General features: G+C 45.0%; 1 protein-coding gene across 9 annotated transcripts; it reads left to right on the top strand.

Moving 5' to 3' along the window:
- The first annotated feature begins 1,068 nt into the window (after positions 1-1,068).
- mtgo (miles to go) lies at positions 1,069-57,228 on the top strand. 9 transcript variants are annotated; one of them, XM_089543383.1, is made up of 29 exons: positions 1,361-2,110; positions 7,337-7,390; positions 9,060-9,262; positions 10,214-10,403; positions 12,122-12,294; positions 20,707-20,781; positions 22,549-22,714; positions 23,190-23,324; positions 24,960-25,049; positions 26,486-26,663; positions 30,514-30,573; positions 31,298-31,341; positions 33,540-33,634; positions 34,714-34,767; positions 35,106-35,227; positions 36,921-37,080; positions 38,979-39,065; positions 40,671-40,809; positions 42,253-42,318; positions 42,924-43,036; positions 43,544-43,649; positions 44,671-44,846; positions 45,404-45,679; positions 46,428-46,729; positions 47,591-47,797; positions 49,838-50,004; positions 50,908-51,035; positions 51,587-51,922; positions 54,245-57,228. In XM_089543383.1, exons 1-28 carry the CDS (start codon positions 2,080-2,082, stop codon positions 51,911-51,913), a joined length of 3,924 nt encoding a protein of 1,307 aa, XP_089399509.1. In that variant the 5' UTR covers positions 1,361-2,079; the 3' UTR covers positions 51,914-51,922; positions 54,245-57,228. The 9 variants fall into 9 exon arrangements, with proteins under 9 accessions (XP_089399503.1, XP_089399506.1, XP_089399509.1 ...); XM_089543377.1 differs by lacking the exons at positions 1,361-2,110; positions 20,707-20,781 and adding an exon at positions 1,069-1,309; XM_089543380.1 differs by lacking the exons at positions 1,361-2,110; positions 20,707-20,781 and adding an exon at positions 1,069-1,309 and having other exon boundaries at positions 9,025-9,262.
- Positions 57,229-58,552: the final 1,324 nt, after the last annotated feature.

Genomic DNA, 58,552 nt, shown 5'->3' with positions numbered 1-58,552 from the left:
CTTTCCCCCTTCCGGACGCTCAAGCACCTGTATACGTTTTGCGTTGTTAGTTCCGCTTGACGAAGCGCCCGACTCGGCCCCATCTAGCACACTCGCTCCATACGGCGTTGCTGAGAACGCAAGAAGTGATTTAATACTTCGCTAGTATGGAGATGTACTTCAGTTAGTCTTGACGAATCTTGGTCATATTATCTTTGCCCATTCACTCTTGCTATAATGGTTCGTCCTCGCTGACGAAGAGAGCGATTCAAATTCCGCGCCAAAATACGGAATGCGAAAGAAGGCGTAAGTACGCGTGGAACATAGTGTGGCGACTTTCTGACGCGCTTCACCGCGAACGGACTTGTTTAAAAACAGTCTGTTTTCCTTGGTCTAAATTTTCCTGCAATGAGTGTGGACCTGTAGATAACTTGTAGGTAGAAGCGATGTTTCTGTACTGGACGCAATAACCGATGACTCGTGCAGGCAGGAGCTCTGTGACCGTAATTAAATAGGCGTATATTACTAAGCCGATTTTGATCAGAAACTCAAATAGGCCCTCCATGCATCCGTATCGTTAAAACCTCCTCTATTACGTGCACAAAAAATAATTCAGCAGCAGCGTTCAACGCCGAGAATCCCTCGCGTAGCGCGGAACGATATATAGCAGTCATTTGTACGCGCCGCATCTCCTGCTCGAGCGGCGCAGATACAGGTGACTTGAAATCCGAGTGCCCCACAAAGCAGGTGCTTGCTATGTTTTGTCACATCTCAGCTGCCATCCTCGGACCGCCCTCATGCGCGCCACGTCGGTTCCGGTTTTCAGTTCTCTGACCCCGCAGTGATGTCAGGGATGCCTTTGGTCGTGGTTTGCCTTCACTAGGCTCTGTTTGGTTCTTTCTTCTTTTTTTTTTTCACACGTCCACACTGCGGTCAGCATTTTTTCGGCTTCTCACCTAATAAAAACGCTGAATTTGTGCGTGGATTAGAAAACGAAGCGCTGGCCGCGAAGAAAATGCCGAAGAAGAACGAAATTTACCAATAGCGGAATGCGAAAACGCAGAGAAAGAAAAACAGAAAGAACGTTGACGTCACGAGTTAGTTTCGTATCCTGGCAGCGTACACGTCAAAGTGGTACTGCGGTCGTGCCGTGATATTTCGGCCCACATTTCTCTTGGAGGCTTTGGAATTCGCTCCCGAGCCGATTGTTCCGGCGTATAATCGTTTCCGACTTTTGTCTGTCGTGTTTTCACCGCTGCCAGATGTCGACAAAGTTCCAGACGGAGTGTCAATATGCCTCTCGGCGATGAATGTTGCCTACAAGTATGAGGTAACGTTTTCTTTCTGTTTTATACGCTCTTTCCGATTAGATATCGGCAGCAAGTTGTCGCTGCCAAATTGGTATTCACAGCTCGACCCGATCATTGTGTGTGACAGCATGCTGTGTCGAACCTAATCGCTGCGGACGGCGTCAGCTGTTTTCAGGCCACGACGAGACCCCTTGACACTTGCGGCTCATGGGCAGCGACTGTGCGGCGTTTCGCTGACGTGTTTGACATTTCTGGCCGCGAACCGCTTGACATTCGAATTCGTTCGCTGTCCGCGTGCCCCGTGGCTCCTGGGGACCGTCCCCCACGGTCCCCACCGTTGGGGGTCCAGCCGAGGGCGTGCGATCGGCCGTCACTCCCACTTTTTCACTTTTCTGTGATCGCATCTTGCGGGCCACGGGGTGCCACCGTCAGCGCATAAGCGTGGCATGTCTGCGCGCAACCTCGTATCGCCCGTTCACGTTCGCTGTTCTTGGAACGCTGCCTGAACGTGACGCCGAACGCTGCGGAAAACAAGCGCCGCTGTGCAATAATCCTCGGCGCGCGACGGTATGGTCACTTGGACGCGACGATTCGCGGCCGCCCATTGCTCATTCCTTGGCCGTGCGTCTCGCTGTCGCGGTTTTCTTGCAGCGAAACGGGCTTCCTTTTGGTCTCGTGTTCCCGTGGCCGCCGATAAATTGTTCGGCTCCTGTTGCTCGCGCCGCGCGAGCGTCCCTCACAGGGCGCGATTTTTGGCATTTCTGCTCGACGCTCGTATCACTCGTCAGGAATGTGGCGCTGCAGGTCCCAGATTTTAAAAAGTGAGAACAGCCAACTTTCGTCGTCTCTCTTTTCTTTTTTTTTTTCCTTCACTGAGCGGATGTCCGTGTCATCTTGCTGTAGTACCTGTAGTGTTCCTGTAGAGCTTTTGAAGTAGCGACCGAAGTTCGAAGCGCTACCAGAAGCGCTACCAGAAGTGCGAAGTAAGACACTTGCTTACCTTTCGTGATAATGCGCTGCCGCCGTAGCTAGTCATAGCACCGCTTATTGCCAAGTTAGTTTTTCTAGGCATGCTTGTCATGGTTTAAGCGATCTAGAACTTCTTCACAGGTTTTTTTTTCTTAGTATGCAAGAAATTATAGCACCAAGCTACACATTCATTGATTGACAAGGCATGTAAATGATATTCCAGAAATGAAGAAACATCAAGCATCAGTTTAGCAGGCACATCTGACAGCTGTGCTCAGTTGAGCCAAATGTTATTGCAATGTGGTCAGCAGAGGGTTGCCCGACTCGCTGTAAATTGGTTAATATTGTGAAAATCTTGCCTCCTTGGAACATAGTAGCTACTGTGTTTTGTCTGCCAATCATCTAGTAAGGTAGCTGGTTGTTCCCCCAGCATCTAACCGAAGGAGATTTCAGTGCATCAGCTTTAAGATCGCAGAAAGTAAGTGTTAGTCATTCTTTTAACTGACCTGCATTGTCACGTGCATTTTTTTCTGTGGAATAACATTTGCAGACTTCAAAAACCCATGCATTTACCTGAGAATCGTAACAAAACGCACGGGTTTCTTGGTCTACAAAAATGCCTTCCCAGTGCAAGTAAATTATTTGCGCAGCATTTTTTGTGGGAAGGGCTCAGCAACTTGTTTCAAGTGAAATTTGAAGGAGAAATTCTTTTCCCAAGTTTTTTATGTAACATATGGATACTTTTTAGATATATGAAAACAACGAAAGGTGTTTTGAAACCATCAGTGGCATGCTCCTTATGCATGAAGGTTCAAGGTTCAAGATTTGTTTATTGCATGTTTATGGTACAAGAAGAATAAAAAACACTGGAATACAGAAGGAGGTCCCAAAGTCGGAGACTGTGGACGGGACCTCCTGTAGGAACTATTGTAAGAATAAATATTGGACAGCAGATGCAAAAATTATAAAGATGTTGGCATCAGTAAACAGCAAAAAGTGAGATACAGGAAATAATGCAAAAACTTATTTGAATGAAAAATGATTACACACCTAAAAGCGTACAGAACAACACAAAACAAAAATCATAGAGTGATATAAATTACAAAACTAGTACCATTTACCATGAGAAATACTATTAGAGGGATTGTAAAAACTGACGAAGAGCGGATTTAAAGGCACAGATATTTGATGATTGCTTAATGGTAACAGGTAATGAGTTCCATAAAGTGGTAGCGGAGAAACAAACTGTTTGTTTACCATAATTAGTGTTAGGTTTAGGGAGTAAGAAGTTATTGTGATCAGCAAAGCGTGTGTCGTTGCGACGCGGAATTTGTTCACCGGTAGTTAGTGAAAAAGGAAGTAGCTCTTTAACAGATTTGTACATAATGGTGCATAATTTGTATTCGATTATTTTGCGCACAGACAAAATATTGTGGGATAGGAGCAGACGAGGCGCATTTACAGAGTAGTGACTGTAAGTTAAAATGCGAATGGCTTGGTTTTGAATAGTTTGCAGAGATGATAAATGCGAATGATATGTGTTTCCCCAAGATAAAATGCAATACTGAATATTGCCCCAAGGCAGAAATTGAGGAAGTGTAGGGGATAGTGACTTTTCTGCTAGCACTGTTGAAGAGTTTTGGTTAGTTTGAGGCTGTTCTGTACGCAAACTGGACTATAAGCCCTATGTTAACATTGTATAGACTATGGCTGAAAGAATACTTGTTACCTTGTACTAGTCCTATCAGGATGAACCTGGTAGATTTGCAGTTTGGTTCATGGGTTGTTTTTTGTTTAAAACAGAGTACAGTTGAGAGAGTTGAGATAACTGGCATCAACGTTGGTTCGTAGGTCCCACACACGACACACCCTTGTCTTAGCTCTTGTGTTCCTTGAGCTTCCGTTCTTCATTATGAACATTGCCTTAAAATAGGACCAAATTTTATCTTTGCTTTTGTGTGCAAATATTTTTATTGCGGCAGTTTCAGTGATGCTTCCTTGTTTTAATGTCTGCATATGACAATTTCAAAAACATTGGATATGTTTTAGGTGCAATCCGAATGGAATTTCATTTTCTCTGGCAACAAAATACCCTAAATATGTTTATGCGTTGCTGTGCATCTGAGTGGTGATGCTATCTAAAATTTTTTTCATGCCTTTCATGCACAAAACACCTAGTTAAAGGGTTGTAGTTGACTTGTTTTCATTTGGCTGCGCCATATCTTCTCTTGTGATGTGTACATATATTTAATTTTGTGGCACGTAGTGTACTTCATATTCTTTTTGGGAACGTTTGATTAGAATGAAAAACTTACCTGCTATAGGGAATCGGCAGGAAGTTTATCATGCTGCTACTTTTCACATGGGAGGCATTTGAACAAAATTTCATCTTTTTGATTCGAAGGGTTGTCTAAGTAATCATTTGATCAATCTGTTAAGTCGGGGTTTGACAGTGTATTGCTCATGGTGCTTTCCATTTGATTGATTGCTCATTGGCGCACTTTATTTTAAATGCATCATGCTCTTTGTTAAAAAAGACACTTGCCATTTTCTAACATCGAAGCTGCTTTTGATGTTGCTTCCTCTTCAGGGCTATTTTGAAATTACACCGGCAAGTAAATAAAAATTTGACCCCTAAATGACTCTGCACATCTACGAATTTTGATGGAGGCAAAGTTCTAGATAACCATGTGCTGTGCAATGTCAGTACAGATTAAAGAACCCAGGTGGTCAAAATTTCCAGAGCCTTTCACTACGACGTTTCTCAAAGCCTGAGTCTCTTTGAGACGCTAAACCCCCATAAACCATAAACCGAATTATCATTTCCAGTTGCCACTTAAGCCATTTAACGTGTGTATGAGTGTTTTTCTAGTAATGTTTTGGTTGTCATCGCTGCGTCAAGCAAAGAATCGTCCCTGGCCATGGTTCCAGTTTGCTGTTTTTGCTGTTTTAAATGGTTCCAGTGCGTATTTTGAAAAACGGTTTTGTTGTGGTGGAGAGAGGGGACTCTAAGGAATGTGTTGAGACTATCAACTCAAAATGCTTGAAAAACTTCTGGAGTTGGCTACCGTAGTATCCTAGTGTAGTCACTTTGCATTGCATATTTGCCTTAAAACTACATGGCTCATTTGCCTTTAGGTGTGCCATATTTGTGTAGTGAAATAAATTCTTGCATATTTAGTTTTCTGAGTGGTTATTAGTGCCTCATCTAATGGGAAAACCCCAACTCTGCTCTTGACAGATTAGTTAACAACCCAGTAGTGATGGATATTCTGTGTTATGTTTGCATATCCTGCACCTGATTTGCTACACAAGGCTCGGAGGGGTTCTGCTGTGGCGAGCATGGTTTTGTACCAGATAGTCTAGGATTTGCCTCACTTGTACTGTGAAGCACATACTGCGTGCTTTCTAATTAATCTCTTAGTCCTTGTCATTCTAGGCAAGGTTGCGGCATGATAAGGACCAGTGTTCCTTAGGTGTAAGCAGTTGCTCCATTGTTCTAAAGCTCATGGAACTTGTGCTGGGGGGAGGGGGCTACTCGTTGTGTTGAGCAGCTTGCCACATTGTCTGGCAAAATAAAGCACGTGGTGTCCAGCACCCGTCGGTGCTTGTATTGCTTGGATTTTCTTGGGTGAATCGGTTACCAGGACAGAGACCACTGCAGTAAAATGTGGCGATCAGTTGCTCTTTTCGGGCCTAGTTCAGTGCAGTCAGTGTTATCACCGTTCCCAGTTTCATTTTATCTGAAAGACATTCCCTTCTTGAAAGAAATGTACTGCCTGGCTCCTAGGGCTGACATTGAGCCTGTTGCAAGATCTAAGCAGTTTGTCTTATCGCTTCCTGAAGAGAAAGCGGCAGCATCAGTTTGCAAGGCCACGTGAGCCCTCATGGCGCAGCCTGCTTGCAATATGTCTGTATGTGGGCGGCTGTGCCTGTCGTACTCGTTTTTTTCTTTTCCGTTGGCATGCAGGTTGGTAACTGGCAAGTTTCTGGCTTTCAGGGATGTGTAGCAAAATTAAGTGCTTTCAGTGCATGCTGTAGCTCCTGCTGTATGTGGACTGCTGTTACGCACGGCTGTTGGGTCTTGTTTCCTGTAGTCCGGTAAGGGGTATACGGCGGAAAATTGCTTGCGTGTGTTTGGTGCCTTTTATGTCACGTACAGCGTCTCCGGTTTCACTTGTACATCCGGTAACACTAGTTGTGCACAGTTGATGTTACACCCTGAGCATGCAAACTGCACTTTGTCAGCCTTGTTTGGGTGAGCAGCTTCCGTGCAGTACTTTGTAAAAGTGTGTTTTCTCTAAAAACCATTCTGTTATTACCTAAATCTGGTGGTATCCAGCTCAGCCTGTGTTACTGCGTCACTCAAGTGTTGTGTGATGGGCAACAAATGGGGGTGAAGTAGCAGCAAGCAAGCACTAAGGGTTGGGATATTTTGACTTCAGGGCTGACCTCGAGCTCTAACAGTATGGTAGCATGATAAAGCTAGCTTGTGACAGTTACTTGTTTTCTGGACTGCAGTCCTAATTGTCTTGCTTAAGGAGCACAAGTGCTTCTGATGGTAGTGAGTTTTTCCATCTACTTTGCTCCATGGATGGCTTCCCTGTAGTATTGTAACTGTTTTGGTCCTGTGGATGGTCTAAGATGTCCTCTGGATGTTTTGAAGCTTCAGTTCTGTTAGGTTTAGCAGGTTGTATGTGGTGTTTGAACCCTATGCACTAGGCAGTTCGCATATCTTTTATCCAAGCAAAGGCTACTTCTTTAGGTGTTTTAGTTTTGTGCTGGGGCAAAAAAAAAGGCCGCTTTAGGCAGCATGCATTTTAATATTTAGGGGTGCAGGCTTTCAGTGCATCGTTATTGCTAACTAACTTGAGATAAGTGTTCTCAGCAGGCAGTATGTAGCCTGTAAATTGGAATAGGTAGCCATGTACCTCTGAATAAGGCTTGTGGCTCAGAAAGAAAAGTTTGACTTGGATTTTTATACGCTTCTCAGTGATGCCTTCTGTGACAGGATAAAGAGGTCTCTGAACTTGCTTTTTATATGTCCACATGTATTGAACTGCATAAATCTTTTTCAGGTTGGCAGGCCTGTGACACAGAGAGTGACTCGATGCCTGCCATAGCAAGCACTGGTGAGTGAAGTCAGTCTGAAGTGAATGTGCCTTCTGGCCGTAACACCAGCTGCAACATTTTCTGGTTCTGGTTCTGTCGTGCTGCTTGATAAAAAGTTAGCTTTGTACTGGTCTCCTGGCTGTCTCTTCTGCAGTCTTCAGCAGTATTTATTTGTTGAGTTTTTCTTAATGGAATTTTTTTTTGGTGGTTGCGATTGTTCTGGAATCGATCAGTAATTTCTTGTGGTGAAAGTGGTAACTACATGGTGCACAAGAATTGGCCACATAGTGGCTAATATCTGAATCAACTAGATCAACTAGATCTGAGGGTTTTTTTTTTTTTTTTGTGCACTACCGAGGTGGTGTTCATCTTAGTGTGTGAAGTTGTTAAACCATCACAACCACGGCGGTTGAATTTCCATAGAGGCTTAATTCTAGAGGCTCGTGTACTGTGCGATGTCAGTGCACGTTAGAAAACCCCAGGTGGTCAAAATTTCCAGAGCCCTTCACTACGGCATCCCTCATAGCCTGAGTCGTTTTGGGACATTACACACCCATAAACCGTCACAGCTTTGCACTTTGAAATTGCAGTTGGGAAGTCTTGTTTGAATGTGAGTTGCAGGTTTTCTTTCAAAGTTCAAAGCGTGAGAGCGGTTCTTGGCTCTTGCGTCACACTCTTGTGCTCAGCAGTGCATTCAAACTTCTGTAGCTTCTGTAAGAAAATAGAACTCATAAGCGCTGGGAGATCATAGAAGTGCAGATAGTTCTCACAAGTTCTCACTTGGAGTTTTTTTTAACATAACAGAGTGTAGATATCTCTCATAAGTACAATCATCACTTTGGTACTAAACATCAGAACTAACATGCTGCTCTATTCTTAGCTGCTTGGCAGATTTCAGTTCCATATTTGCTCTGGTTGAGTGCTCTGAATTAACATTATTGTGTTAATTAGCAGTGCTTAATTTCAAGGGCATGTATGTTGAGATGAATCTGAAAGATGTCAGATTTCTTCATTGCATCTAGCGTTAGAGCTGGAACCAGTAGGTTGTCTAGGTTGTATTTTTTTTTTTTTTTTCATATACACTTGCTATTCATGTAAACAAATAGTCATGTGCAATATCTCATTTCAGGACATTTTATACATAACACTATTGAATGCAAAAAAAAAAAAAAGACGATGCTTGAAAGTTTCACCTATTTCCTGTATTAAATGACCATGGTCTAGCTGTGCAGTAAAAATCTGATTGAAATCTCGAATAGTCAGTCATTAGTTGAAATTTGTCGGCGGTTTGATTGCATCTCTGAACCTTTACCACAAAAAACCAGAGCCAGTGTTCAGTCTTCTTTTGGGAGAAGGATTAGAACTACAGAGCTTGTAGTTTGCAGTGCTGCTTGAGTTTTACCTAATGTAACATAATTTAGATTGGAATTTATAATGCCTCTGTGTTGATGCTGATGCCAGTTATCAAGTGATCCATTGTAGATTAAGTTTTCATTAAATTGGTGCCACATAACCTCGAGGCTTTTGGTAGCACGTGCTTGGTATTTCAATGCTTTTCAAGTGGCAGACGCTCCAAGATGGAGGCAGTCGGATGATGCACTCATTTCCTGTCACACTGCTTTGACTCTCTGCATTGTTGTGGTTGCTCTCCAAGCCAGAAGCAGTCCTTTTGTCTGTGCTTGGCTGCAGGGTCCCGTGGAGGAGGCACAGCTGAGCCCCTGATGGCTGCCCCACCAGGCAACCCAGAGGCACTCCTGAATGGACAGCAGCAACAGCAGCAGGCACCGTTTCGTCCCCCCAGGCAGCCAGCCACGCTGCAGCCACAGCCGCAGTCACTCACTCCCGAGGCCCTGGGCGACCGAGGCGAACCCCGCCCACAGGGCCATTGGGAGGTGCGCAGTTGGGTTATCTTCCGCTTGTTTGCAAACTTATTGCAATTGTTGCTTTCTCCGGCAGAATCTTGTTCAGTCAGCATGTAGCAGTGATGGCTGCCATTTAAAAATGAGGCTTAGGAACCAACATTGTGAGGCATTCAAAGCATATCTACTTGCCTTTCGTCGCCGCATTTAGAATCGGGGCCTTGATTACCCTGTTACCTTGTTCTACTTGCAATTGTGGTTTGCATGCATGCACATTTGGGGTGGTCTAAACGGTTAAAACCCTAGCCTTCTATGCATCTTACAGGTCATTCTGTCGTTGAGGTTTCAGCAGGGCTGTAACTGGAAACCAAACTTTACTAGTGAATAGCATGCTTGGACTTGCAACAAGCAGAGTAACTAGTAACTGCAACGATGCTGCCACTGTGGCAATTCCTCTTAATCACTGCATGGTGACTTGTTTATAACAAAACAGTGTGTTGTACACATAATTGTTGACTAAAGTGAAGCAGATTAAAGAAGTTTATCAGTCTAAATGGAAGAAATAAGTAGGGAAAGGAAGCAGGCTACCGCATGTGCAGATGTGGACAGAAGTGTGCAGAGTATGCTGCGGCTATCTAAACCCACTTGCGCTTTTCCTATTGGAAGTGGAGCTATGTTGCATGTCCATTGCTGGTACATAGCTGGTCATAAATACTGCTTTTACGAATGCGCATGGAAGGTTGCACCAAGGAAGGTGTGAATGCACTTTAAAACAAAGGAGTGCACTCTGTTCGTTTATGTACAGCATTATCCCAAAATTTTTGAGAATGGCCAGCCATGACCTTTGTGCACATCCTTCTTCACGTTTCATGTCATTGAGGTATTTGTGGTAAGAAAATTTGCATGTGTGGCCGTGTTATCAGTGTGACTGTAAAGGCAGCTGATATTGTGTATTTGACGTGTTCGGCTTTCTGTGTTTTGCAGGTGGTGAATGGTGAGAAGAGTGGCATGCGCTGCAAGGGCCAGGTGCAGAAAGGCTACGGGGCTGCTGCCATGGGTGCCGTTAGTGCTGCCGCCCCACCATATGTCGCACCCCCGCATGTGGTACTCTTGCACATCAACCCGGGAGAAACCATCTTTTTCCAGATGGGGGATCAGATGCAGTTTGTTCAAGGTGAGTGCTAGGGGTTGGACTTCTCGGTTTCTATTTCTTTTTTTCGAAATTCAGCTGACTTTTTCAACTATATATTTTTTTTTCATTGTGTGTTATCACATGGCATTCCTGAGTGATAAAAAAGCGACTTGGAATTTATCTTGTCCTTGTTCTCAGCACGAGCAGTCAATTTGCTGGTAATTACTGCATAAAATAGTCATACTTAGCTGAGCTTGTAGAAGCAAGTGCTGTTTCCATTATGAAAAAAAGAGCTGGGCCCTCAGAGGGGAAGTTTACTTCTAAACCTGGATTGTCATATTGCCACACTGCTGACACTCTGCCGGCGCCACCTGGTGGCCGAACCTTGTCTCCCAGCGCGTGGCCGAGCGTCGTCTTTTTCTTGAATGAGCTTGGCGGTTTGGCGAGCCTTGTCCTAGAAAACGGCTGTGCTTCCTGCTTCCTGCTGCGTTTGTCGGTGACATTTGGTGGAGGTGCAGGGTACCAAATGTCACCGACAAACGCAGCAGGAAGCGGGAAGCGCAGCCATTTTCTAGGACATGGCTCGCCGAACCGCCGAGCTCATGCAAGACAAAGAAGACGCTCGGCCATGCGTTGGGAGACAAGGTTCGGCCACCAGGTGGCGCCAGCAGAGTGTCAGCAGTGTGGCAATATCATCTTTGGGTTGTGGCACTGGAATATCTGAGCTTGTGCATGGGATAATGTGGTATGCGTACTAAAAGCAGTGACTGAACTGCAAATGAACTGTGGTGGTAGCCAGAATATGAAACTTTCTCGTGACTCTTATGCATGATTTCTTTTCAAGAACCCTTATATGTAGTAGAAAAGCCTGCTTAACGAAGCAGCGACCCTAAATAGCTGATGACCATTGACAAGCAGTGTCTTGCAAGCAGATGGCTAGGAGATGCAGCTTCCCAGTGTGGAGAGGCATGTAAGCTAGCGGAGCAGTGCCTCAAAATGTATAATTGCTCTATTAATCCAATGGTACCACTGTCTCACCATGCCCCTGGCTTCTGTGCTTAGTTTTCTCCTTTGAGTGCAACTCCTGCTCAATAACCGGCTAGATATGACAACCATGTGAACGATACTGACCTTTTTTTTTTTATTAACGAATTTCGAAAATTGAATTCGGCGGTCAGTTATCGGTTTTCTTTTCAATTTAAACCAAACAGTCCAACCCCTACGTAAATCAAAGCAGTGCCGATGGGTCCAGTGCTCAGGAGGGTGAAATTCATTTGGTAGTTGGCAGTTCATTTGGCATGCACATTCAGATAGTAAATAGCAGCGTGCTAGTATTCCTGAAACAAAAGATAACTGTTGTGTCCCACAAGCACTCTCCTTTGTGGTCAAGACATGAAGGCTAATGAAAGGACTTGAAACTGGATTGAAAACAGCACAGCACAGAGTAGCATAGACGGGGGAACAAACTGGAGCTAATGGTCTTCTAGTGAGAACAGTTTAGCAAAACATGTAATGTGGCCAATAGACAGCCTGTGATCTGTTGGGGGAAGAGTGCACTCCAAGGGAAAAAAAAATGTAGCTCTTGGCTATGTTTTCTTTCATAGCTTATGGGAACTGCAGATGCCCAGAACTATAGTCGTTACTGCGGTCGTGAGCATAGGACGGTACAGTAGAAAGCTGTTGCTCTCCTTGGGAGGTGCAAACATCTTGCACCTGCTCTTCCTGTGAGCCTGCTTCTAAGTGTCCTCCTCTGTGTGCAGGGCCTGCCACTGTGCAGCTGGTGTCCAACAGCAGCACGCCCCCCATGGCAGTGCCCGTCCAGGTGCCTCCAGGTCACGTGATGCAGCAGATAGTGGACGAGAATGGCACCCTCCGCCACATCATCCTCTCGCCACAGCCCCCACATGTGGCCATGCCTCAGCCAGCTGCCTACGTGAGTACCTCTATGCTGGGTCTGAACAATCCTCTGCTAGCACTGTACTGCTGCGGATCACAGCACGGTGCACATAGTTGGGTTTCAACCCGCCAAGTGCCTTTCTTTTCTGGTGGCGTGCCAACAAGAATGCTAACAAGAGGGAAGGAAGAGCAAGAAAATCAACATCTCAGCACTGTTCTTAATTGGCATAGCATAGCAGAACAGAGCAGATTGGCTGGGCCCTTACAGCATGTTTTATTTTGCCCATTAGTGAGCTGCACGGAGAGCTGTGCTGTGGTAATGCAGTCCAAAGGATATAATGTTAGCAGTGCGAGAAACGGCCTAGTTAATATTAGAGTGGTAATGTTGCCTTGACATAAGGCGTTATATTGAGAGCTGTGAAACGTTAACTGAGCTGAGTCTCCTGCTTGATGGCCACCATGGTGGCGCAGGGGTTATGGTGCTCGGCTGCTGACCCGAAAGACGTGGGTTGGATCCCGGCCGTGGTGGTCGAATTTCGATGTAGGTGAAATTCTAGAGGCCCATGTACTGTGCGATGTCAGTGCACGTTAAAAGAACCCCAGGTGGTCGAATTTCCGGAGCCCTTCATTATGATGTCCCTCTTTGCCTTAGTCGCTTTGGAACATTAAACCCCCGTAAACCATAAAACATCTCCTTCTTGATGAATTATACCATACCTTGAACTGTACTCTAAGCCTCTGGTTTTCATCTGCTATAAGTGGCTTGGTCACAGCAGTGCTGCTTGGCCTCGATTTCACCGTAAGTGGCACTGCATATGTGGGAATAGCAAGATGGACATTCTCAAGTCATTATGGGCGTTAAATGGATTTTGGCCATTAAGGAAGTTTTATTTGGTTCTAGATATAGTCTTGTACCTGCCTACAGTGGGGATTTTTTATTTGTAAATCTTGAAAATGTTGATCTCAGACGTCTAAAAGGGCTCTTGAAGTGCAGATGTAGAAAGCGTTTCTGAAAGGCATCCGAAAGGAACAGGGCCTGTGAGTTTGTAGCTTTTCTTAAAAATTGTCAAGAAACACCAACCAAGTCAAAAGGACCACAAATGCAGGTAATGGCACAGTGCACAGTGATTACGGCTGTACAGACGACGATAGTATTGAGCCCGCCATGGAAACCAGTTAACACTGTTTAAACAGCTTGCATATAAAGAGCAAAGGGGTGTTGCTGCTTTCACCTGAGGGCTACAAGTAGGGATCATGGGGCCCTCTTCATTCACAGCTGACTAGCCTAAGGTGGCTGCACGCCTGACAAGGGCGTCCGCAGAATTTTTTGCAGGGGGGGGCCCCGTTGGTGCCCCGGGGGGGGGGGGGGGTATGTTCGTAGCAAAAAGGCGCTATTTGCGGAGTAAATTTATTTATTTATATATAAATAAAAATTAAACAAAATGCACACATGAAAGAAAAATTACAAACAGCAAATTAAAGCGCGGCTAGGAGAGGTACATTGGAGTTTATCAACGAAGAAACAACTAAAATTAATAAAAAATGCAAAAAGATGCTATATCACTTCGTGGAGAAGAGTGCTCAGTCTTCCTGCATACGGGTTCTCGACTCACCCGGATTGATGACCAGCACACAGCACAATATGTTCGCAAACACGCAACTACAGTCACTCAGTCAGTCTTCCTTGAACAGCAACTGTAGGCGCCTCGGATTTTTCTGGGCGAATTGCGTAATTACACGTGTGATAAATTCACTTCTGTGCTTCATTACACGCTCTCGGTGCACACTCATCATACACATTGATTGGAAAAACTGTTGAACGCGTACGTTGAAAACAAAAGATGACTATATATACAACGAAAACTTATTTACAAGATAAATGCACGCTCGCAGCTTCATACACCTCGCTCCATCTTGCTTGCGCATCCGCACAGTCGAGCAACCCCACACACACTGCTCGCCGCTCGTCGTTTTCTCGTCCGCTGTCTTGGTTGTTCTCAGCTTCGCTGACAACCGGCCACTAAAAACACCCAAGCACAAACACAGAGGCGCGCACACGTGCGAGGGCTTACTTGCCGCAGTATCCCCGAATGCGCACTTTGGGGGTGAAAGGAACGCCGCGCAACTTCCGAGGGGAAGGGACACTCGCCACTCCGGTCGGAAAATTTGTTTTTGTGTTTTTATGGGGTTCAGAGCCCCAAAACGACTCAGGCTATGAGGGATGGAGTAGTACAGAGTTCCGGGTAATGTCGACCTCCTGGGTCTCTTTACCATGCACTGACACGCACAGTACATGGGCGCTGTTGTGATTTGAGGCCCAGCCAGAGGTGACAGGCGAGCCAGGCAGGCGCCATCGGGCTGCGTTGACCAAAGGCGCTGGTTTTCACAGAAGACGCAAAGAACGCTGGTGTGGGGGCGCCTCGGGAGACTGCGTCGCCGTGAACAAAAGCAGCTAATCCCCTTTGCCGGAGATTCTGAAAGCGGCGCTTCTACCGAACTGCGCTACACGTGGATCGGAGGAGACAGCGAGCGGCGGCGGCGCCAACTCATCGCCCGCTTGCCCCTGAGCAGCCCGACAAAGCGGGGGTGGACACGGCTGATTTGTCCTTCCCTCCTTAAGAATTCATCGGTGACCGGCGTAACGACATAGGCGAAAACAAGATGCCCCGTGCACTGTCTGCCTCCGTGTCGCTATCTCTCTAGAGATCAAAGAAACAGACACCCATCTCAAGGCGGCTCGAAACACATGCTCGCCGGTGCCGCTGTATGTCTGGAACAGGTCGCCCTTCAGTAGAGCTAACGATGGCGTGGTTTGAAAACGGCGGAACGACGCACGCCCGGACGCGGCATTTCGCAGATGTGACCATGCGGGGCTGCTTTTACCCTTTTGACTGAGCGCACCACCGCCCCTGGTGTGCGGCCATCACTCACGGTTCGAGTGAGTGATTTTCCAGGGGGGTGCAACCGCCCCCCCTTGCCCCCCCCCTCCGGACGCCCATGACGCCTGAACATCAACAAAACCTCATAAAAGATCTAATCTATAGGAAGGCAACAACGACATCCATGCTTCTGTTGGGTGCATGGGAGGCATTGTTGTAATTTTTTCGTGGCCGGTGTTAACATTGAGGAACTAGTGATATGTGGTCACTCCATCTTGTTTTTAATACTTTCTTTCACAACTTCATATCTGCTCAGTAGTGTGCATTCAATTGCTATGGTAGTGTCAGTTTGTTCACATGCAAAAGCTGCTAATTAGTATCCCAGATTTACTTGTATTGTACATTTGTTGCATAAATTAGTAAAGGTTCTCTAATGGCTGCCTGACACAAAAATTCAGCCATTTTGAATAGCTCACTTGCCGCTCCAGGCATCAGTTTTGGTTACAAAATTCTGTTTCTTGATCAAAGGGAACAGTTAAAGCATGTTGCTCGTCTCCTGCTACATAGATTTGTTTATGAACTGCCTAGAGTCATTCAGATTTGCTTGCTAGCTTGGTGTCAGTGTGCCATAGGTATTTCAAACTAATGCTTAAAGCAGCGGCTGACAGGAAGATTTCATCATAAAGTTAATCTTTGTAAATCCAGTGAAGCACATATGAGGTTGTTCATGTCTTCTTTTTTTTCTTTTTGGCTTGTATTTTCACTCAGAGTACAAAGCATCTCTTTGCCATGTTTGCAGACAAGTGTTGTCGGACTGTAATTTATCGCCTTTTAGAGGGTGGTTTGTTAACTTTTGGGAAAGGATTGCAGTCCAGTCTGTTCATAATGGAGGATGCGGGTCTTGAGATCGCACAAAATCTTGAAATTTTTGGAATGTCTTTTGTACTAAATGTAATTCATACTATATCTCCACAAAACATGCACTGCGAGCTTCGGAAGGACGTTCCACTTCATGCAATTGCAATTCCAAAATTGCTTGTTGACAACTTACTGCCGTTTGAAAGCTTGTGTCACACCCTTTCATTTGTCACCTTTCAATATGACATCACAGTAGTGCAGCCAGTGCTGCAGCTGTTTCCCAGTAACTCGATTTCTTGTGACTCGATGATGCACACAGACTTCAAGTCTCTGCCTCGTTTAGCGGTTTTACAAATAGTCTCAGCCTAATTGGTTTTTTCTCTGGTTCACTGTAGGGGATTGAAATGAGCTTGGTATCAATTTATTCAGGATGAATAGAGTTGTGTGGTTATTCTATTCTTTTGCATCGTGCATTAAATTAGTTGCTTTCCTGAATTGCCTGCCAACCCATTTTGTACATTCTACTTTTTTTTTTAGCAATGTATTTTCATCCTAGGTGGTTTAGTTAAATATTTCAAGTGATTTATAGATATTTTTTAGCTACCTGCCTGTAACAAAATGCCCACTCAAAATAACACATTTTAATTCAAATTAAAAAAAGTTATGCTTACTACATAATATGTTTCACCTTTTTTCTGGCATCTACAAACTCTGGTATTACTGCGCTACAAAAGCCGTATTTATACCTCGGAAAGCCTATTTTTAAAAGTTAGTGGCAAGGTTAACTGAAAGACCAGGAAATAAGGCATAATATATTGTGACGTGTGATCAGCTGCATAAGTGCATTACTAGCAGTTCAGTACTAAATATTGACTTTTTGACATTCCCGAAACAGGATTCAAATGAGCATAGCATGTGCTGCTTCTAGGCAGACATGCAGCAAGAAAGACTACTGTCAATAGTTGCATAGTAGAGGTTCAGGCATAAAATTTTGTGACATGTTTGCAGGTTTTCACTTTCAGGAACTATGCTAAATAGCTGACGTATAGTTTGTGGTCATGGTTTGGGCATGAAGGACTGCAAACAAGATTTTTCAGAAGTTATTCATGCAGTTGGTTTTTAAGTACTAGTCATGTACTGTCTTTGTCAAAAGTAACCAGGCTGCATGGTTTGCTTCTAGCTTGTATAGTGGAGCCCTTGTGGCTTTCCCAAAGATCAAAAGGTGTTGGAAGATAAGAAGACCCCCAGTCCTTACCTGTAACGACCAATTCAGCTTCAGGGAAGCTGTAGGGAAGCTGTACGAGCTTCTTAGAAGCAAACCATGCAGGCCTGGTAACTTTTGACAAAGGCTGTACATATGTAATAATATCATAATTTGGGGTTTCGGTGGTTTCATGGTTTAATGTAAAAGCATATCACATGCGAAACCTAGTTCAGTGGTCAGTAGTAACAACACCCTTTCGTCACTCGTTTGGTGCAGTTTGGCACACTTTATTGATATGCTTTTGGTTTGTACATGCCAGGTGTCCCGGCTAAACGTAAACATATTTTTGAAAAGACTAAGTGTTCTAGGGGACAAACCTACTGAGTGCTGTCGAGTCTTGTAGACAAGTCTGCAGTATTTTTTTCATTTTGTAAATTGAGTTAATTAGTAAACATTTTTTAAATATTGGCTTTGGGAAAAGTGTCAGTTCGGAATTTGAATATCATTTTGAAAACAGTAGACTGAAATGTATTACAATAAGGTAGTATTTGTAGATTTTTTTTGGCTGGCATCAAAAGAGAGCCTGCCAACAGGTTAGCAGTTACTAGAAAATATCTTGCGGCCACTGCAAATGCAATGCCGCATCATGGACAACACCCAGGTGGTGATGCGCTTTATTCTCTTAGCGCATCTTAAGGCGCTGAATTGGTGCCTCTGTCACATTGTCATTTTTTTTTTTTCCGCGGGCGTTCTTTTTAGGCCAATAAAAATATCGCCGTAAATTAAGTGGTACCTTGCTTTAAATGTCAGCGTGCTGCTTTTCAAAAAGATTTACAACTTCCACATTGACACTTCCTTCCTTCCTTCCTTCCAATTAGTTTGAGGCTGATATTTAATTAAACTTTGGTTGACAGGTTTTACTTGGGGGGCCACTTTGAAGTTCATTAGTCTGCTTCTCAGCAATGCTGACAGCATTTGCAGAGTGGTAGCATTTGGTTGCCAGCTCACCAGAAACAGCATTGTTCAACTATTATTTCGGCTGAAGTGGAATATGCTAGTGTGAATCAGTGCAGCTTACTCTGGCAAAGGCAAGTTAGTGTCAATTTCTACCATCAAACCAAAGGTAGCGCTAACACCTATGCACATGTGCCCAGTAAGTTTCCAGTAAATTTAGTAAGTTTCCAGCTAATTTGCAGGCCGTATGCATTTCCTTTGAAAGTGCTGGCAGTCACCCACGCCAAGCGCATGTACATGGTCTGTTCTGAAAGTAGTAGGACTGGTTTTTTCCTGGGCGAACGGGCGGACGAGAGGTGATCTGCGCGTGCAGGATCGTTGAAGGGGGATATTGGGAATGCTGTGGAAAATCGGCAGTCGGCTCTCGGCCGTTGAAGAGAGCAGGTCGCTTGTACTGTGAACCCCTGTCGAAACGTCTCGTCACGCAGAATCGTCGAGCGTTTACTGCATCAGCGATATGCGATCAAATTTTGAGTAAATCTTGGTAAAACGGGCAAAGAGACTCACAACATGATTAAGGAGGCCTACGGTGACGCTTCCATGGGTAGATCAGGTGTTTTTGATAGGCACAAGCTTTTCCGAGAAGGTAAGGAAAGAGTGGAGGAAGACGACCGCTTCAGACGCCCTTCGACCAGCAAGACCAACGAAAATGTGTAGCGAGGGAAACATTTACTTAACAGTGATCTATCAGAATGATTGCTGATGACTTGAGCATTCCTCAAACCCAAGTTTTTGGGATTGTGACAGAAAACTTACCCATGAGGAAAGCGTGCGCGAAGTTGGTGCCGGGAGTGTTGTCAGAGGAGGAAAAGGCCAACCGGTAGGATCTTCTTCGTCATCTGAATGAGGACCCCGATTTTTTGTCCCGCACAAGGCGGCAACGCTGTCTCAGCCCCCCTACAGCCTCGACTTGGCCCTGCCAGACTTTTTTCTATTCTCGAGAATAAAATCTATGCTCGAGGGGAAACATCACGGATCGGTAGAGGTGGTTCAACAGGCCGTGACGAGGGAGCTAAACAGCATTCCGGTCCAGGCGTTCCTGGAGGCGTACGAAAATTGTAAAACTCATTAGCAGCAGTGAGTAGGTGCGGAAGGGTGCTACCTTGAAAAATTGTAATCGTTTGTACTATTCTCTTGAATAAATTTTGTTTAAAAAAATGAGACCTACTACTTTCAGAACAGACCATGTATATACTCAGAAAAATTCAGGGGGCACTTTGGCTCTCTAAAGTGCTGCAAGGTGAAAGCGTTTCTTGGCCACTGTTAGTTTTTATTTACTTTTTATTTGTCATATTTTGTTTATTTTTTGCTCCTTTTCTTAATTTTATTGTTTTTACTTTTATTTTCACATCTTATTTTATTTTGTTATTTTTGTTTATTTTGTTATTTTATTTTTCTTTTCTTGACTTTATTCCTTTTATTTTATTTATGAAGCCCATGCATTCACTAGACGCGCCTTTATTCATGCTGGAACCTTGAGCCTTTTAAGCAGTGACGCCGAAAGGCGGACGAATCTGCCGACGCGTCTGCTAACGACAGTATGAGGCATTAAAGGCATTCGCTTTAAAAAAAAAATCGGGCAGTTGTAAGTGAGCATATGTTCTTGCTCACGGCGCGCGGTGTTTAGTAGTCTGCACCGCCTCCCCGAGGACAGGTTTCGCGTGGTAAAAAGCTTGTTATGCGCCACGCGTGTGAACATTTGTAATATTCGGAAAGACTTCGTCCACCGAAGGCTGTCCGTGCTCGCTGGTACAAAGGGCTCCGATAAGCACGCGAGGCTTGACGTCAGCGCGGGGGCGTGCCGCTCTCGGCGTTGCGTTCGAAGCTTTCGAGATCCGCTAATTGCCGCTCTCGTACTCTCCTAACGGTTTCGCTTTTGGGAAGACGTCTTGTGGAAAGGGACGCCGTAAGAAGTCTCAACTTTTTTTTTTTTTTGTCGCGGCTTCGCGCGTTCTTCGTCGGCTGCGCGGCACGTGGATGCAGACTGCGTGCGGGACCGTTCGGGCCTGTTTTCAGGCGCGGTGTGTTCGAACGGCAGAAGCGAGGTCGATCGGTGCGCCTGCCCCGCAGCAGGCTGTGTCAACTGAGGCGCTCGCGTAGGCGGCGCGAAAGAAGGCAGGTCCCGTTTCGCGCGGCTACGGGCGCACAGCTGTCCGCAAGCTGCGCCGCGTGACCGATCGCGACGTGTCGCTGACGTGGAGAGGCCGGCCGCGGTAGGTGAGCTGACGCGCGGCGTCGACAGCGCCAGCGCCCCCGCGAATCCACGTAGCAGCGTCGTCGGCGGCTTACGGCCGCGATCTCGCCAACGTGTGAGCATCCATCCCCGTCGTGTGGCAGCTTCCGCGGTGCCGGAACGCGAATTTCCGCGCTTGCTCGGTGCCCTCGCCGCTTCCCCACCGCCCCCGGCCGGCGCGTGCGCCCAGGCGCCAATTTCGAAACCAACTGCGCGGAGTGGCGTTGCAGTGCGGCGGTCAAGCGTATTGTCTTTTCGCAGTATCTTCTAGTGGCAGCGGTGGATTATCAACTCTACTCCGTCTACGTCTCCACATCGTACTCGGTCCTCCAGACAGTTAGGCAAATTTCTAGATTTTTTTTTTCACTGGCTGTGATGTGTTTCGTTTTGGTGTGTCACTGAGAGCTGTAGGGTTGCCCCTGGATACAAACAGGTTTCACATATGCAGCCTTATTCTTGTGTCTGTATTGTTCTTTATTCTTTGCATGAGCTCTTTCATTGAAATGTGCGCACATTCTCTCTTGTTCACGTCACTGTGCTTGTAAAGTATTTGGTACATTGGTAGCCACAATATTTTAATGTTCTAGCAGGGTTTTTAGAGACCTTGCCATCTCAGATTTGTGTGGATGGCAAAATAAATTATTGTTGACAACATGCCGTTTTCATAATTAGACTTCCTTTTATTGCATTTTTTTTTCATTTGTAACTGGCTGCAAAATATTTAAATGATGTTGGTGCTGAAGAAAAATAGCTTTATTAAATAGCTGTTCTTTGGTGGAAACCTTACAGCTCTGGTCATGTCCTTACGTTTATTGACACTTTATTTGTGCTTCATTTTTCTGATTCACTCTGCTCTGCTCACTTTAATGCTCTGAAGAGTGCTGGTGTTGATTCTCTCGCATGGCATGTTATACTGTGCCAGCAGCACAGACGCTAGGAAAATGCGGTTGTCTTCATTCTTCCTACATGCGGTAACTGCCTGTGCTGTTTACATTTTGAACTTTTGTCTGTGCTGTGGTCCACTAGCCAGTGTCTGATTTTGTATTGCATGTTTTCAGCTAAACACTAAAGGTTTTTGTCTGTGTTTGTCGACTAGGAATGTAATCTGTAGTGAACTCTGAATTTGCATTGCTTTAACAGCTACATTTCCTGTGAAAGTGCTTAGGCTGTGAAGTTGAGCGTTTGTGTGATTTTACTTCAGTTGCATTAAAGTCTGTCAATGCACACAGTGTAATCAGTTTGGAGAACTAGAGCTAGGCAGCCTCAAAATGTAATGCAATAGTTTTACTGCTTAACATATCCAGTGCACCCTGTACATTAAGGTGATAACTTCTTTTGAACGTGAGACAAGTTCATTTTTATGTCTGTTAATATCCTCCATACTACATGAAATCTTTCCTGGCCTTTTGCATGTGCACTTCGGAAGACCTTCAGCAGTTGCTCATGGCACTCGCATTAGCACACTTTCCCTTGTGGAATCTCAGGTGTAGCCAACCAGGCAGGGGTCGTGTCCTTTTTACCTGCTGCTGGTTACTGTGTTGTGTGGGTTTCCCAAGTTGTGAAGGTGTTCGTTGTGTTCATTTGTGGTGTAGCAATGGTTTGGAACGGGATAGACCTGTTCATTCTTGTTTGTTTCTTAACAGTTGACTGTGCCTTCGGGCAGCACAAGATTTGAGGCTTGGTGCCCACACTTTGTGCTTTTCTTCGTCCTTTCTGTGGAGGAAGACACACAGGAGAGCATGCTTACTTTCACCGCCAAGTGATTGCAGAAAAGTGAAAGCTGCTTGGCTTTAGCTCCTGTATTCTCTTGATGACCAAGATGGTACACAAGCCTTGAGTTGGCTTCCAGTTATTCGTTGGTGAAGACGTGCAAGTGTTGATACATGCTGCATTGAATACTGTGCAGCTTATGCAGCCAAGGCCCCGAGTTACTAGCTCTCCTGTGTGTCTAGCTTTGCAGTAATTTGTGTATTGTGGCGTGTTCATCCCACGTGTGACCTTCTGCATGGAAAGGCATTTGTTGGAGAGCAGCGGATACTGCTAACTTGTTGCCATGCTTGCTCACTGATAAGGTGCGTGTGTGCGTGTTGTTCTCCACTCTAGACGGCAGCAGCACCCGCTGCGGCCCAGCCTGCCTATTTCCCGTACCCTGCCACAGCTGCTGCTGGCCCAGCCACACAGGCCTCCCCTTCGGCTGCACCTCCATTTGTGGGCCAGTTCCACTCCGCGGCAGCCATGCAGTCTCCACTCAGCCCACACTCTCCTCAAGGTCAGTTGTACTGTTCCCATCTGTGCAGGTGGAGGTGAATGCTGTGAGAAATTCAGTTGGCACGCTGACATGCTGAATGTCCGTGTCATCAGCCCGTGGCATAGGGCACTGGTTAGAGGTGAACACTAACAGGAAAGCTCAACTTCGGGATGCATAGAACCGTATAAGGTGACGGCTGTCATGACTAACCTTCCCCACCTTATGGCTTTCGTCACTTTTGCTGGTGCTTGATTTGAGCTCATTGTTGCTGCCTTGTCTGCTCTCTTGGAATGATGCACATCAGTCTTACAGCAGGGTTAATTGGTTATTTCGTGCGTTATTTGCTATATTGTGTCTTGCACTTTCCAGAGAAACAAACCAGAAGGAACAATATGTAATATTTATTAGACTTAAAAGAGTTTTGCACACTTTTTACATCAGCAACGAATGCAAGTCCACTAGGACTGGGTTGAATGTGTTTACCTGTTTGATACAGGCCATGCCAATCCTAGTGGAGGTCAGCCTCACAAGGATGAACGATCACAGAAGCAGTTCTACAAGCTACGCAAAAAGCTAGAATCTCGCTCTCCTCAGTCTGCTTCTGGCACGCACTCAGAATCACCCAGATCAAGTAAGCAGTTCATCTTGCTTCCTGGCTGTGACGGCCGCATTTAGATGGAGGTGAAATTCAAAAGCACTCGCACACTATGCGATATTTGTGCATGTTAAAACACCCCGAAACCCTAATGCACACTGAGAATGGTGCTTTGCATTGTCGTGTCTTGACCACCATGCTCTGAAGTTCATGAAAAAGGAAGCAGAATTATTCTTGGTGTGTCTAATTGCTGGGTTGAGCCTTGCTTGCCTTTTAAGGTGGGGGGACCCTGGTCTCTGAACTTTTTTATTAATGCAGTCACAATTATGCAATCTTTAGGGAACATTTTGTGTGCAGATTTTAAATACGTCAATTAATTTAATCTAAAGCAAGTCCTTGTTACTTATGCAATATGTTATGCAAGTCTTTTAGAGAGAGCATTTAAGAAATTTCGCTGCAGGGAATTTGCTGAAATACATGCCATTGATTTGTCTTGGCATCAAGGAGTGCATTGAGGATAAAATTATCATCCTGCCTATCAGAATTTGAGGTATGGGCTGTTGATGTCACCACTCCGGAAACGGGACGAAAAGTTGGTATGCTTCTTTGTGGAGTCTCAACTTAAAAATCCTACAACTCAAGTTTTATGATAGGCAGGATAATTTTGCCCTTATTGCACTCCTTGATGCCAAGACAATGAATGGTATGCATTTCAACAAGTTTCCTGCAGCGAAATTTTTAATGCTCTCTCCAAAAGACTTTTAACATATTGCATAAGTACACAAGGACTTGTTCGAGATGAAATTACATGACATATTTAGAATTGGCACACAAAAATACATGTTCCCTGAAGATTACATAATTGTGACTTCATTCATAATTTTTTTTAAACAGCAGGGTCTCCCCTTAAGAGGGGACGTGGCTTTCAGAGGTAAATTTATTTTTGGTGTAGAGCAATGCAATTTTGCTTGCTTATTGGGAAGTGTACTAAATGAATAAATACAAATTTTCACTCATATATCTTAAGTAGCTTTTACATTACAAATTTTTGTGTGCTTCATTGCTATACCAAACTTGCAAAAAGCTTGGCGTGACAACAAAATGCAGTAGGGGTCTAGATTCGCTCTTAAATTTTAGCCAAATGAATGGTTAATGTGGTGACATTCATGGAATACTTTTATCACGCAGTCTTTTCTACATGGAACATTATGTTATGTCCATGCTTGCATAATGAACTTATAAGTCATGTAAAGTTAGTGACAGTGAAAAAATAACAAAATAATTTAGAAATATAGGAACGTCGCTGCGTAAAAAATTTATCAAGGAACACAATGCAACAGACCTCATGAAAATTCATGAAGCCTTTGTCATGCTATGCTTTCTGCAAGCAGGGCATTCAGGCCAAAAAACGCATGAGAAAACTGACATTTTCGCGGAGATCTCAGCCAGTTCTTTTCTACCCGCAGTCTCAAAAGAAAACATTTTTTAAAGTCACTTCTGGGCTGGTTTCGGGGAAAATCTTTTGGGATATGATTAAAAATACCCTGTAGATGTGAAATTTGGTGTTTTCTGAAATTTAATTTCCTTTTTGTCGATTTTTGCAATTTGAAAGCCGCGCCTCCCCTTAATTCAACAGTGGCTTTATACCTGCGGCGTTTTTTCTCGTCACAGCTCGTAACTTTAGGCAATTTACCTTACCAGGCCACAGTTCACCCGGACCCTCTGGTTCTGGCCGACCTAGCCATGGAGCAGAACAACAAGGTGAGCTGTGCTTGTTTCACTGCTGCCAAATTCTTGCATGACTGGCACGCTCAAGATTGCTGCGCTGTTCCAGCTTTCATTCGTAAAATCGTTGGTTGTGAAAAAGAAGCTGGAAGGAATAAGATCTTGGGGCTATCTTAACCGCATTCTTAAAGAAAATGCCATAGCATTTGGGAGTTGGCTCGCCCCCAAATTTTGGAAGTAGGCCCGTCCCAGAAAATTATAAGGTGGATTAGAGGGGATTAATAGGTGGATTAATGTGTGTTAGTGGGTGGGTTGAGGTGGATTATCAAGCATTCAGTGGGATTTGATGGTTTTAATGGGTGGATTAAGGTGTAAAGTGGGTCAGGTTAGTATAACTCCATATGATAATCAAATGGAAGGCACTAGAACATTTTTACAAGACTACAACCTAAATGCTATGGCATTAAAATATCGTCACACAGGTATCTCCACGTGACGTGGCACTTTGGTTGAACTTGGCAGCATTTTTTCCAGGCACTTGCCTTTCAAATATGGTGAAGTAGCCCATTCATAGTGATAATGCCGGCACTAGTTGCATCTGTAGGAGAGTGTTCTTGAGAACAGCAGTGTTAAGTGCCCCCTTTGTTGACCACCTTTTTGGTAGCAAGCGTTACTATGGTGCAGTGGTCAAGAGAATTGTAAACTAACCCTTGCCTCCAAACGGATGACTCCTCTTTGTCCGTAAAGGGTCGCTCAAGTTCACACAGAAAAATTGATTAGTTTGATTGTTGTATTGTCTGCTTGATTCACTGTGCCTCACTGAAAGGGAAAGGCTAAAAGCAGTATCAAGGAACAAGGAACATACAGCACTTCTGTACTCCATTTGTCTGCATACAGTGCTCACCAGTGCTCAGAGTGCATTAAGCAAGTATGGACATGACATTCTGTGTATTAAAAGGCAGGTTGCTAAAAATATTTGGAGAATATCAATGCGCCATCTATTTCTATGGGTAAAATGAAGCTTATAAAAGTTTATTATGTCGGAACTCTTTGAGATTTATGTGGACTTCCGAGTAAACATGCCGAATATCCGTGCTCTACTCCAAAAAAATTAAAAAATGGCAGATGGCTGTTTGAAGCACAGCCACCGGTGGTGTTTGTGAGATCCAGTTTGCTCTCCCCGAGCTACCTCTTGTGACCACTCGTTGATTTAACTGCCACCTGCTATATTGGGCAGTTCTCTCACAATCTGGTGGGCAGGTTGTGATGTCATAAGGTCATGTGACCTAGGTGACAAGTGTGTCACCTGCTTGCTATTCAGGCTCCTTCCCCAGACGGGATGGCCTTTTCACTAGCAAGGCATCTAGTGCTAGCGCACACTAATATAAACACCTGTGTGGAAGCGGTAGCAGTGCCTAACAGGTAGGTTCCTTTGGCCGGCAGCCCTCAACTGGGTGGCGTGTTTTGTGCAGAGGCCCTTGTGCAGCTCTCCTCCCTGCGGGTGCCAACGGTGTCCCAGGTGACTGCGCGGCAGGCAGTGGCCTCTTGGAGCCCCCCCGAGTCCTCCGGAGGGGTTGCTTTGGAAGGTGTGGCCTACGAACTACTGCTCTCGGAAAAGGGCCTGGACAGGCCAGCCAAGCTTTTCAAGTGGTCAGTGTCTCTCCTTCCCCTGGTCTGTAGCATGGTACCTTACAAGCTGTGACTGCACTTTCGTTTTTCAAGTGCACTAGCTTCCCGATATCTTCATCCTTAAAGAAAGAGAAAAAATTCGCTGTGGCTTAGCTTGGTTAAGCCCGGTAATTGCGAAAGCATTATCCGTACCTACACCATGGTTCAGCTGGTAGTGTAGCTGGTGGTGGTGCTTGCGGTTAGACTTGTGGCGATGCATCTGTTATACAATCCAATGCAATGCAATCCAATCCAATGTAATCTAATCTATTCTAATCCAGTCCAGTCAGGCCGCGAGATCGCGAAGCAGTGTTAAGCCGCTGGTGGTTGGCACAGCTATTGCTTTCTAGCGACGTGAGTCGAGCCTAATCTCTTCAGCGTAGCGCCACAATCGCGCTCCTAGCGGAGAGCGCAGGAGTTAGGCGCCGGTGGTGGCACCGCCGCGGCTTGTGACGGCGCGAGTCGGTCGCCCCTCTCTTCGGCGTGACGTCACAACACCTGTTACGCTCCTAGCGGAGAGCGCAGGAGTTAGGCACCGGTGGTGGCACCGCCGCGGCTTGCGACGGCGCGAGTCGGTCGCCCTTCTCTTCGGCGTGACGTCACAACACCTGTTACGCTCCTAGCGGAGAGCGCAGGAGTTAGGCACCGGTGGTGGCACCGCCGCGGCTTGCGACGGCGCGAGTCGGTCGCCCTTCTCTTCGGCGTGACGTCACAACACCTGTTACGCTCCTAGCGGAGAGCGCAGGAGTTAGGCACCGGTGGTGGCACCGCCGCGGCTTGCGACGGCGCGAGTCGGTCGCCCTTCTCTTCGGCGTGACGTCACAACACCTGTTACGCTCCTAGCGGAGAGCGCAGGAGTTAGGCACCGGTGGTGGCACCGCCGCGGCTTGCGACGGCGCGAGTCGGTCGCCCTTCTCTTCGGCGTGACGTCACAACACCTGTTACGCTCCTAGCGGAGAGCGCAGGAGTTAGGCACCGGTGGTGGCACCGCCGCGGCTTGCGACGGCGCGTGTCGGTCGCCCTTCTCTTCGGCGTGACATCACAACACCTGTTACGCCCCTAGCGGAGAGTGCAGGAGTTAGGCATCGGTGGTGGCACCGCCGCGGCTTGCGACGGCGCAAGTCGGTCGCCCTTCTCTTTGGCGTGATGTCACAACACCTGTTACGCTCCTAGCGGAGAGCGCAGGAGTTAGGCACCGGTGGTGGCACCGCCGCGGCTTGCGACGGCGCGAGTCGGTCGCCCTTCTCTTTGGCGTGATGTCACACATGACGTCACACAGAGGTCAACTAAAGGTCAATGGTGGCACCGCCGCGCTGTGGCAAAGGCTGAAAGTGCAAGTAGTAAAGCTTCCGCTTTAACTCTTTCCTTACCACGGGAAAAACGACCATTTTTCACATGTCTCAGACAAAATTTTTTTTTAGAAAAGGTGTGATAGATAAAATTATATAAAATGCATAACAATAATTCAGATAGAATGCGCTTTATAATGAAATTTATTTGAACACATATTCTGCTTGAAATGCTGTGAAAAAAAATCAGTAAACACAACAAAAAGTAAAAAAGAAGAAAAGTTTTGTGTTTATATGACAATAACTTTCCAAACACTTGTACTAAAAAAGTTCCAGAAACTACAAAACAATTCAAATTCTTTCTAAAACATGGCATTAAAGTTTGAAAATTATAACTTGAATAGTTTTCGAGCTAGAATTTTTTTTTCTTCATGCCTCTTGAAAAGGCTCGTTTGAGAGTGCCCTTTATATGATTTTTACAGTCCAACAAAAAAAAATTGGAAGTGTAATGTTATGCGCCAAACGAAAGCTTGGTAAGCGTGGTTTAAAAAATACAAATCAAAACTTATTTAATTTAAGTCAAAAATTCAAAAAAAAATATAAAACACAACAAGTATAGGTGTGATATTGCGATATATAGTATGCGATAAGTATAGCTGCGATGTAGCTGCAGAATCGAAATCCGACGTTACAACATCTTCGTCCGAGTCACTGCTGCTCGGAGGATCTTGAAAATCAGCTGCAGAGGCTGGAGAATCACGTGCAGCAGGACTCTTCCGAGCGCGCGAAGCGCCCGACCTCGACGCGACGCCATCCTCACCGCGTATTATGTCGCAATAAGCCTATGCTCCAAGGGCACTTCAAAAATGCACGACTGGTGGGGAAATTACGAACTAGGCCGAAAATGGAACTAACCGTCTGAACAACAAACCAGATGCGCCCGCACAAGCGGACAGGAAAAAGAAAGCGAAACTATCAGGCCAACGTTCCGGGATCGGTTTGCGCAGTTACAGCGTCTGAACCAAAATCCGACAATGCAACATCGTCACCAGAGACTCTACTACTCGTAGCATAGATAATAATTGCAGTCAACGCAGTAGAATTGCGCGCAGCAAGGTTTTTCCGAGCGCGCGCCGTCTGCGCGCCCGACGCCATGCACGGAGCGTCCGCGCCGTACCCTCCGCTTCAAGGGCGTTTCAAAAATTCGCGCGTCGTGGGAAAATTGCTCTCTACGCAGAAACCGAAACTGTAGTCTCCGGAGAACAACTTAGATGGCGCCACATCACCGTAACGGCTACAATGAGGAGCTTCGGTTCGCACAAACAGACTGGAACGAGGAATCTGAACGAACAGGCGAGCGTTCTGGGCTCTCGTTGCCCAGTTTGGGCTTCGAAACAATACCTGACGATACAGCATCGTCGTCAGGGTCCGTGCTAATCGATACATCAAAATATGTGGTGCAAACGCAGCGGAATTGAGTGGAACGGGGTTTTTTCGAGCGAGTGCCATTCCCGATGATGACGGCTTGTTCGGAGCGCCCGACGCCGCACACCCAACTTCAAGCGCGTCTCAAAAATTGCCGCTTTTTGGCAAAAATATAAACTAAACAGGAAGTTGAAGTTTAATGTGTGAACAACAAACCGAATGACTCAGCAAGTCCGTAGCGGCCGCGGTCGCGCTGCCGTAGCGCTTCGAATTTTTCGATCACCGGTGATCGAAGCACAGTGGCGTGGTAACGAAAGAGTTAATAAGGTAGTGAGGGAAAGCAAACGGACATTGACCGCTTAGAGGTCCTGGTCTGCTACCATGTACTAGAGGACGGAGATAAGAAGCGGAAGGGTACGAAGGGGGAGGGTGTACTATCCACATGCACGAGTCTTTACAACTTGATTGGTTTTAACAGGGGAAGCGGGATGAGGGAATAAGTCTCATTTATGGAAGCATCAGGGAATATGCATGTTTGTGCGCTGATTCGAAATCTGTAATTTAATTATGTAAAACAACTCCTTGTGCACTTGTATTATTAGAGGCTTCAAGAAATTTTGCTGCCGGGAACCTGCTAGAACTTATGCCATTGGCTTTTCTTGACATCAAGCTATGCAATAAGGGTAAAATTATTATCCTGCCTATCATAGAAGTTGGGTTATAGGGTTTTGAAGTTGCCATTTCAGAAATGGGAAGAAAAAAATGTGTTCCTGTTTCTGAAGTGACGGCTTCAAAACCCTGAAGATCAGGCAGGATGATAGGCAGGATGATAATTTTACCCCTATTGCATTCCGTTATATTAACAGAAACCAATGACATGATATCTAGTAAGTTTTCTGCAGCAAAATTTCTTTAAATTTCCCGGCAAAAAGTTACAGAATCTACTGCATACGTACACAAGGACGTGTTGTACATAAAATTAAATGACATATAGTTGGAATCAGCATGCAAAAATGCATGTTCTCTGACGATTTTATAATTGTGACTTCATTAATAAGTTTTTTTTCTAAAACCTTTTTCCCCTGTTGTGTATCAGTTTTGTGCATCTTCTTTTTCAGTGGGAAATCATTAGAACAAAAACTGGAAGATCTGAGGCCTGCAACGGAGTATTTGCTCTGGTGAGTGCTGCACTGCTCTCTTGCAGGTCCAGACTTTATTTCTTCAAGCTTTTGTTTCCTACTGCTTGCGTTTCTTCTTCTGCGTCAACTGCTTAAATATGGTGTGAGGAATTTTCTTAGCCTTTGTGTGCTCTTAAAATGTGCATCTGAAGTAAATCTGAACTATGAGCTTGCAGCACTCCTTGTAACCAGTTTTTATTGTCACATTGGAGAGGAAGGTATTGTAATCCATTTCTTTTTTTTTACCGAACTGTAGCAACCCTACATAATCCTTTTTTTTTTTTTCACATCTCGCTTGGCTTCTTCCGTAGCTTAGATTGAACTCTGTGCAGTCATTTCCCGAAGATTCTCCTAATGAATCCAGTTTCCTGTTCAATTCATTGGTGCAGCCACTGCGGTGGCTCAGTGGTTACGGCGCTCGGCTGCTGACCTGAAAGACGGAGGTTCGAACTCGACCGTGGCAGTCGCACTTTGATGGGAGTGAAATGCTAGAGGCCTGTGTACTGTGCAATATCAGTGCGCGTTAAAGAACCCCAGATGGTCGTAATTATCTGCAGTCCTCCACTTCGATGTCCCTCATAACCTAAGCCACTTTTGGGGCGTTAAGCTCCAATAAACCAATTTATTGATGCAGTTGTTGTATTAGTTGTGAGTTTAGGAAGCTGCTTGCACCCTTGCTAGTGCCTTAGAACTTGCTTCAATTTTTGTTCTTGCTCTTTCTCAGCATTCAAGCCCATTTGGACGATATTCGGGGAAGCCCTTCACCAAGTGAGTGTCTTATCGGCAGGACGTTTTCACTTTCCCTTTCTTAGTTTAGTCTGCATCATAACCATGCAGTTTTGTTAGTTGTGATTATAATCTAAAGACAGTAAGTTTTGGGTTTGTACTGTCTTTGCAGCCTTGTTTTATCAAGCCCACTTGCAGTGGACCCACTTCTCTCTTTCTCTCTCTTTCCGTGAGCTTGAAGCGCAAAGGATGCACTCCTTGCTTACTACACATGGAAATGTCACCATTGTGGTGTACTGTAAGCTGTGGGTCTAGGTCTCATTTAGAATTAGTTTCTTGACTTTAGACAGTTATAGCAATTGTGGAGCCAGTGCAAACTTGTGTGTGGAGGAGCTGTCTTTAATGGGGGCATGAAATATCAAAATGGCAACTGCCCTTGTTATCCGTGCCAAAAACAGCTGAGTTACCACAATGCATGAAACAGACAGAAGAGAAGATGGTAAAAGACCCCACCTCATGAGCACCGTTTCACTTTTTGCGTGCATAGGCTTCAGTGTCATTCAACTAATCTGCTTGGAGAGCGATAGTTGTCGGGGAAAACGCAAGAGTGGGGCACCCACGGAGGGTCAACAGTATCTGAACAGCTGGTAGCCATTTATGACATGTTGTATAGTACTAAGACTCGACTAAGCCTTGCTACTAGGCATGGTCTCAACTTCGGTACTCCATTTGCCGTTTGTTCCACAGCTGCTGCAGTTTCTACCTTTGTTGTTCGCTTTGATTGAAGCATTTGAAACTAAATGACACTATATGACTTGGTTGACTTACTATATGGCTTGGTTAAGTGCCATAGCCATTGTGGAGAGCCATGGCACACGTAAAGGCTCGCCAATACCTCGAGTGGATTGATCTGTGTGAATGGGACAGAGCATGCAGAAAACTATCGGCCACTTCCTTCAAACAATATCTTTGGCGGGCTGATTTTTTGATTGCCTATTATTTTGAGTGCTTTCAAAAAATAATTAGTCTGAAAATTTGGTTTGTGTTATTTAAGGCCTCAGGCAGTATGAATTTCTTTATTCGAGCATGCAACAAGGCTGCAGTGCAGCTGTTAACTGAATGCACGAAAAAAAATGCACCATGATGCTAATGCTGGTACAGGAAAAATGACCAAAGCTGTCTGTAAGTCAAACCCACTTATAACAATACCAGTTATAACAATATATTGGACATAACAATGGTTTTTAAGGAACGAAACAGCGCAACTAAAACGAAGGACCAAGAAAAAGAGAGACACGAACACGATGAGGTGCCTCAACGAACGCCTTTTGGAACACGCTAATTCTTTGCGTGGCTCCGGTTCGTCAAAACTGGCTGCACATTGCAAATCTTGCCTATGCACTCCGTACTTTGACAACACTGTTGTGCTGTATCGCCATAAAGAACAACTGGTGCGGGAAGTAGTAGAGGCATATCATATCTGCACAGAAGGTGACTCATGTGTGACTCATGTATATCTGTTGGGAGCCTGTAGGTGCTTACCTTTCGCCAATGGTTTTTCCTTTCTTTTTATGTTAGGGGTTTGCGATGATGACGTGAGCCTGTGACGCAGCGATTAGAGATATGTGGTTTATATTTATATGTGGTTTTCCGATTAAAACAGTCAGTTGTAAGTCAGCGCGTGTTCGTGTCTCTCTTTTTCTTGGTCCTTCGTTTTAGTTGCGCTGTTTCGTTCCTTAAAGATGCAATACCAACTCGCCCACTATGCTATGTTGCTATAACAATGGTCAGTCGCAGCTCCGTCAGCTTTTACATGTGTTCTATGGTATTTTTGGCACAAGCCTGTTATAACAATTATTGGTTATAACAATGGTATTTCCATGGCACTTCAGTATTTGTTATAAGTGGATTTGACTGTAAACCGTGTTAAGTAAATTTTGTTCATTCACTGCCCAGTTCAAACTGTCAAAATTTTGGGTTGATTTTATAACTGAAGGTTTTGTTTCCGGGAACTTCTTCACATTTCTCACTCATATTTTTTGTAGCAGGGCCCAGCTGTAGTGAATGAATGCTGTCAGTCAGGTTGGTGTTGCTCAGGTTCGTTATGACCTGTACATTCCGGGTGTGCGTGGGAAATGGCTTCCCGTGCATGGTGACCATCAGCGAGATAGTGAATTAGGTGTTTGGTGTTTGTGTGGAATTGACTGCACTTTGTTTGCTTAATCTGTTTCATATTGCAGGTGTTGAGTTCAAGACTAGTAGTTGCGAGCCAGATGCACCTCAGCCACCTAAGCTGGTGTCGCGAACCAAAAATATGCTGGTCCTGAAGTGGAACGTAAGTGCTTTTGTACTTATCCAGCAGGTCTCCAGTACCACACTACTGCTGCGGTGGTGTGTAACGTGCCGTGGTAGTGAAAGCCGCATTTTCATATTTACCGTATTTTCCGGTGTATAAGACGCGGTTTTTTTCCAAAAATCTTGCTGGTGCGTCTTATATGCGAATTTTCCGTCTTTTTTTGCGAGTTCAGAAATTACTCAGGTTCATGTTCAAGCTTTTTTCACCGAAAAAAATATTACTACCAATAACGCGGTTGTAACATGGTTAATACTTCAATACGAGGACCGCCGTGCGCTACTTTTTTAGGTGAACTTTATCATGAAACGGCGGGGTTGACCACTTCCGGGATCTTAAACACGCAGCCGTTTCGGAGAGCCCAAGCAAAGGTAATGTGAAATGCCAAAAGATGGCGACAGTCGCGCTTCTCGCCATTGTCAAGAGAAGCCAAGAGAAGCGGATGTTTTTTTTTTAGTCACCCTTTGTAAGTAGGTAGTGCAAAGAGAATGTTCAGCCGCGTTGCCTTTTCGATAGCGCATCCGAAGATGAAGACTTTGACGGTTTTATGTAAAAATAAATTGTTGTGGACATAGAGTTCTTTTGCTTTTTTTTCTTTTATGCTAAAACGTGGGCGGGTATGGCGTGAGTGTTGCCTTTTTCGATCAATTAGCGTTGCTTAAGAACTTCTCACACGTACGGTGCATTTTACTATGGTCGCATAAGCATGCTTAATTAAGCCTCACTAGCCTAACTGGGTAAATTGGGGTGCGTCTTATACACGGGTGCGTCTTATATAACAATTTTTTCAATGACAGCTTGCATATATGGCGGGTGCGTCTTATACAAGGGTGCGTCTTGTACACCGGAAAATACGGTAAGTAAATTAAATTAATTTCCTTAACTACCGATTGCAGTGGCTCATAAGCTATCATAAAATTGTGCTAGCTGTTGATGTGTTTATACCAGTAATTTAAGGGCAGAAAACTGATTAAGAGTTCACTTTTTGCTAAATTTTGAAATGTTGGGTTAGCGTCCTGTTGACCTTCATTTTTGTAAGTGGTGTGGAAATGTGTGTGCAGGCTCCGTGCGACAATGGTTCCAAGATAACCTGCTACATCCTGGAGTGTGACCAGGTGAGCATATATTACTGCATGCCCTATTGCTGGGAGTTAACTAACAAGCAATAACTCCTAAGCATAACCTTTTAATAGTTCTTTGTAGCATTGTAGCCTGATTGGGCTTTATAGTGGTGTAGGGATAACAATGCAATAAATATTCCACTAGAGGGAGATATTTTTACCATTGTGTGGCTAGTGGAATGGGCATTGCATCAATTGGCCCTGTCCCGCCTTAAAGCAGGAGTACAGAGATGTGGAAGGAAAGACACATATTCACAGCATGTTGGTATACATGACCTGATGGATGTGTATTGCAGTAGTTGTGTGTCTGATGCAAGCTTTTGCGCTTCCAGGGTAATGATGGCAAGTTTACGCCGGTGTTCTCGGGGCTGCAAAAGCAGTTCAAGATGACCAAGCTGGCTGCTTCGACTCTCTACACCTTCCGCTTGGCAGCAACCAATGCTGTGGGCACCAGGCAAGTAGTGTCTTTTTGAACCCTTTCCCTTGCTCAGGCAGCCGGCTGTTGCAAATGGCCATGTCTTTTATTGCAACAGCAATAAATGGTTTTAAAATCAGGTTTGGATACAAGGAGTTAACATGCACAGCATTTGAGTGCATATCCTTGATCCTTAGGCTTTCAGTTTTCTGGTGTTTGCAAATTATGTTCATTAAAGAACGAAGCCACTGCAGTGGCTCAGTGGTTATGGTGCTCGGCCACTGATGACCCAAAGGACGTGGGCTCGATCCCGGCCGCGGCAGTGGCATTCCGATGGAGTTGATATGATAGAGGCTCATGCTTTGTTCAATGTCAGTGCATATTAAAGAACCCCAGGTGATCGAAATTCCCGGAGCCTTCCACTACAGCTTCCCTCATAGCCTTAGTCGCTTCAAGACATTAAACCCCCTACACTAAATGTCATGAAAGAACTTGTAAGTACTTATTACTGCGATGGCATTTAGGTTCTTGTCTCACAAAAAATTTCTGGCTTTACGAAATTCCCTAATTGTTTGAAAGAGGTCATATGACCTTGTGACGTCATCAGAACCTGCCCACATGATTGTGAGCAAGCTGCCCACTAATACGAGGGTCAACTTTACGGGCGCGTAAAAGAACAAAACGAAAGAACAGGAATGTAATGTGAAGAACGATGCTGCAGTTTATGGAAAGATTAGAAATTTACGAACAAAGGTACCTCTACAAATGCCTTTCGTGCACCCTTTCTGCTTCGAGAGAACTGCACAAAGATTATTAGATAAGACTGATAGGAAAATAAATATGTGCACAGCCACTGCATTGACCGGGCACTTTATACGCCTTGTTGCATTAGCGAAACTTCTCCCTGTCTTTCAGCTGAGCGGCAAGTCATGTCCCCCGAACGTTTGAGGCTGTTCGCGACAACATTTAAGTTATCATCTTGCACGGAGCTGTCAGAAAATTGAGTTCGATGTTGCTGAAAAGTGCATCGAGTAACGATTTCCGGAGCCCTTCACTATGGCATCCCTCATAGCCTGAGTCACTTTGGGATGTTAAACCCCCCATAAACCAAACCATAAGCCATCTTTTCATGCTTCATGCATTCTTTGAAGTGTCTGGGAGTTATTCGAGGGCAGCTTTATCGGCATTTATCACTGCTACAAAAAACATAACAGGCCTGCATGCATTGTTTCTTGTAAGTGCACCACATAGCTGTGTATGATGTCACCGGACTTTGTTGATTTTAAAGGGTCATTAAGGACAGTTGTTTGTTTGGCATCAAAAAAACTCTTATTTTATTTTATTTATTTCTTTCATATTCTTGATGTCATTAATGAAAAGGACTCTGTGATCACCATTTGCAAGTGAATCATGGTGTGGCGTGGCCTCGTGGAAGCGAAGCAAAAAAAAAAGTACATCGTCACAGTTAGCGTACGTGAACAGCTGGTGGGAGAAATAAATCTACATCATTTTGTGGTCATTTCTGGCTTACAGAAGCTCTGTTTTCAGTGAAAGGCAACCTCTTTGTCACTGGAGCGAGGTAAGCTATCAATACGGGCCAGCTTTAGTTTCTCCTCAGTGTCCCTTTAAAGCTGCTTGTAGATTAAAGCAGAGAAAGTTAACCTGAGCACAAAGTTATAAAAGCGAGGCATGCTGGTCACTGACTAGTGATGTGCTTGTGCTTGACCCTCAGCCCATGGAGTGGAGTGAGCCGCTTCACGACAAGTGGTGCTGCTCCGCCGACCCCGGAAACACCACGCGTGGGACAGGTGACGTGCTCGACCGCAACACTGGAGTGGAGTGCCCGGCCCTGTGACGACTCCTTCACCCTGTCCATAGAACAGGATGGATCGGTAAGACATTGGCGGCACTGCCGCAAAACTCTGGTGTTGTAACGTTCTTCCGAACCCATTAGCAATGACCTGTTCTATACTGCTCTCACATGGGAACGTCCAGTCCTGATCAAGGAGTAGCTGTTGCTTCTACCATCGTGCTTTGGAAACTTCAGTGCAAACTGACAAGCAGTCAGTCTGCCTGTGTGCACATAATTTGAAAATAACATGGTATTGTTTTAATCAAAAGGGCTTTTACCCGATTACGGGATGATTTGTTTAATACAGCTTGTGCAACTTTTGCTTCATGCAGTGCCATCTGGAATTCAGCAGGTGAATTTATTCAGTATCCAGTGGTAACGCGTAGCAGTGTTGCATGTTGAGTGCTCCTACGTAGCATCAGTCATGATCGCAATCTATCCTGGTCAGAAGTGTCCATGTCACAGTGGTATGTACAGGGTGTCCAGGCTAACTTTAGCCAAGGGTTAAAAGATAAGATATTTGAGGTAGGCCAGGGAAACCACTTACATACAGCTACCAGCCGGCTTGTGCGTCCAGGCAATTTTTTGTATTGCTAATAATTAAATAGTAATTAAGATCATTTTTTTAAATGTGTAAATATTGACTTTAGATAGCAAATGTGAATAGCAAAGTTGGAGAGCACATTCAGAAACTCCCATTCTATTTATTTGTGACAAAGAAAGCCTCGCGTTTATCTTTTTTCCAAGCTCCAAAGAAAGCCCGAGAAACACAAAAAATCACGGGACTAGTGCATTCGCGCGCCACGATTGTGCTGCTCCCAACCGTGTCTTGAGTGAGCGAAATCAGTTGCTGGCAAGGCGCAACGACCCCATTGCTCCGGCAGGCCGATATGTCGATGGTGGTTGTGGTGCCCGCACGAGCCGGTCTGCAAGCGTGACGGTGCAAGTTGCAGCGTTCTTTCAGTTCTGCTTTTTTTTTTACTTTCATGTTTTATGAGCATAACACTAATTTCACTTTTGAATGTAAAACTGAGCCATACGGTAGTTTTTCTTATATTAGTGGAGGGAAGAGAACTGCACTCATGTTCCCATCGTCATTCTCTTAAGATTGGCCAGGCATTGGGAGTGTGAAATGTACAGCACTGAATCTTTATGTGCACGGCTTTGACCAGAGCATAGGCTGTGCTGCACATTCAGGCACTCGAAGAAATGCCAAGATGATGGGAAGACCCTGAAAATAGATGATAGGGACCAAAAAGAGTCTTAACCCTTAAATTAATGCTCTGATTTGTGGCTTGCATATTATTGAACATTGTTTCTTACTCATGTACTTCTGTTCAGCGGAAGTCATGCTGGCACGGAGCATGCTATTGCAAAGTCAAAAATGAAGACACATTGTTTATCCGTGAGTAAGCCTATTAGCGTTCACTACTGGTATGCACATACCATAGCTGGCAATTTCAATCTGGCAACACATAAAAATGTTACAAGGGAATAGCGCAGTCACCAGTGCAGCAGTGGCGGCTGTCACAGCTGTGCTGCCATTGCTTGTTTCATGCTGTCCAGACCTATACCCATTTGTCTGTTTTTGTTTTTCCTACTCCACTCAACTCTTTCAGTGCCTTCTCTTCCCAAATTCATGGCCACCCCCTGCTTTCCCGTGTGACCGAGCGAGCCAAAGGCTGTTAAAAAAGTTGGCTTCTCCTACCATCTCTTAAGCCTGGTAGTGAAGTGCTCTTCTTACTATGTATCATGAGGAGCACGGAGGGAAAGAATCTCGTTATTTTCGTACCTTGGTTCTGAATATAACATGAGATGAGTTCAGTGATGAACTAAATAAAAAATTCTTGTTATATCCATGTAGATGCGTAAATCAAAATGACTTTCAACACATTTGTACATTTCATTTCATCGTACATTTGTAATTGTACATTTCAGCAACATGGCTTCTTGCCAGCCTACAATGGGCCTGACACCAAGTTCACCTGTACACGTCTTGTGCGAAAGACTGAGTACAGGTTTCGGGTGAGTGTGCAAACTGTTGTCGATGGAAATCATGTGAAAAGCACCAAGAACACAAAGTTGAAGTGGTTTGCCATGCACACTTGTGCATGGCAACACAAAGCCTGGTAAGCACAAGAGAAAGTGGTCACTGAGGCCCCATCAAGCTACCTGAAATTAGAGTTCTCTAATCACTGCAAAGCGTTTGCACTGCCTTCAATTAATTTCCTGATCTGAGTGTTCAGTACAAGTTTGCGCTGCCATTGCCATGCATACTTGTGCATTGCATTGGCAGCACAAGCTTTGCAGTGATCAGAAAATTCAAATTTCAGGTAGCTGGTTGGGGCCACATTGACCACTTTCTTCTGTGCTTGCCAGGTTTTGTGTTGAGACCACTCGACTACCTGTATTCTTCAGGCACTTCCAAATGGCTAGTCAGTGGCTTTTGAAATCTCTACTGTGCCAAACATGGAAGCGCTATTGTAGGGCTGTTTTATGCCAAGGATTTGTGGCCATGCTGTCACCTCATATAACGGGCCATCACTAAAAAAATTCAAGCACAAGTGCACTGACAGAAAACTGTTTTCATTCATGATAACACCAGTTTATTTTTAAGAGAGTGGCTAATGACTCCTCAGGCACAGATTTTTGGCTGTTTTGAGTTTGCCCTTGCAGTTTTGTACATTCAACTTTGTTGTTCAATTAGGTCATTTTCTAAACTTGCCATAGTACAAATTCGCATTTGTGGTACAGTCAAACCCAACTGCAACGAACGTCATGAGACCAAAACTTCCGCCACAACGAAGTATTTCAAGTTCCCCATGAGTAAACCATGCAAGGCAATGCAATTATTTCCTATCACAGTGAAAAATTTTCAGAGCAAGGTTCCGCTTCAACGAAATTTTCCCACGTAAGCGGACGATTTTTTTTTTTTTTAGCGTATCCACGTATGCCCGTATATCTCATTAGGTTTCACCAATAACGGCTACCGAAGACAGTTTTCACTTTCAGTAGCGCAGCTGACATTCCCTGCTCATTCGAAATTCATCTGCAGAGATGCACGCAAAGAAATGATGCGGCTGACGACTGCCTGTGACGGTTTTGCCGACGGCTTGGACTCTGCGCTTGCAAACCACGGTCTTTTTGCAAGAGGAAAGCAGGGACGCTTGGAAAACGTGTGCGGAAAAAATATTAGCTTTGACAGCAAAGGTTGTGGTTGCGTTTATTACGTGGACACGACCATTGTCAGATTTCCGGAGTACCAAGAAAACGTGCCATGGCGCTGATTTCGAAACGGCGAAAGACCGAAGCTGGCTGGAAACATTCATGAACTATGCATGGAAAGTCCAATCTGTCAATGTTCTTGCCCGATTTCACTGCAGCGAAGCTTCTACTTCTACAAAATTTGTTGTGAATCCCATGAATTGTGTTGAAGCGGAATTCAACTGTCTTTGTGACAGTGTCCTTCAAATCCGGTCCCGCGCTTTTCATAAGGATGTGAGGGGTGGGGCCAATCAAGGTTGCAGTTAGGAGATGAAAGAAACGTCAAAAAAGAAACGGTGACTAGGCTATGACGTTGAACCGTAGCTGAAAGGAGAATAGTTATTTAGTGGCCTTTATCCTTTGCAGCTGGTGGCCCACAATGAAGAGGGCACAAGTGGACCAAGCCGCGTTGGTGTTCTGGAGACATTGGCTGATCGACCTGGGCGACCATCCCGCCCCAACCCAAAGGGGCGTGTCCACAGCACCCACTTTGTGGCAGCTTGGGGTGAGGATCTGAGAACCTGATATGTGCATGCGTCAGGCCAGTGACCCTTGCCTGTCAGCCTGTGTTCCACGTCTTGCTTGAATGGAGGTGGTCACAGGAGGCTGAAGGGAATGATGCATCGAAACTGTAGAACAGTGTATGAAATTCTGCACTGCCCCATTTTGCTATATGCCTTTGCTAACTCATGCTTCCATGCCTGTGTGGTGAATTCTTTAGCAGTGGAAATGTTGGGTGAATAGGATACAGCGCAGCTTTTTGGCTTGTGTTATGGTTTTGTTTCCTCTCAAAAGTTTGTGCTTATAAAGGCATGTCTGACAGCATGGCTGAGTTGTGCTAATGTCTTGCAGATTCTACAGCAGTTAACGCATTTGGTTATTCTCTTTATCAAAATTGCTTCAGTGCAGGAGTACTGTGTAGTACTGTACTGGCTGCAGTTAACTTTCGAACCACAGAATCTGCTACTACAATGTTACGTCGAATATGCTACTGCAACGTCAAAGGCTTTGCACCTGGTACAAGACTTTGAAGATAGAGCAGGTTCTTTTATTTATATAGGGGGAGCATAAATGGATCATGAGACCAGGTAGCTTCATTTGTAGTGCTTAAGTCTCCCAGTTTCCTGTGATTCTGCTACAAATCGCCGATTTTAACATTTTTCGCAGAATTGTGTGTTGGTAATGATATTGCATTTGTGGATGCCAGTAGGATTAATAAAATGAGGGGAATGTGATGGGAAGCTCGCCCACTAGGCTCATGAGTTGTGAGGAAAAGCTGACTTCTCAACGGTCTTGGGCCAAAGGAGAAAAGTGCGTGGCAGCTTCTACTTGAAGGGCCACATACATTAACACATGGAAGGCTTCCTGCAGAATATTGTGGATTCATTGTTCCCTCTTCACGTGATTTGAAATATTCTGTCGCAGGAAATTTGGGGGCCCTAACCATGCATATGCTAAATGCTTCCTCTGCCTATTAGAAAAACCGATGGGTTTCTGCTAACACTTATCCACACATGGCACTGCCTGCTTTTGTGTTAGGTTTATGGATTGTTCATGGGGATCTTATTTGTAGTGGAGCACAAATAATCAGTAAAAGCATGCTGCACTGTGGAAGCTACTGCTGGAATTTGCCAATGAGGGCTAGGCTCGTAACCCTCTTTTCACATGTGTTGTGCTTTATTGTTTGTTATTGTTTGTCGAACACGTGAGCCAACTCTGGTATCTACAGTCATGCATGATTTTATCGAGGTATAGTATTAGCCTACACTGAGATCTGTGGTTGCACGTGTTCAGGCCTCACCTGTAGCGAAGTGGGTGCGATGGGTGCATCCCACTCTCTGGTATTCCTTGGAGTTGTGACAGTTCTGATATACTTGTGTGTACACAAAGCATTCATACCTTTTTTGATACCTTTAGCCATGTCACTCATAATATCGGTGTGTTACAGATGCGCCCAAGGATGATGGCGGTGCACCGGTGACGCAGTATTGCTTACAGATGGATTCTGGTCATGGTAGGTTAGCTCACTTGTCTATGTATTAGTTGCTTCTTTTTTTTTGTGCATGCTAATATACAGCCAATGAATTGCACATCACTGCCTGTGTCCAGGGCTGTTTTATATGGGGAGGGGGGTTCATCTGAAAAGCTCTTTTCTTAACCTTCCTTTGGTTTTCTCACTGAAAATTTTTTTGTCGTAGAAGGGTGGACAATGAAATTCGTTGCGCACTTGGAAAATTTTGTCAAATTTGGATGAGGAACTACAGTGAATTAAGTGTCGCCAGAGTAAGCTAAGATTTGATGCTTGGATCACTGATGGGTTGATTCTTACCCTATTCCTCTAATTCAGTCCCAGCAGTTACAAGCAACCATTTGACTAAATCCATCTGTTTTACTAAACAAATTAGTCTAATAGTCTTGTTTAATAAACTAACTAGGGGGAGAAAGTGCAGTTCATCAAAACAACTTTTCATCCACTCTTTTACAAATCACCGATGAAAAGCAAAAGACGCTGGGGGTTTTGAAATTTTATTCAAGCAGTTCTTGGTGTACCGTGATTGGTGTACTTTCTAAGGCAGCACAATTTCTCGTTTTCTCATTGTAATCTTTATGTCCATGCAGGATTCGATGCAATCTACAAGGGTTTGGAGCGGGAGACCACATGTTCAAGCCTGGAGCCTGGCTCAACATACAAACTTCGAGTGAACTGCACGAACTGTGGAGGCACTAGCGATGTGAGTGGCTGAGGTCCTAAATGACTTTTCTCTGACAACTTTGAGAAAGTTTCTAGGTAGGTTAATGTCCCATAAGTTTGGACAGAAATTTCAGAAATTTAAACTGCCTTCTGTTTGCACCCACCCACCCCAGCACAATATGGCTGGGTCAATGAGGAATTTTGTTGTGGTGCTTGAATTAGCTGTGTGCACATTGTTAGTTTGAAATATAACCTAAAAATTAATTTTAGTTTTCTGTGTCTAATTTTTCTTTACATTGTATCTATGGTTGAGCTGTCTTCATGCAGGCGTAGTATACACGCATGCGATTTGGTGTTTTGTTGTCAGTTTTGAAGAGCCAACTAGGTGCAGTGTGTCCCCTTGCCTTAGCAGTGTCGTGCTTGCTTTAAAAGATCATCCGCTTAGTGGAAACGAATGCACCGTGATGAAGGGTGTCTTTTCATTTCAATGCTGTAGCAGAGTAAATGTTCTCCTCCACTGATGAGTGCCTTTGCTTTGGTTGGCCAGTTTTCAGAGGTGTCTACAGTCGTGACGGCAGCCTTGTGCCCTGGTGTGTGTGAAGCTCCTCGTCTCCATGGGAAGCCCAAGCCCATCTCAGCCCACCTGCGATGGGGTCAGTGCTTTCCTTACTTTTCACTGCCACCCTTTTCTGAAACGTGCCCAACTGTGTGAAATAAGCCATATTGAAATCATGCTTGCACAGTTCTTTTGTTCTTGCTCCTTCAACTGTGACAGCATTCTAAAACTTCACCTTAAGGTTTTAAAATAGTGTAGTGCGTGTTCAACAGAAATAATATATGTAGATTTAGTATATTGACGTTTGGAAGTGCATTTAAGAGCACTTATATTCTTGCAACTTAAAAGAACAAGGAACAATGCCTGAGCTGTGTATCTAACATGTGGCAGTTCTTGCAGCTCTGTAAATGCTTGTATGAAAGTTGAGAAAGGCTCCAGATCTTTTTTTTTTTTTTTTTTCAATTCTAGAGGCCCGTGTACTGTGCGATGTCAGTGCACGTTAAAGAACCCCAGGTGGTCGAAATTTCCAGAGCCCTCCACTACGGCGTCCCTCATAGCCTTAGTCGCTTTGGGACGTTAAACCCCATAAACCAAACCAAACATTCAGAATTTTGTAGCTCCTCTAACGTGCTTCTTAGCTAAATAGCCTGCTAAATATGGAGGCAAATTTGTAAATTTTATGGGAAGTTGCACTTACCTGCTTGTGCTTTTGTGCACACTGAACAAAGGCTGCAACCAGCGTAGCTGTAGAGTAATGCTGAAAAATTTCTCGACGTTTCATATGGGTGAAGTCATAGGGATATTTTGATTGGCACTAGAAGCCATACTTACATAGTACTAAGGCAATACCAGGTGTTGAAGAATAATGTAGAGCAGTCCTATGCAGCCCATGCTGCTAAATATAATTGCAAAAGCCCAACATGTTGAGGATTCTTGCATGTCTTATCAGTGCTTTTTTATGTGCTGAAGACTTGCTATATAAATCTGGTGCATGAAGAAAACCAATCTCGTGCTCGCAAGTGTTTTGCTGCCAGCATTGCTGGCAACACTCATTCTACAGCTTAACTGTACTGCGTGCAATTCTGATCAAATGCTGGACTGCACACGTGCACATGCAGGACCAGCGTCTTCAACAGGCGGTGCAGCTGTGACAGCATACGAACTCCAAGTGAGCGAGGAGGACGACAGCCATTCACGGGTGGCCTATCGAGGCCCTGACATGGACTGCACGGTGGCAGGCCTCTCGCCAGGCCGAACCTATCAATTCCGTGTGCGGGCACTGAACTCGGTTGGGGTGAGTGCAGTGTGTGGTCATGCAACACGCAGCAAAAGGTGCAGCTCTGCACATTAGGCTCTCAGTATTGGATAGCACTGAGACAGGCTTTCGGAGATAAATTCAATGGAAAAATGTGACACTGGCTTCAAGCATATCATTTAGAATAAAGTGCAGTACTTGGTGCATCTGGTGTTCGCAAGTACTGACCTACTGGCCAAGTGATGTGGAGTTATGCAAGTTTATAGTGGGACTTATGCATTTTTGTTCAGATGTTTTCATTGATATTCTTGTTTATTTTTTTACTCTCTAATCTTTGTGCATGTACTGTTCAGTGCAGTATAGCTTTGCAGCTTTTTTTTTCCCTCTTCAAATAAATTAGCTGGTAGTGCAGTGCCTCTGGTGTCCACATTTTCTTTGTCCCTCAGGTGTCATACTGCCTGTAAAATATTATGGACCATAACTGGTTGGCTCAAAAGTTGTGTTAATCTCAAGAGCGTCCATCATTCTGAGGAGACTTTGACGCTTCTAATCGGCATTCGTCAACTTTTTGTGTATTTTTTTTTCTTAATTTCAAGCCGGGGCCATGGTCGGAGCCACTGCAGGCACAGAGTGGTGCTGGTGCCCCAGACTCTCCGGCCAATCTAGCGGTCCAAGTGCGTGGTGCAACCTGTGCTGCGGTCTCGTGGGATGAGGCGGTCTGCCATGGGGCTCCTGTCTCAGAGTATCAGCTGGAGTGCCATCGCGCTACGGGTCACGAGAACGGAAATTACGTGCAAGTGTATGCTGGACGCAACACGCACCATGAGGCGCGCAACCTGGAACCAGCCTCCACTTACTGGTTCCGTGTCATGGTGAGTGTTCGGCACTGCTGGTGCTGCCTGGCCAGCAGCCAGGCTGTGTTGATAGTATGTGGCTTGGCACAGTTGTGTGTTGCGGTAACGGACATTCTGCCCTGCCCTGAAGTGGTTGTGATATGTGGGAAAGAGGTGGTGCATAGAAATGAGTCTGTAGCAACACATGTTGCCTATTGGTTGTTTGTTTGGCGTCTGCCCACTTAAATAGGCCAGTTTATCTGTTTTAGTTTAAAGCAGTGCAAGCTGCCGTGAGCACATTTTATGTGTCCTAATGCTGGCGACTTCTTATAGTTTGTTCGTTAAGATTTTATTCACTTGTCATAGCTGCAACGAAAAGAAATGCACAGGCATCTTGACTTTCTTTGTTTGAGGTGCTCACACTTGTTCATCCCCCTCTGTTTTAGTGGGCTGTATGCCTGGGGGTGAAATAGGATTTGGACACATTTAAATTGCATTGTAATGCTTTTGTAATGGCGGTCATATATTTCCCACAGGCAGTTTTTATAGAATAAAGATCACCACTCTGGCCCCTGAGCCAGTTAGTTAAGCTGGCAGTTATTGAAAAGCCAACACCTGCTTCTCGCTTGTCTGCACTATTTCACGTGCCTACATTTGATGGAAACATTGTTGTGAAGTCACTTTTGTGACAGATAGGGTTCATGGTCTGCACAGTGATTCAGATAAAAAGCTGTGCTTTCCACTGTCCAAGGTTGCTGCAGTTCTGGGGTTTTCTTTGTCGGGGCAGGCTTGCAGCAGTGCCGGATCAAGTGCCTTTTCTGATCCGGTGGAGTGCAACACACCCGCTGGTGTTCCGGGAGCTGTTGGATCCCTGTCTTGTGTTCGGGGCCCAACAAGCCTGGAGGTGTCATGGTCAGCACCGCCTTGCCACGGCGCCGACATCACCCACTACGTGGTTGAAGTGTGCGAAGGGTCACCGGTGCACGCGCAGCCTCAGGCCCCTGGTCCTGTGCAGTCAGCACCCACGACGCACACCACTGAAGAAACCCAAATTCTGCTCACGGATTTGCAGCCTGAAACAAACTACAGGTTAGCAGTCCTGTGTAATCCAGATCTTTAACTTCCAGCATTTTGAGGGTGAGCTCTTCTTTAGTAGGATCTTTCTGGGTGGGAAAAAAAAGGCAACGTGTCCTATGGTTAGCTACGTTTGAGAACAGCAGAAACTGTTTAACACATGGAATCAGTTTGTGTGTTTTTAATAATCTTGTGCTGTACCAAGAATAATCCGCAGTTTTCCTGCAGCATTGGCAAACATACGATGCATATGCTGTGGCTGCCTGTTTGCATCCTGTTCAGCCCGTGTACCAGTTATTTGGAGAGCTAGGAGTCTGTACTTGGAAAAAGTTTCATCGCCTGTATTGCAAATGCTATGGCACAATGCTGTGGAGAAAATGCAGTTGTTTCCAAGGTGGAGGGCACAAGAAACATATTCAGCAACTTCAAGAAGAGCAGTGCTTGCAACAGTGTACAATCTGTTTCTTTCAGCTGGGAGTTTGCATGTGTTGCAAGCATTTCATAGTCTGTTTACATTCACTTTACCTGTGAAAGTGTAGTACATGAATGTACAATCTGGCCTCTGAAAAACGAGTGTTGAAAGTTGTTATTCTGTGCAGATCTATGCCAGTAACTTTGTATTGTCAGTTTCTGTCCTTCATCAGGAACAGCATGAAAGTGAAAAGGAGTGCAGTTGACAGTAGAGCCATATTATTTTCTAGCCAGTTACTCATATTTAACTTATAGAATAAGATTGCGTGTGGCTTATTTAACAGGCACTAGAAAAATGTCCATCTAGTTAGTGCTCCCATCGCCAAATTCTTTGTCCTTGTATTTCTCACTGCCGACACAGATGGACTACTTTTTACCCCCTCCTTGTGGTGCATTGTGTTGCAGGGTGCGGGTGCAGGCTGTGAATGCCGTGGGGGCAGGTCCCCTGAGCAGTCCTGCGCTGCGCACCAGCACCCAGGCTCTGCCACCACCCGCCCCGACCCTCGACTGCCTCTCGGCGGGGCACAACAGCCTGCGGCTGCGCTGGGTCGACCACCAGGCAGCACGAGATGTGCTGCACTACACCCTGGACATGGAGGTCAAGCCTGGCGTGTGAGTGCTGCCACACTGTGGCCAACAAAGTTCATTGATGGTTTAAAGCAGGAGTTCTCAGTCTTTTTTTTAGCCTTGGGGGAACCCCAGCAGCTTTCAAAAGATGATGAGGAACTCCGCTTGTCTTGGATTCCATTCTTTCGAAGCTTCCCAACACGCATCCGAAAAGACGCATGGCACTTCAAGAAATGCCTAAATTCAGTTAACAGAGACTGGCTTTACAGTGAAATGGTCTGCAGTGAACAACTGCTGTGCAATTAGTCCTGAAGTAAGGACGGAGGATGGTGTTAGCATGCATGGATATAAGTGCTTGGAGAACCCCAAAAAGCACTCTCAAGGGACTCCGGAGTTCTGCAGGACCCAGTTTGAGAGCCCCTTGTTTAAAGTGATGATCTGTCTTTGTCATAGGTGCGAGTTTTTAAGCATTTGCGTTCACCTGAGTCTTGGGCAGTCTGGTGGTAATTGAGCCGTTTGGGTCTGATTACTGCTGCAAAAAAAAAAAGTTAGGCTAATGTACCTTTTAGCAAAATAACAAATGTGCTAAAAAATATGGAAATGTGAAAAGCAAGGTTCCAGCATTGTCTGCCCAGCATTATGCAGCTTTCACATGCCAATCAATTGGTCCACATTGCAAACAGCTTACAGTATCAGTTTTAATTATGCATCAGTGACTTGAGTACAATTGTGATAATTCAGAATCAATCCATTCGGAGACTACATTGTCTGCAAAACTGCAAGTCTGCAGATGCATCACTTTGATCTGCATGTTCTTATCTTCAGTGCTTTGTGTCCCGTCACAAGAATGATGATGAGTCTCACTGACAATCACTGAGTTGCTATGAAAGCAGATGTGCAAACATATTCCATTGACATCAGAATCGGTGCAACAAATTCTGGTAACCAACCATCATTAAGGGGGGGCGCGGCAAATAAAATGGCAGTTTGGATCAAATTTTCCAATTTCTCATTTTATTTTTTTCATAACCCTCGGGTCTTCATTTGTCTTGTGATGAAAAATTTAGCAGAATGTGCAGTACAAATTTATAAAATGGCTTTTTTTTCTGCAGTTGCAGAAAGCTGTAAACAAATAGCACTTCTGATGATCCCAGCACATTGTGAATTCTGCAGGCTTACGATGACTGAGCACTACCCTCTTAGCATCGCCATGAAGAGGAAAGGTCAGATCGGAGCCTCTGTTGGTTTTAGTGCCACATATCTCTGACCAAAAGCAAAAACATGCGAGGCTATAAACAAGGCAAATGCGAGAATTAAGGTTGAATTTCTCAGCTTTCACTTTTTCATGCAGTTGCTTTAGCTCATCTCTGAAGAATATCATAAATAGTGATAGTAGAATGATTGTTTTTTGGTACATCAATTCTGAGACGCTAAATCAAGCTCTTAATTTGCTATGGGTATCGTTAAGTCTTGAAATTTAATTTTGCAGAAACAATGCTCACGTGAATATGGATGATAAATTTCAAATTTGTTCTTAATTACTAGGTGTTAAAAAATAGCTTCATTGCCCTCGGCATTCACTGACATGCTGCCATCCAAAACTTGCGCAATTTCTCTTTAATTATTTAGTGAGGGACAACTTTACAAGAGTGGTAATTGTAATTACTCAAGAACTACATAGCTGGCTTAAGATAAAATGCAGTTCTCTAATCAACAGAAAAAGATAACTGTACCAAATTTGGTTACATTTCGTTCATAAATAATGAAAATTGTTTTAATTGCTGCATCTCCTTGACTGAAGCTCTGCACCAGCTCTCACTGCATTTAAAAAGTACAGCTGTGCACATTTGGAACTGTCTCATGCTTGCTTTTTTCTAATTTGCGTTGTTCATAATTTTAAGTTGTTCAATTTGAATATTTTCCGCAGTCTGGGAGACTCCAAATGAATGAAGCTCAGCTGCATTTGGGGCTGTCGAGCATTGGCTAATTTGCACGTTTTTTTTTGTGCATCTGCACACACTGCTCATGCAGTGGTAAAAGTTGGCAAAACAGGAGGCTGAGCAAGAATTCTCTCTGCCTTGGCAGCTTTGCAACACTCTACCAGGGACCCAGCCGGTCGTACAAGGCTCTGCGGCTTCAGGAGAATCAAGCATACCGGTTCCGCGTGCGAGCCTCCAGTGACGCTGGAGATGGGCCCTACTCGGAGCCATACACTTTCACCACAAGTCGCGCTTTGCCGCCTGCTGTCAAAGGTCTGTGACGGGGGTTGCAAATCCAGCGAACTTAGTTTCTTTTTTTATTATGCCGGATATTGTTTGTTGTGCAGTACCAGATCTTGATCTTGCTGCTGGCATTGGGGGGTTTTTGAAATGAAGAAATGTGGTTAAGCCCTAACTCTTGCTGTGATTGCAAGTATATTCAAGTGCCAGCCATCCACAGTGAGCTGTGCTCTTGGGAACAAACTAATGCAACTGGCGTGGGTCAAAGCACATTCATTGCCTTTGGGAGCAGTAACACTGGCTGGCAGTTCTTCAAAAAAAGACAATGCTAGAAAATCAAGGGCGTCACTTGCAAGAAGGATTATGCACGAGTGTTTGCTCACGTTGGGGCAGTGCAGACTCTGCTACGGTAGAAAGGACAAGCCCGTGGGATGCATTGTGAAGCTGCATCTTGCTGGTGAGGAGTGGAGCCACACCAGTGTGGTGCCTGTGCTGCAGCAAAGCTGGCACCCTCTCTCGATAGCTAATGCAACATGATGAAATCGAGAGCAAACCACTACAAGGAGCCGTGCTGGGAAGATGAACATTATACGATGCAGGAATCGTGACACCTGCAACATCTGACATTAGGAGTGGCGACTTCTAGCATCGTCAGCATAGTTGTTCACTATTTATCAATATGCTTTATTAAAAAAAAATGTGCAGTAATGAGCAGGCACTCTTCAGTTTTAGAGACGACTTCTTCAGACTTAGGCTGTTTCTGCTATGCCATCGGTGGGAATGAGTGTGGTTTTGTTTCCGACAACTTTATCCCCAGTGTGTGCGTTGAGTGGTTCCGTGCTGCTGCCTGTCGCAATCATTGCATTTTCTTTGACAGTATTTTGAAGCCTTTGGCAGTAGGTAACTTCATCAGAGGTGTTTGTGTTGTCTTTGCAGCACCAAGGGCAACTTCGTTGGGTGAAAGCAGTGTCCTGTTGGAGTGGCATCCTGTGAAGCCTGTAGGTGATGACCCCATCAGCTATGTGGTGCAGCTGCAGCACTCGGGCAACTCCGAATTCTCTGTGGTAAGTTTGTCTCCCCTTTGCTGTCTCTGCCGCATTATACATTGCAGGGGCAAACAGAGAAGTTGCTTGGCATGCTTTCAGAACTGGCATGCTGGCCTGACACGTCTTGTGCAAATTTTCTGAAATAAATAATTCCGCAGTGTTATTTGTGCTGAAATGTGTCCTGCTCCTTGTAACATGTGCTATTATAGTACAAGACAAACAGTGGTAAACAAGGCTTCAGGCTAAGATTGGCTCAGACAGAGAGGGCTCAGAGTAGACCTTAATTTTGCCACTGCCCCCACTACATACATACAGCAGAAGAGCCCCTGTACAGAAGGTTCCAGATTGAGGCAGCACTCTGCCACGCATACTGTGGCCTTCTGTGTTGTGGGCCTTTGCACACAATGCTAGTGCACACAATGAGTACCTAGGCCCTGGCCTATTTCTGACCACATGTGCATTATTTTCTCTGGTGCCTTCAGAAAAAAAACCAGTACCACCTGGTGTACACTGCTTATCGGATTGCTGCAAGAGGCAAATCTTGTGGACATGTTGGCTGTACCTCGCAGGTGTACCGTGGCCGGGACACTAGCTGCACTCTGAGCAATCTTGTCCCACGGGGCGCCTTCCACTGGGCACGGGTGGCTGCCGTGCGCCACTGCCCGCAGAGCCCGGAGCCCCTGTGTGGACCTTATGGGCCGGCCACCTCCTTCCAGCTGAGTGCCCCCTCCGTGCCTGCATCTGAGCCAGCCAGTGAGTCGGCTGCGGCCGCAACTCGCAGCACTTCCTGGACACTGGGAGACCAGCACTGGGCAGGTCTCCTGGTTGGGGGCTTCACCCTGGCAGCTGTTCTGGTGGCTGTGGTGCTGCAAGAGCTGGTTTCCTGGACGCAATGACCAGGGAAGGTGGGAACCAGCAGATTTACCCTCCATTTTTTTGTGCCTATTGTGCTGCTTGTAGCTATGTCATGTACAGCCCTCCAATTTTTTAATGCTTAATATCCAGTGGCCTTGACTGGCCGACGTAGCGGCACTGGAGTAAAGCAGAGCAAAAATAGGGCAAGGGTAAGGGCATATGCACAAATCTTGCTGCTAGAGCAAGCATAGTCTGCTAGGCTGTTGTGCTTGGTGCGAAGTAGCACCTGCCTCTGATCGGCTACCATGCAGGGGATTGTTGAGCAGTTTCAGCAGCTTGATTTCACCCGTGGAGTCTCACCTCGAAACATATGCACAGTTTCAGTATATATATATAGTGAACAGCGTCGTAGGAAACAGTTGCAATTGTTATGAAAACTGCTGCACTAGCACTATGTTGCCTAACTCATGAAAGAGAGAGCTCTTAGAAGTGCTGTCTGAATTTTTTTTACCCCCTTTTGCTCTTTCCTTGATTACTCAATTCCACACATAATCCTGGTGTTCACCCACTGTAAGACTGCTACTGTGCCTTTCTTTTTAACCACCTGTAATCCCCAGACAGATGTGTCCAAAAGGTGTTTGAAAACTTTTGGAAGCTATTATCCCGCCGCGATGGCTCAGTGGTTACAGCGCTCGGCTGCTGATCCGAAAAACGCGGGTTCGATCCCGGCCGCAGCGGCCGAATTTCGATGGAGGCGAAATTCTAGAGGCCCGTGTGCTGTGCGATGTCAGTGCACGTTAAAGAACTCCAGGCGGTCGAAGTTTCCGGAGCCCTTCACTACGGCATCCCTCAAAGCCTGAGTTGCTTTGGGACGTTAGGTCTCCATAAACCTTTTGGATGTTGGCAGAAAGTGTGAGGCATGAGTTGCATGCACGGAGTGGTCAGGTGACCACAGCAATGAGCTACACGTGGTCGCCAAGAGCTGTCCGTGATTGGCGGCTGAATATGTCGCATAAACGGCTGATCCTCTAAAACAAACTGTGGGGGATCTTCAGTGCTGGTTCTTTAAAAATGTTAAGACAAGCTACCCTAAAATGTTGGGCTCGGTATGCGAAACATGATCGGTAAGCCAGAGCCACAAATGCACTGCAGACCAAATAGAGCCGAACGCTGCAACTTTCTACTCGCAAGTGCACTGCAGAGGGGGTTGGTGTGGACCAAGGAGGCCAGCCTACCAGACTATGCTTGCTCCAGCAGCAGGATTTGTGTGCGTGCCCTAACCCCCCTGCCCCGCTTTTCTCTCACCTTCGCCTTCCAGTGCACTGGGGGGTCACTGGTTGCCAGATGCCATTTATAAGAATTGGAGGGCTGTAGATTTGCACTTATATGCTTGAGCTACCTACTTTCTGTGTTTTTCACACAGTTAAAGGAGCACTGAGGATTAATTGAAGTTGGCCTGTGTCAATAGACTACGATATTCAAATAAGAGTGACCAGTCTGTGAAAACACCACCTTTATAAGCTAGAAAAGACCAAAATACAAAATACAGGTGTTGCCATGCCCAGCCAATATTGCAAGTAAACTGCATGTGTCGACACCGAATTTTTGGCACAAATCCCAGAGGCTGTGCTACACTGCCATTCATTTCAAACAGCGGCAACCAGTCCTCCTCATTGTGGACGTCAAGAGTTTGAATAGAGTGGCAGGAAAATTTATTTTCTCAGCCGTAAGTCTCTCTCTGCCATTTTCTTGGCCAAAACATTTCCATACCCAGAAAGAAGCAGAGAATCAATTTTTACTGAAAATAAATAGATGTAATTACTGACCCTTTATGTATGCTAAGGCCATTTTGGTCTTTTTCGTTAAACTAAGGGGATTTATAGTTGGTCCTGGGGCTTTGCAGGTCTCTGTGTCTCTTAAATAAAGCTGACCACTTATATGCATGACTCTTTTGTTGAAGTCCATTTCACTGAACATGAGAACGCAGTTATGTGTTACTTGTGAAATGAGGTGTGCTAATGATGCATTGAAACCAGGGGTCTGTTGCCTTGGGTATTGACAACGTTGATTTTTTAGTTGCAGTGCTGGTGCTTTAGTTCCGTTCCAGTATGTGTAATCATGGGGGAAGAGCGCAAGGCAAAAATATGCAGGCGAAGGTGGTTGTTGAAACCTGCCACATATTTTTCTTTGACTCATAAACTGGTGTTGTCAGGTTCACCTGAGGTTTTTGGAGCTATATAGTTATAGGAACAGCCCTGTGTATGGCATATTATCACATTTATATAACTTCACTTCAGTGAAAGATATTTTATTTTCATGGGTGCATATCTGTGTGCAAGCCTCAATATTTTTTTTTTTGTTCCTCTGTGTAGGTTCAGGGCTCGGAACTCTGCACTGATGATTCATTCTTGTGGTGCACTGAAGGAAAGCTTGCCTTTGACACCAGCTGCGGAAGCAATCTGTAAACATGGGCCAAACTGTGCGTGGAGCTTTTCATCGACCCCCCCCCCCCCCCCCCCCCCCCCTGACTGAACTCTGTGCATGAACTCATCGTAGACACGGTGTTCCAACCGTTGGCGTGCTGCCATTTCGTCGTGCTCTCGGGAAGCATCACGCGCCTTTGAAGCTTCACGTTCAGGGTCTAGAAACCGTAGACGATGCACTTGTTTCCCTGCACTCTTGTTGTGAGGCAATCTCTGAAGCCTGCTTGTGGTCCAATGTGGCTCTTCTGTTCTGCACACTATTTCCGTGAAAAATGGGGGAAGAGGGGCACAGTGCAATGTTGTCTGCCTTTCTTGGCACTCACTGTCACGACCTCTGTCTGTCTGCTGCTTGATGCTGCGTGGGCTTTTAAATATGTATGTGTACGTGTGTACATGTGTGTGAGTGTGTGTGTGTGCGTGTCTGTGATGTCTTGCATGATCAGAGGTTCTTAGCTGCATGTGAGCGTGTGTGCGAAGGTGCACACACCAAGCATGTTGAAATATGCATGTTAGTAAGGCTTTTTGAACCTGGAAAAAGTTGTTGCGATCTCTGTTGCTTCTGTGTTTTTACGAAAGTTGACGCATTAGGGAGGTCATTGGACTGTGGTGTTTAGCCATGCATCTTAACGCTGGTAGGGATTGACCATGACCGTACATTGGCAGCAGTGCTGACAAGCCCACACTTTGTTTCTTCATTCTTATATTTCTATCTTCATTGAGGTGGGGGGGGGGGATTCTGCGCAAGATGCTTGCGATTTGCACTGCTTTTTGTCTGGTCACATAACTGTATCCTATAGTTGTCTTCCCATTCCTAGCAATGGACCAGATGTGCTCAGCCAGTGCCAGATCTCTCAAACATGATTTTCTCATTTTCCTTTTTTTTCTTCCTTTCACAATACTCGAGCCTTTGGATCACCTACTCATTTCTTCCTCTTTAGTGGCTTGGTTGGCACCTTACAATACTGAGCTAACCGGGCATGTATACTTTATATGCCTGTTCTTTTTTTTTTTTTTTTCTGCACTGGGTCTGGGGTACATTCATCCTATTGGAGTTTGTTGCAATGTCACAGTTCCTGGAACAAATCGCTGAGAATGTCCTCTGGCAATCAACAAACGTGTCAGCTGTGTTACTTTACTATTGCTGTCATTTTGAGTGCAGCTTTGCTTCAACCCAGTGTGGAAACATAGTGATTAGTTATACAACGTGCTGCATTATTCTCCTGCAAATTATTGTCATGTGTTGCAGCAGTCCCGGTGCCACATTGGGGTCTCGACTCTGAAGTAATTCGTTGTACTTGTATTTTTGAAACTGGATGTGTATGTGTCATTTGTAAGCCTGGTTTTACAGATGTATAAAACTTTTTGGGGGCGTACTTACTCGCTTTGTTGTTTCTTTTACTTTTGTTTTATGGCTGTTGTCTTTACACAGCAACTTGCATTTCCCAGCACAGGCCTTCTCTATAACAGCTTGTCTGTTACACAGTTAGCATTAAGCCAGCAGCAACCTTTTGCACTCCCTTTATAAGCTGTGGTTTTATTTTGTTACCACTCGTGGGTCCTTTTTAATTTTTTGGCATTATGCATTTTGGCACTGGTTTTTTGCTCAGTGCAGATGTTTGGCCCGAGGCCAGAAATTACCTTGTGCATATTGTTTTCTTGGCTTTGCCTACACGACTGCTATTTGTAATCGTTTATATTTTGCCACAGCATGAAAAAAGGGCTTATTGTCAAGGTTTCGAAGTCCTTGCTTCGTCTCTGTGGTCTTCCGTATCTTCTTCTTCCTGCTTAATGTCATTGCTGGTGGCTTTATGGTGAGTTCATGGTGAGCTGGCCTCTGCAACATTAGTTACAATTTTGCATTTGAACACTGCACACTGTGCAAATAAGCTATGTAAAGAAGCTGTTGGCAAACCTGCCAGCGTGTCCCCAAATTTTTCTTTCTTGCACCTCAATAGTGTATAAGGTGCCCCTTGTTGCTACAAGACTGACTGGCAATCTGGTTTGCCATTGATGAGAGTACTGTGCATGACGTGTTGGCAAACTGTAATCAAAACAAAAGGTGCTGATCAAGAGGCCCAGTTTAGTTTGCATTTTGCGTGTGATATACGGAGTGATTGGAGTGTGCCAGAAATGGGTGAGAGTGTCTCCGCTCTTCCCCACTGCTATTCCAGGTGCAATGTTGGCTTCGGCAAATTGGCTACTCTGGGAGTGGAAAAGCGGGACTTTATGATACTCCTTGGAGGATAAAAGCATTTAGTCGCCTGTCCAGGTCTGTTGTTCTGGGCATTTCTTTGGTTGCTCCGAGCTTAACTGCGGTAGTTCAGAGTTTTTTTCCTCGTCTCTGATGCTACTGCATCGCATTGTTTGTGAGGATTTGTGCAAATGTGAATGTGCAGGCATGAAATATGAAAGTGAGCAGATGAGCATGAGGTATTTTTGAACATGCATGTGACCAGTCCACATTGTTTTAGCCGTGCGCTGAAGTTTTTACATATCTATGGGTTTATTAACAGAAAAAAATTTTATTTTCTTAAATATACAGTAGTATTACTTGTCTATAATATATATATATGTATACATATATATATACATACATATTGAGATATATATATCTACAAGATGCGTCGTATATATAATATACATAAGCTCCTCAGATGTTTTACACGCATTTCTTGTTACTCGTGCATTCTGTTACTGACGAGTTTTCTTGGAAAAACAGCGAAGTGTCAAGGTACAGTGTGCATTCTTCCATCAGATAGTGTTTGCTGTAACTGTTCCTTCCTGTACACATTGTTTTGCTCACTACAACTAATTTTCTTTTTGCTCTTGTATGATATCTGTATATTGCTAAATGAATAAATGTACACGCAACACTCATTTGTAAGTCTAATTTTTGTGGTACTGGATGCACTGTGAACTGTGCCACCAATGTGCTGCGAGAACATTCAGGAAAGGCACAGAATGTCATACTTCTCTTTGCAGCCGGGAATTAAGTTCAATTTGAAGTGGCACCAGAAGAGAAAATTTTTACATCTAAAGCCAGAGTTATAATGGCTGAGTGTATTGTCATGGCCACACCTATCTGTACTTGAAAATATGGTCCTAATAAAAATAATTGCAGTGTTTTTGTTGGGTATTGCTGCAAGTTTCAATTGGATATTAGTCATTCCATTGGCTAGGAAGTCTTGTACTGACGAGTTACGTGTGCCTGTTTGCAGTCTTTTTCACTATTTATTTGGCCCGCAGCAGTGGCTCGTGCTGTAGGTGCAATCCCAGCAGCGGCGGCCATGTTTTGATGGAGGCAAAACGCTAAAGGTGTTCATTATGCTGTGCGATGTCAGTGTACGTTAAAGATAGTCTTGTACGTTGAAGAAGATTTCTTGTTCCAGTGACAAGTTAAAAATCCCCAGCAGGTATGAATCACTACACAGCCCTATGCTATGGTGCCTCTTGCTCCTCCCTGCTGATCCAGAAGAGACAGGATCAAATCCAAGCCATATAGCAGCCGTGTGTCAAGGCGAAACAGACTCCCTTATTTGATGAGGATGAGTGCATGGTGTGAGTGCACATTAGTGGTCCCCAGGCTACAGGATATTAATTTGGAACCTTTCTTTTTCTTCTTTCACTTAATTTATCCATATATCATGGGGTGGCTGAGAACACACACACACACACACACAAATGAACTCCAGTTTTCGTGGAAAGGAAATGGCGTAATATCTCGGTGGACACGCGAACCGCGCTGTAAGGGAAGGGAGGAAGGTGGGAGTGAACAAAGTAGTGGAAGGCTTCAAATAATTTCGACCACCTAGGAATCTTTGATGCGCACTGACATAGCATAGCTCACGGGCACCTTTGCGTTTCGCCTGCACAGAAACGCGGCCGCCGCGGCCGGGTTCGAACCCGGGATCTCCAGCTCAGTAGCAGACTCGTGTTGAAATTGACTAAGCAGGCGCCAGCAGGCCTTGTCTACTTAATACATACGGGCACTATTTACTATTCATGGAGAAGACACAGAACTGCGTTGCGGAAATGGGATAAGTGTGCTGCCTGACTGAAGCCACGTGGGCAGTAGCGCCAGATCTGTGGTGTGCTAAAGGCCGTGAGTAGTCTACAACGCAAACATAATCGTTGGTATACCCAAAGAGTTGAAAACAATAGCGAATGAACCGCACTAAGTGAACCCAGCTGTTTACA

The sequence above is a fragment of the Amblyomma mixtum genome, chromosome 5 (genome assembly GCF_055824585.1).
Source record: "Amblyomma mixtum isolate Tamu chromosome 5, ASM5582458v1, whole genome shotgun sequence".
Lineage (NCBI taxonomy): Eukaryota > Metazoa > Arthropoda > Arachnida > Ixodida > Ixodidae > Amblyomma > Amblyomma mixtum.
Note: the sequence above shows the minus strand (reverse complement) of the source record. Positions and strands in the feature narration are given on the sequence as shown.

Bases quoted from the DNA above. Each gene is read 5' to 3' on its own strand.
- mtgo (XM_089543383.1), top strand. From the start codon at position 2,080: ATGTGGCGCTGCAGGTCCCAGATTTTAAAAA. The intron at 26,664-30,513 runs GTCAGTGTCTCT...CTTCTTTTTCAG, and splicing joins CCAGCCAAGCTTTTCAAGTG to TGGGAAATCATTAGAACAAA. The intron at 43,650-44,670 runs GTCAGTGCTTTC...GTGCACATGCAG, and splicing joins CTCAGCCCACCTGCGATGGG to GACCAGCGTCTTCAACAGGC.